This window comes from Tyto alba, unplaced genomic scaffold, assembly GCF_018691265.1.
Source record: "Tyto alba isolate M040663 unplaced genomic scaffold, T.alba_DEE_v4.0 Super-Scaffold_8, whole genome shotgun sequence".
NCBI classification, from domain to species: domain Eukaryota; kingdom Metazoa; phylum Chordata; class Aves; order Strigiformes; family Tytonidae; genus Tyto; species Tyto alba.
The window spans coordinates 12,278,934-12,351,022 of record NW_024881329.1 but is presented as its reverse complement, the minus strand read 5'-3'; the positions used below and the strand labels follow the sequence as shown (position 1 = coordinate 12,351,022).

The 72,089-nt window shown below is 44.4% G+C and overlaps 1 protein-coding gene and 1 long non-coding RNA gene across 4 annotated transcripts; one reads left to right on the top strand and one right to left on the bottom strand.

The window, feature by feature from the left end:
* Positions 1-21,753: 21,753 nt before the first annotated feature.
* WT1 (WT1 transcription factor) lies at positions 21,754-57,931 on the bottom strand. Of its 3 annotated transcripts, none has more exons than XM_033006956.2 (9): positions 57,169-57,931; positions 52,845-52,967; positions 52,490-52,592; positions 46,058-46,135; positions 36,412-36,514; positions 34,885-35,035; positions 27,615-27,704; positions 26,486-26,578; positions 21,754-23,108 (listed from the first exon to the last, which is right to left on the bottom strand). In XM_033006956.2, exons 1-9 carry the CDS (start codon positions 57,557-57,559, stop codon positions 22,987-22,989), a joined length of 1,254 nt encoding a protein of 417 aa, XP_032862847.1. In that variant the 5' UTR covers positions 57,560-57,931; the 3' UTR covers positions 21,754-22,986. The 3 variants fall into 3 exon arrangements, with proteins under 3 accessions (XP_032862847.1, XP_032862848.1, XP_032862849.1); XM_033006957.2 differs by having other exon boundaries at positions 26,495-26,578; XM_033006958.2 differs by lacking the exons at positions 52,490-52,592; positions 52,845-52,967 and having other exon boundaries at positions 57,169-57,910.
* A 245-nt stretch (positions 57,932-58,176) lies between these two features.
* On the top strand, positions 58,177-60,210 carry LOC116965092. The gene is made up of 2 exons (XR_004409132.2): positions 58,177-58,254; positions 58,776-60,210. It is a non-coding gene; the product is annotated as an uncharacterized LOC116965092 (long non-coding RNA).
* The last annotated feature ends 11,879 nt before the right edge of the window (positions 60,211-72,089 follow it).

The following is a 72,089-nucleotide window of genomic DNA, read 5'->3' as shown; positions in this document are numbered from 1 at the left end:
TTCCAAGTAAAGCCTTGACAGGGCCCAGCTTGCCCAGAACTGCACTTTCTACCAGTAAGCAAGGAAATCTAGCTAGCTTTTTTTTTTTTTTTAAAAAAAAAAAAAAAAAAAAAGACATTTCCTTTGGAATTTATTTTCTCTTCTAACAATTCTGTGTGCTCATTGCCCAACACAAACACACACCTTTCCCAAAGAACAGGGAAAAGCTCCAAGCACCCCAGGGACCCCCAGACCAGGCAGGGCTCTGGGCAGCCATTTTCCCCCTCAGGCCACAGCCCCAAGCAAGGGCCTGAGCCAGCCAGGTGTTCCTGGGCTGGAGCCGTGACTCTGCCTCGGCCCGTGGCATTGCTTCATCCACTGGTTGATTCTCGATATTTTTGTGAGTAAGACCTAACATTTTGTTCGGAAATACTATTGCCTCCCATGGGTATGGACCTGGTGCCTGAGGCAGGAGGGGAAGCCAGGAACCTGGGGATAGATAAAACGGGCTTTACCCTTGAGTATATGTTTTAAGGAAAGGGCCAGTCTTTTTAGGCCTTGCGTTTGACCTCCTTACATCAAGAAAATGCTATAATCTGAAGGACTGCTCTTTTATTTTAAAGGATATTTTGTTCTAAATACATGCATCATCAGCATGATGGACTGATAAACAAAATGAGCGTGTTCCAATCCGTTCATGATACACTTTTCTTACACAGTACCCTGTACATTATACTGCAACACTGACCTCTTGAAGAATCCAGTTCATACAATGGTGCTGGCATCCCTGATGTGCCTATGAAGAAAAAAGACACTTGTTTTATCTAGTCTAGATGGTAAGAAGGTAGATAGTCTCCATGCTGGCACCTGATCCAAGACTAGTTTAACCAACAGCACAAAGCATATTTGTAGTACGTGGTTACCTGTGATTTTCTTCTCTATAAACTATGTTGTATTGCAGTGAAGGATTTGTACAATCTTATGAGAAAGCAGTGGGTCTATCAGAGCAAGCCCAGCTTTCATGTAATTATTGCCCTGGGCAGGTTATTAAAAGGGCCTCAGGAGTGTAGTCATAAAAAGAGGGATGAATTTCAAAGGTAACTCAGCACAACAAATAGCTGAGCAGGAACAACTTCATATAACTGCCAAGCGGAATATGGCTGATGCTCAAAAATTCAAAAAAAGAGCAGAAACATGATAAGAATAAAAAGGATGTTCATTTTCAAGCAGAAGATAAGATATAGATTAAAGTTCATTCTCAGAATAGTGCAGAGAAAGATTTCACGGCTACACTAACCCTAAACTAGAAGATTCCTTAGCGAGTTATTTAAGTGATAGGGTAAACTGAAACACAGTGCTTACTATATACAATGTGTGCTGCTGTGGGATGTAATCCTGGCACCCTCACACTGCTGAGGATTCTGGCAGCCTTTATTCTGGAGATGTGGTAGAATCCAATTTTTATATTCTTTACATGTCCATCACTGATTTTATCTACATGGACGTTAAATTTATTCATTCCTTTATGTTCTTTACTTCAGTCATATAATTTTTAGCTCACCCTCAAGAAAAGAAAATAACCACAAAAAGGGTGGTAACCATGTAGCCTCTTATATTCAAATTATGTTAACTTTCTTTCCTTTTTTCATTACATACATGTAATTTTGACCCACATACATCTTGACCTAAAGATGATCATTAGTCAATACATTGAAGAAGGAGGGCTTGGGAAGGGAGGGGCACTGGACAACATGGGGCAGCTCAAGGAAAATGATTCCCCACTTGCTGATCAGCATGGCACAACCTTGTAAAATTAACTGGAGAAGCAGCAAATGAATTGGCAAGGCTTGTATTACCAGCAAAACAGGGCAGGGAAAAAGGACTGGGGACAATATTCGTCAGGAAGGGATAAGCATGTACGTGGTTTTTATGCTAAGGAAAGAAAGTTGAAGTAGAATAAAAATCTACTAGAGAAATTTTTGAAACTATATTAAGTTACTTATAGACTTGGCAATGGAGCAGTCTGCAAGTATACATTTAGCCTTCAAAAGTGTTCTAGGACACTCCTAAAATGTATGGTGTGAGTATATCAAGTTCATTATTCAAAACAGAAAGGAATATGAATGATTTTTAGTTGTTAGGAAGCTCGTGCTGCAATTATAACTTAATGGAAGCACTGCAGGTTCACATATTGGGTCTCAGTTTCACCACCATTTTAGCTTCCTTCATATCCTTGGGCAAATCACTTGATTTGAGCAGGTCTTTTTGTTCTGTAATACAAATCTGTTGGTAATATTTTCCTTTGCCCATTCTTTGTCCAAGCAGACAATAAACTCTTCTGAATAAAGACAGCATCTTACATGGAATTGTTACAGTATATAATAAATTCTGAGTTTTTTCAGACTGTAAATTCTTGGTTTACTGAGGAGAAATATCCAGGTTTGAAAGATTTGATGACATTTTCTGAAATGTTATTAATTATTATCTATGGGGATACACCAGAATTCACCAGAAGTTCATTAGTCACCCTTTCAGGCTATGAAGATATATTTGATTAGTTATATGTGGAAAGGAACAGCAGACTTTTCCAGCGTCCCTCTTGTCCTGTTCCTTTCATATTTTTCTCCCACTCTCAGCTTCACTTCTTTTTCCATGTTGCCTCTTATAGTTTGAATAACTTCCCATCTGCCACATGCCAAATCTCCTTTAGATCCTTCCTTAAAACCTACTTCCTTCACACAGCCTACTTATGCTGATATTTTCACCAAGACATCTCCATTCATTCCCCATCTGAACTATTGTCCCATAAATCATATTTGTCTTGCTTAGATTGTCAGCACTAAACATAAAGCATGTCCCGGACATTCTAGCAGTCATTCCTAGTCTGCTGCCACATGAATGATAGCGGGGTCTTGTATCAATTTCTGTACATTTCCCAGCAGGACAGAGAAGAAAAAATAATTCAAAGAACTCCACAACAGCCCTCAAGGCTTGTCTGTATTACACAGCTGGGAACAAACATTTCTTCCTCCTGTGAACTACAACTCACAACATTACTAGTTAACCAAAGGTTAAATGTAAGTAACAAATGTTTGTCCCTATTACACCCCACAGTTCCTTACACATATACAAACATCTCAGTACATATTTAAATGTACCTTTCTTCTTGGTTCTAAAAGTGAACATTTCAAATGACACAGTAACTGAACTGGAATAGGAGGAATAATTATTAGTTCTTAACAGTCAATAACAAATAAGTATTGCTTAAATTTGATGAGAAAGATCTGTGAACAGTTTTGAAAATTAATTTTGTCAGGTCATATTTAGTCAATGGCTCTTTATTTCGATTGTGAAGATTAATGTTTTTTCCATGAAACTAATGCCAAAACTTTGTCTCACTGGAAATAAAACATTAGTTTAAAGAGCTACTCATTATCATTTGTTTTACAGTAAAAAATAAATTTAATGAATTAAGATATAAACCATTTTGTCACATAACAGTATGTTGGAGAAGACATGGAAGGTGACCTGTGTACAAATAGTTCATCCATCGTTGCCAAGTTCCCAACTACTGTAACACTTGCACAGTTTACATGGAAAGAAGTTTCACTTGCTCAGACTGTTGACTTAGGTTAGATTTCTTCTGTAAAATAGAAATTATAATGCCTACCTTACAGGAGCACGGTGATGACTGACTGTCATTTTCATTATCTGTAGTGTGCAGAACCCCCCTCTTTATGTTAACGCCCGCTGGCGTAATATCAGCACTGGCCTGGATGCACACACTGAGTGAGATCTTCTGGGACATGACACCTTACGCATGTAAGTAGAGATTTCTCATATGCATAGAAGTTTTCAGAAGTCCTGGCATAGGGCAAAGAAGTTGTACAGGTTGTAACTACAAAGTAACAAGCATTTCTTGGAAGTACCTCTGCACCTTTAGCATGTGTTGCTGCATATGTGATCTGCACTAACAACAGATCCTAAGGTCATCCTCTTGCCCACAAAGACTTTATTCCCACAAGCAGCAAACGCTGGGAGGTTCCAAGCACTTCTGGGTAATAATGAATGGAAATGGATGGTCTCCAGCATCCTGAAGGATAAATTCATCTTTGTTTGAAAGCAAAAAAAAAAATCTTAGTTTAACATTGAAAGTCCATATTGAATATCTAAATGAGACAAGAAAAATAAAAGGTAGGATTTTTTTTTTTTAATATATAATGTTATTAACTTTGAGTGTTGGACTATCAAAAAAATCACACCAGGAATTCTTGCAAATTTTGCAAATCCTTAACTTCAAATTTTCCTGTACTTCCCAGAAAATGCTGCGAACAGCAGTTGTTACTCTGTCATACTTTCAGTAGGATGTATGTCACATTATACTGCACTTAAGGTTTTATTCTTTTTTTTCTTTGACACACACTGTTTTTGTCAATATTGCTCAGACTAGATTATTTTTTCAGGTGTTTTTTCTCTACAAAATATTTAGACTCATTCTTAACCTACTGAGACCTGGAACTGGTGCTCGTGGCTTTAGGGATGCTCTAAAATGACAAAACTGAGAAAGCACGGGCAGATAGTGCCTTTGCAAATGGGGACAGATGTTTTGCAAAGGCTGGGAAGCTAAGGAATCTGCAGAATTCCTAAACCCCAGTGGGTTTAATGCTCCTTGCTGTCTCTAAAATACCAGTGCTTTGATGTGTGTCCTGTTTCCTGGATTCACTAGCACTGTGAATTTTGGGTTCTTTGCAGACCATTTAAGTCTTCACTTCCTAACATACATCATAAATATTTAGAAATACTCAATTTTCTGATGAAACTACCGGCAAAAACATTGTTAATGTTTAAATAAAGGTAACTTAATATTAAAATAAAGGTAACTCAGAGCACATGTAAATAATCTGAAATGTATTTCCTCTGTAAAAGCCGATTTCTCCAAAGTTACAAATGCTGGTTATTATTTTGGTTCTACAATGTGAAATACTTTTAAGAAGTTGTGATTTTTCAGAGGACAGATGAGTAGCTTCAGAAAAAAATATGTATCTTCCTTTTAGAAAACAATATCTTCAGTGTGCCCCCACTTGGCTACTTAAAAATGGAAGCATTCAAGTTTCTAGCTACCATAAGTTGGGCATACATATAACTACTGTGGATTCTTATGCTGACTGCCTCTTGTTTCATGTCCAAAAGTGCTCAGTTTGCAAACAGGAAACTCATCTTTCTCTACTGCCAGCTTTCCAAGCTCATTTGGATCTTAATATTTACGAGAGATTTTTCATGCTTCTCACAATACTGCAGACGGTAATTGTTCAGGTACATCTGTGAGAGCTCACCACCTTCATTTCAACCTCTCCAGTTCTAATTCAGGAATGCACTTCAGCAAATCCATCATTTCCAAGTAGTGTGTAGACTACAGACATATTCAACAGTTTTCTGAATGGGAATGTTTTCTTATACATTATACAGCTGGAACCTACTAAATACTTACTGTCATGCAGCACAATAAAGAATTATATCCAACCTTCCCAGGGTTAACTCTTCCAGGAATACAAAAAACAAAACAAAACAAAAATTCACAACTTAACAAAAAACAAAAGACATACATTGTTTAGAAATAAAATTGCTAGATACAGCTGAAGGAACAAATGCCTTGAACAAGCCTTTCAAATTTCAGAAATTGCCATTTTTGAAAGTCAGGCAGGACTTGAACAGCTGAGTAAAAAATAGCAGTTACCCAAATGCAAATATTACAAAACTAGGAGTTAAGAATGCATTTTAAAGAGACTGCCTCAAGGAGACAGTAACATTTTGTTAAATTATATTAGATGTTCTAATAGTCTGAGCAGTAGTGAGTGACACTGTTATTAGGAAACTGGCACTGCTGGACACAGTGCACAGTCTAATCCCATCTGTGCTGTGTGTGAGGGAGAGATCCAGTGCCTGGCCCATAGAGAGGATGGTTACGATCAAGGAACTTTACATTTCAGAAGCCTGCATATTTTTACAAAAATAACCATGATCATCTGATGCCAGCTCCACAGCATATGCAGTGATTCACCTCCTGATTACAGCAAAGTTTTTTTAGGATCCATAATTCCATCCCTTGAAAGAGTGCCAATACTCAGACTTCAGGAAAGTCAAAGTGTTGTGTGTGCAAGGGATACTGTACTGAGCACATTGTTGATTTCTTGTTTAAAAAAAAAATCTCATTTGTTGAAGCTACTCAACATTGCCACATAATTTCCAGTCTACTGGTAAAGTTCAGAGCTGTTATCCCAGCAGTCAGTTCTGGCTTGCTACATGACATAGAAAATATTTCTTGTAACTGATTAGCAATAGACTGTTTTTATAATGGTGTATTTCTGTACACATGCCCTCCTCCAATATCCCTTCCTTATTCCCAGGACAGAGACACCAACTCAGTAGTCACAGACTACTATATTACATCAGAGACCCTCATTAAATCACTGTAGACACAACTATCTTTTGTATCCATCAAACCATGAAAGGTTACCTGAGTTACTAAAAAATTCCATGCGTGTCTTCCTAATAAACAACAGTATAGTGATTAATTGCTAAAAGAATCTGGTGCTTTAGGAGTAGCTTTTATTTGGAAAGTTTAACATACTCATTCACCAGACAACTGAACTCTCCACTTCTCACTTTCTCAGGTCACCTGCAAGCACTAAAGATTTATGTGAGCAAGAAATATTGTTACTTTTTAACATGGCGGTGTTTTTTTAAGCAACATATTTCAGATAGAGATTTAGCCCCATGATGCATACAAAGAAAGAGACTTTGCCTTGAGAGGATTTGGTATGAACTGGGTCACAAAGGCAATTAAAAGTCGTAAACCAGATGTATTATGTCTGTTCTATCCTTTTCGTTTGTGTCAACGGGTGAAATCGTAGCATGGTACGCCCTGGTTCATTTTGTCATTCTAAAGCTAGAAATTATGTAAACAAAAAAGCAGCTCTTTTTTTTTTTTAGCATTGTGAAAAATAGTAATTTTGTTCCACTTAAATAGATGTAAATTCAAAGCTGAAAAAGCATGTGTATTTTTAAAGATTCTAGTTCTATAAAGTGCATTCCATAGTCTAGATTTGCTTTAATTATGATTAATTTGTTTTCTTCTATATCCTTTAGAATCTATACAAAGGATGAAACATGTAAATAAATAACACCATTAACACTGTGTTTTCATTCACCTGTTGAATCTTTCACAAGAATTACCAGTTCATTTAAAGTACACACTAAACTTCATGCAACTGAGCTGGACTTCCAGTATGCTCTCTGCTTCCATGGAAGATCAGTTTAAACACATTGAAAAACAGTAAATCATATATGTGGTTACTCAGTACAGAGTTACTCAAGTTAATTACTTTTCTGTTGGTTTTGGCTAATAACTAATGCTACAATATTTACTTTAATAAGCTGAAGTAAGCTCTGAGCCTCTTTAAAATCACATCATGTAGAGTGCAAAAACTGTAAACACTGCAGAATGAGGATTCCACTTCAAAATACATACATTACTCATTTGCTAAACTTCCTGCAAATGGGGGGTGATTTGTTTTTCTCAGTAAAGTATCTTTATAGGTAACTGCTGGGAAAACTGTTGCAATAACTTGATGGCACTGAGCAGCTGGTGCTGTGGCATCATTCCTAAACAAATGCCATCTTTGAGAGCCCACCCACTGGGGGAGAGTAAAAGTCTCTTTCTCCTCTTTGCTACCTAATAGAGTGGAGACCACTACCTCATAGTTCATAAAACTAACTATCTTACATCTCCTTCCTCTGCTCTAGTCCCAAAGAGCCACTGTGTCTGCCCGGGAGATCTCCAGAAGTGTAGGATACTGTGGCATAGAGGTGTTACCCTCAGTCCTTCAGGTTTCCCATATCCCCCGTGACACCAGTCCCTGAGGCAGAACTAATTAAAATGGGTAGAGGTTTCCATGACTGCACCTAAAAAAGTTCACCTTCATTAACCATCCCTTCCATTCTTCAACTTGCATTGTTTGGGTGATATTTGTGATCTCATCCTTACCTGTGGGACTTTCAGACTCATGCCTGATATGGCTATCTGCATTTGGGGAGAGGGGAGGTAGAATGCCATATGTTGTCCCTAAAGATCTTACTTTCCATAGCCAGACAGAAATGTGCTGTAATTTGCTTTATACTGCCAATACTTTTTGTGAGAGGAAATTGTTGGGACACTGGAAGTTATTTATTTCCCACTATATTTTATTAGGTTATTTCCTGTTTTTCTTCCTGTTCCTTTGCTCTGTCTAATTTGGCAGATTGATTTTCTTCTTGCACTTTCCTTCCTTTTAATTTGGTCTCCCAGTCCTACTCACCATCTACTTGTCCAAACCTTCTGGACGTCTGTTATATCTTAGAAAGTAGATCTGGCCAAGGATTTCAACATTTAAAATGTGGATAAAGCTTTTCAGCTAATTTAAATCTTCAGACTTGTCATTAGAGTTACATTCAAATCTATAAAACAGTAATTTACTCTGTGATTTTTTTTTACATATTTATTTTTCCTTTTTATTTATTTTCCCCAAACTTATGCTATCCCTTTATCTTGTTCCTGTTCCCATTAAAGTCAGAGTTAAACTGGCAGAATTCTTCTACTTTCTATTTTAGGTATTAGCATGTTCCCAAAGACCCAGGCACCTCAGTAGTTTTTCAACATTTAGACTGGGACTAGTAGAGGACAAAAGAACTGGAAAATAACACAACATTCCTGGTGCCACCAGATGAGTGTTGAGAAAAACGGGACATATGTTTGGGGTTACGTAAGCTTACCTGGCCTAAGACTTTTATTGCTGAACACATTCACCTTCCTTCTCTGTTAATATCAGTAAAGTATAATTATATTAAAATCATTTGATTACAGGTTAGTACAATATTCAACTTTGGTCTCCAGTTCTATCTCTCTTCTATAATGCGTATTTTATTGTTTTATTAGGAAGTGAAAATTGCTCATCACATGATAAAAATTGACCATATTTCTCTAAAGGTGAATTTTCCAATCTACCATCTCACAGATTTCTAGTGAAATGCTCTATGCTTCAGGAAACGAGTCCCTCTAAAGTTATGTGCCCCTCTAGACTGAGATAAATCGAACAACATTAGATGCATCTATATCTTGGGAAAAGAGATCATTAAGTTCAACTCACAGAGAAATAGCCCCAAGGGATATTGGGCTTATTCAGGCTAGCCAAAGGCCATAGCTAACGCAGCAAAAATTCCAAAATTTGACATATTTAAGCTATTAATTTGAATTGCCAAATAGTCTTTAGACATATTGTTACAGAGCCCTGAAGTGGAATTGCTCAGTGGTTAATTTTACTCATCAACTGCATCAACACATGTTCAAGGAAGGCAGGAATGTTGTGTTATTCCTGCAGCATTTTATGATTTCAGAAAAAGCAATCAGATTTGTATTTATTTTTAACAAAGGCATTACTTTTGTCATAACTCTTCAAAATAAACAAAACTATTACAGCACACTATCAATTCACTTCAATAGCACATAAAACAATTGAAGGAGACTTACCAAAATGTTATCACTGCAAAACCCAAATGAGGAAAACTCATTTATTATAATTACGTAGTTAGTAGTAACTGTGCACAAGCCATAAAAACTGGAGAGGGAAACTCCTAACATTGCTTTCCTAATCAGTTTCTAAAATGTTATCTAAGTTTTGGCATTTGTTAACTAAGCACAAATTTGATACCATTGAGGGGAAGCAATACACTCAAAAGAGATTAGAGAGACAAGAATATGCTGATACTAAAGGCAGTGAAAAAATATTTTTTATGCCAAGAAAGAAAAAAACTTGGGGTATGACCTGGAAATTTGAACACTTGAAGAACAAGGGTTCAGCATTTTTTATTTTTCATTTTTGGCACACTCCATTCACTCCAATTTACTGCTCATGCATTTGGACACAGATTCAACTATCTCCTGTATCCAATTCAACTGTCTCCTGTATCCAAGGATAATGACCTACCACTCCAGTGATTTAGTAAACCTCAACTCTGTGCAGCCACTCAATCAGTGATGGGCTAATCCCTTAATGGCCATTTGTGTCTTTCCAATGCATCCTAAAGAGTTCTGCAACACTCCAATTCTGCTGCACAGAATTATGTGCACTTCTTCCACCCTCGTTATCTTATCAGGTAGCTAATTCCCACAAATGATCATGCAGTTTCAAGTTTAAGATGAAATTGCAATTGCATCATAAATTTGTCACTCTCCAGACAGCTGTTAAGTCAGTAAAATCTTGATCAAGTGGGGATTAGTCACTGGATTGAACAATTAAGACCAGTGAGTGCATCTGGCCCTCTGTCAGAGACATGTTTATTGATTAAAAAAATAGTTTATGTAGAGGTTTAAAATGTTATTAATTCTTAAGTGGGGCATAATGCTTTATCTAGTGTATTGTGACACATAGCTAACTATCCCACTAATGTCTTGAGCTGCTCAATTGACTATTTAAAAAGAATTAATCTTTTGAAATAATAATGACTATGAGCCTTTATAAATTACCAGAGCAGAGTGCCATGAGAGATGTCATTTACAAAAATTATTTGCTTCTGTGGCTTTTTTTTAATCTGTAAAGAGAATCAGTCTTTCAGATCATCACCTAGTTATGTTTTTATTTAAATGTTCATATACATTAAGTAATACATTTCCTACACAAGAAAAATATGTTTCCTGCAGAGAACTGGCATAAACATACATCTCTGAGCCCTGTTTTGAAAAATATTAAGGCACAATGGGATACTGGAATGCTATTTTGCACTGCTCGTTACATAATGGAAACAAATAAAGGAGATAAGCACTTCCCTCAAGTTAGTGACCCCCTATCCAAAGTTTTCTTTAGTAAAGATTTTTCCCATTGCATCACGTACCCATGTTTTACCATGATCTATTTTTGTTAGTTTATTGTAGGAAACAGTAGATCTCTGAAATGTGAAATGTTGCTGTTCCATGGCTGTAAATTTCACACCTTTCGTATTTTAAACGTTAAGATAGTTTCTTAACTACAGGTATAGATGAATTGAAATTCTGGCTATTTCTATAGTTCTTCAGTTACAGAGTTTTCAATGTGTTGACAACCAGCTGTGAAGAACTCAGCACAGACTAGAAGTCTCATTTCAGGCATACTAACAGCAGCAAATTTTGTTCATCTTTTTTCTGACTGAGACTTCAACTAGTAAATTAAAACTAAGTGATTTAAGGTATAATTAACTAATGATACTATGCGTGTGTACAGTATTGTTTCCTGACAGATTCAGTGCCTGCCAGGTCTGTAATAGGTGATCATTGACTAAGCTCTTCTAGTACCACCAGTATCAGTTTTTCTGATTTATCTGGTGTAATGAAAAAAAAACAGAATTCCTGTATCTGTAGATGAAAATGTGATTTGCTTGCCTGATGGAAATCTCCATGCTGTACTTGCTTGTTATAAAAATGTTTCACTGGAATTACACCAGACAAAGGAGAAAATTGAACTTTCATTTTCTGCAGTCCAAATGTTTTCATTTTGTAGTGTTGTGTACAAGATTTCTTTTTTAAGCAGATCTATACCCTTCAATTCCTCTGCTTTTCTCACAAGATACTGAAACAAAACATTCACTTTGGAGTTTGAGAGAAACATTTTTTTCAACTTGACATAACAGTTTTCAGCATTTTATTTCCACAAAAAAGACCCAAGAGATTGAATGTAAATTTGGCCCAATGAAATTGAAATTTGGGACAGATACCTATGTTTGGCTGCCCATCTCAAAAAATCAGTTCATATCCTTAACTAACTCAGCAATGTGCTTTATACTGCAGTGTTTCAGAGTTCAAAGCCACATCAGTATAAAAACAATACATTAAATCCACACAAGAAACTAAGATGAATTAATGTTATGGAGGAAATTGGTATCTCCTTATAGTGACATAGCACTGACACTTTTCCTTGCAGTTACACTGTGCAGCACCAAATGCAATATCATATGCAATAAACAATCACCATAATGTTTAGCTATGTTAAGTGTTTACAGATCTCAGCTAGAAATAAAGGTGTATATAATTTTGGCAGTGCATAATTACATTCTCTATGTCTAAAACTCTATCCACCACTTCTTACTGACTCAGTGACTGGTGCAGGCTCTAAGTGTAGAAATTAAACCAAGTATCATCAAAAAAGTTCTCAAGGAACAGTTTAGTCAGGCAGGTACTTTACTTGCAGTATAAATATTGGCTGGATTTAGCACAGGGATATGGTGGAAAATTTAAGTCTAAATTAACTGTCTTCTATTTTTTTGAGCAGAAAATCTCAAGAGAGTCCCAGCCATTTCACAGACATAATATTTCTGTGGCCCACCTCTCACAAGGAGGCTTCAAACTCTGATTTCAATGACTCACTCATGCAAGCCAAAATTATGCCCTCAAAGATACCTTTTGCAGAACACCTAAAGTGCTTAATTCACATCCAACTGCAGGCTACAGCACACAAGAGGGGAAGTTTTAGTTACTGTTTAGTCAAAGGTAACAACCGCCATGGGCAACAGTGTGCAGAGGTGGCCGAGTCCCTCGAGACTGCTCCTCCTTTGGGCTTTAGCACTAGCACTGATGGTTGCCTCGGTGGGTGATCGGGGCTCGGCCACGTACACCTGCTGAAGCTGGAATGCCTAAATTTGTATTCACTATGGCAAATTCTCCCTCAGTATCACACCCTATGTTCTTTGTCAAATCACAGCTGAAGGGCCTCTTGCTCAAGGAACGCAGCCCAAATTCTTCTGACAACCAGGTTGGATTAGGGTGATTCACTTCATGAATCAGAACGTGCCCTACACTAGCCATTGCTTTTCCATGCTGCTCAGAAGCATAATTTTGTAAATACACTAATATCCTACTCTCATGGGTCACAGCCATTTCATTTTGCCCTTGCCTGTGGCTGATTAATGCAAATTAAATTTCATGCCAGTCAGCTCAAGCAATCTGCACAGTGTACAGAAATCCAGCTTCCACTAGAAGGCAAAATTGTTTTCACCAGTTATTAATGTTTTCAGAAAAGGTCAGAATTTTAAATGCACTGATATAAAAGAGAATAATTTTTAAAATCAATCACAATAATCTTTGATTTAAAAGTACAATTGAAAAATCCAGCTGGATTACTTAAGATTTTTTTCTAAGTTTAGTATATGTCTGAATAAAAACATTTAAAATGTAAAACAACAACCCTGCCTTTAAAGATGGATTTCTGCAAAAAGAGCCAGGAATGTACTAAGCTATTTCCAGCAAATGGCCAAGTTAAACAACACACAATGACAAAATTCCCCTGACTAAGAACAATGTTATACATTTCATGACTGTTCACTACATTGCTCCTAAAGTGAGCTCATGTTTTGGACCAGTATTTCAACTGGATCTCAAGGTTATTTTACCTCTATCTTCTAACATTAAATACTCATTCCCGGTAAAGAGGGGAAATAAAAAACAAAAACAAACAAAAAAAAACACCTGCCCTAAGTTTCTCTGTCACCTTAAATTTTATTCTGCTTAAATAATATACAAATCTTACCATGTTAAACGCAGAATCATGTATCAGAGGTACTGGAATCCAGCTCAACTGCAAGATAAACAGAGTATAATCCCAATACATAGACCTTCCTGTAGCCATGTTATCAATGTGACAGAATATCCTCTAACTGTATATTCGTGTAGAATAACTAGGATACTAAATTTGGAATAATCAGTGGGTTTTGAACCTAATCCAGCAATTTCTGGTCAGGTAGAAGTCTTACTCATATTAACTTCAGGAACATGGGGCTCTTCTAAGTAAGAGCCTAATATTGCAGATTCAGCAAAGGCTCATACAATTAGAAGTACATTACATTGTATTACATTTATTAACAAGGGTGATTAATGTTTTAACTGTCTGGTCTCAAAATTCAGAGTTAATTGTGAAATTCAGAGTCTTTAGTATTTTTTGGTTCCCTATAATACCCAGTTCCAATAAATACTCTGGTGCCATTAGAAATTACATTGCGTAAGTCTCTATTAAACAAAATGTTTCAAGATGTAAACCCTTAAAAACAGCAGTATATGTTTTGCTGAGGCCATCCCCCAAAAATCAGTTTGGGTCAATCCAAATATTTATATAATTTTGAATATCTAGCCTGCACAAAACTTTTTGTTATCTAATTACATGAAACAAAATGGCACATTAAAGAAAAAAGGTGAACTCTAGAGGCTTTTCACTAAGAAATATTCACTTTTTTTCTTTGATGTTGTGGTTTGAGCCTACTCAGCAGCTAAATGCCACACAGCCGCTCACCCACCCTCAGGAATGGGGAAGGAATCAGAGGGGCAAAGGGAGACTCGCGGGTTGAGATAAAAACAGTTTAATAACAGTAACAGAATAATACACTGACAGCAATACCAGTAGGTAATGTACCATACAGCTGCTCACCACCCACCAACCAACCAACCCACACCCACCTGCTCCCGGCCAGCAATCCCAAACACAAAGCCACCACAGCAACACTCCCAGAAGTAGCAGCCTCTCCCAGCCCTCTCCTGCCTTTATATGGTGAGCATAATGTCACATGACATGGGATATCAGCCAATCCCGGCCCAGCACTCCAGCTGTGCTCCCCCCACCCCCGCACACAGGTGAGGGCACTGGGACCTGGGGAGCCCCTGGGGTCTCAGGGTGCTGCAGCACTCCTCCCGCCACTAAAACAAACAGGAACTCTATTCCAGCCCGAACCAGGACATTTGACATTCTTTAATGAACAATTGTAGCTCTCTCAAGAAAATATTTTTTCTCTGGGAAAATGTCACCTATCTATCTATGAGGTTTTAAATGTTGTGGCTCTAAAGCAAGTATTGCTGCTTAGCCAAATAGCATGACCAAGGTATCAGCTGCTTCATGTTTGTCATTGTGGATATGGAATATTCACCTGTTAGCCAACTGTCTTTAATTTAGACCAAGCTCACAATAAAATGTTTGGCTGAATGACCAGTGATTGATGTGAAGGGAGCCTGGTGACTTTGGTTCAGCTTCTATTGGCTGCATTCTCCACCTGTGCAGCCACAAAACACGAAAGCCAAAGACGGGGAGGGCAGGAAGAGCAACCTGTTACCTCCCCACAGGGTGCAAGGCGAAGACTCTTCAGTTTGGATCTGAAGTGCAGTGGTAAAGGCCTGAAGTGAAAAATACACAGCTACTGCCTAGTCTCTCTGTGTTGTGTAGCTAAAAGCAAGCCTCTGTCACTTCAGGCAGGAATATTTCTTCATCAGTGCACTTTTTTTAAGGCAATATTTTGCCTTTAGTAGTTAATGATTTGTTAAGGAGACAATGGAAATGTCTTCATTGTTTGATTCAGCTCTAGAAAAAAAAGAGAGATTCTAAAAGACTTAACTGTTAGTCCTCTGTGTGGCAGATGAGAACTAACGGGTTAAAAAAACTAATCATGGGCAGCCATCAAGCAGCAGAGAGTAGCAAACAGACTGGATACAAACAGGTGATAAAAGGTGATCAGAGAGATGACAAAATTAAGAAAATCAAGAACACTGTTTTAAGATTTATAGATCAACTAAAACAGAGCAAAAATAATGATAACAAACACTGATAAAAAAGAAATGGGGCATCAGCCATATAAACATGCAGGAAACTTCAATGCTTCTGTATAGTACTATGACACTGCCTTGTTTACACCAGCATTAACCTTTTGCTCCCAAAGAAGTTTATTAACCATCTTGGTCTTTCTTTGTGTTGCTTTACTCATCAAGAGAAAGTTGTACAGGGTTGATTCTGATGAATAGTTTTTTCAGAAAGTCAAATTATCCTTGACTAGATGCAGATGGCCTAGTAAAAAATGAATGCTGCCAGCAGACATTGTCTTTATCAGTAGTAAAAGTTCAGCAGGGACTAGACTTCCTCATCTCTGGCCAGAGAAACCCAGCCTTCTGTTTCAGCACCATATCACATATTGTCCTAATGAATTCTTGTAACACACTGCAGCCCAGATAAATATGCTTGTATTAATGTTTTTTGGCAGTCTGGAGCATGGTACAGAATTGACACAAGTGTTTGGATTCTGCCTGCAGCAGACACTAGGAATTTATAGAGCTTAGAAATATTAGACTGTTGTTAGGTTGGTTGTCCTGTGTGACGACCTTCAGTACTGCAAACTGCAGCTCATCCTCCCCAGGCCAGTTTCACAAAGGGGAAGCCTGCAGCAAGCCACAGTGAAGTCCTGCAGCTCGGAGCGGTGTGAGGAAGCAGCTCGGTCACAAGAGGCTTTCATTCATTCCACAACAGTACCAAAATGAATTTGAGATTTATGTTCAGACAGTCCAGTGGACGTTCACTAGGGCAATATGCACTGCAGGCTATTCAAATCCTGCTGCCGTGTGACCCTTCCTTTCTTTGATTCTCTATTAACTACTAACAGAAACACGCATCTCCACGCTTCTGAGGTAACGAGCAGTGAGTGATTTACAGCACATCTCTCTTCAGAGCATGAAGCACCATCCTAGGCAGCATCAAGGACAGTAGGAGCTTGGCCTTTGAAGAATGCCCCAGGCAACCGGATTTTTAAAACTCTGTAATTCCCAATAGCTGCCCAGATCCACTTGGATAAATGCTGTAATTACAATAACAGCACAACACCGTACTCAGAACTACATTTTGAGTTGTGTCACATGATGGTCTTCAGCTCAGATTGCTGCTTTCTAAGCCCTGTAACCTTCTGTTGCGAGTTAGGAAACCCCTCCGGCTGCAGCAGACATTGCCCTCCCGAACCGCAGCCCTCCCAGAGCCAGCCAGCCCCCCAGGCTGAGCCGTCTAGTGGCAGACACTGGAACAGCTCTCCCACTCTAAACACAGGTCTTTGTTGGGCTGGAGTGCTTGCCATACAGTAGATAAAAACCTCTTTATTTGCCTTTACAATGTACCTTGAGTGTGCAGCTAGACCCATAACCTAACCTAAAAACGTCAGCGATACAGTTAAAATTGTCAGAGACCTTCCTGAGAGGAAACATTAAGCAGACGTGATTACTGTGTGAGTAGAGCACATGTACAAGGACACACCATTTCCCAAGAAACTCTGGGGCAGGAGTTTTTCCGGGCAGTGAGATTACTTTTTTTTTTTTGTAGTTATGTTTTTCAACATTCAAATGAATGGCAGTTCTGGGGCATGACTCAGATGAGAATGAACCATAAAAAGAAACAGCCTGAGAATAAATACAGTTGTATTTCTCTCCTTCACCTCCATACTAAACTGCCCCAGTGCCCTGTGTTTTTTTTATAATCCCCTTGCACCCAAAGGGCTTTTTTGATGCTGGGGAAGGGCATCTAGTTTTATATATATTTAGTCATTCAATCCAGGATGATCAGCCAGGACTTTCCATCACTACTCAGCCTAGTTTTGCAGAATAAGACCTTGGTTCTGCCAGAGTTCATCAGAACATAACTAGATTGTTTCACATCAGAACCAGTGATGCTATTAAATTATATTTATACCTATCAGATAGGCTTTTAGTCATCAGAAATAGAAATACCCTGCTGGGACTATACTTTCTGATTCAAGATTTTCAGTGCCTTTAAACACTTGTGTTTTAAAGCTTTATCTGTGGCTTGAAGCCTCTTCAGGTCAGAGTCTTCCTCCTACTCAGTGTTCCTACAGCACCTAGCACAAGATCTGTCCATGTTATGTGTGTCTTCTAGAAGACTACCATCCTTCAGACCAACTTCACTGCTCAGAGCCCATTGAGGTGTCAATAACAACTTTTTTTAGCAGCAGAAGCTGGCATTTGTCTTTGGATTGCATTTTATTTATTTGATGCTCTGGCTTACTTCCAGCGGCCATGCTGGCCTCGGTCCCCTCACCACCACCATTTAACAGCCTTACTGTGCTGGTGGAACCACACTTGCTTGTCAGCGCAGGGATGGCCAAAGCGAGTACTTAAACCCAGGATTCATCATGCTGCTATTTGAAGCCATGGAGGTTCTGCCAACTTTTTTTATGGGAATCGACACGGGCTGTGCTGACAACATGAAAGTATGCCAAGCATCGTACAAACAGAGAATAACATAACCTTTGTAGATTTCGTCTTTGCCTCATTTGAATCATATTCTAGCCAACCCTGTTCTTTCTTATATTACAAATAGTATTTCATGAAAAATTAAAAAAAAAAAATGTTTTTTTCTTTCTGTTTTTTCTTTTGGTGTCTCTTTTTGTGCTTTGCATTGCTAACTTGCAAGAAGACAAGCTGCTTGGGTACAAGTTCTTCAAAAACCTGCTTTTTATCAAGTCTGTCAGGGCATCTCACTAGTGAAACCAAGGCCGGCACTTACGACCAGAGCATTGAGAGCACACCCATTTCTCCCTGCCGGGCTCATCTTCCCTTCAAACTGTTCTGGCAGTTTCCCTTCATGCCTCACAGGATGCTGCCAACAGCCCTGGTAAGTCTCCCCCAACCACTGAGAGCCACTCGGCTGCTCTACTGAGCCACAGGGGCTCAGAGCACTCTGAGGCTATTGGCCCACTGTGCCTGTCCTCTGGGTTTATCTCAACTCTACCCCTGGTTTTGTCACTGTATCCTTCAATCCCCTCTCTCCCCATAAAAGTGTCTAGCTGTCTCTTAAACTCACTTTACCATTTGCTTCTTTGACCTCACTTGGCAACTTATCCTTGTGTTTATTATTTGAGGTGGAATAGTTCTGGCTACATTCCTGGTTTTACTCTTAATTGTCTAATTTCTAGAATGGTGTCACTGGGATTGGGATTTGGGTTTGGGCTTTTTTTAACTCATCGCTCTTTGACCAGGTCTTCTGTTTCATTGGGCTCCTTTGTGTCATCAGGACTTCTAATAACTAAAAGAATCCTAATGAATCTTTTATTAGATCTTCCCAAATATTGCAGCTGGACTTTCTTGTCCATTAGTGCCATTCTGAACTGCATACACAGCCTTTAATTACTTTTTTGTTAATTGGAAGGGAGGGAGGGTGAAGGAAGATTTTCCCCAAGCAAAGAAAAGTTGTCCAACTGCAAAAGCCCAGTGTTCCTCCTGGCCCATACTTGCCCCAGGGAGAAGGCACAAACAGGGCTCGAGCAGGACTGAGCAGCAGAACTTTTTCACGTTCTCTGGCAGCGTACCTTTGCCTGCTGGTTGCCTCTGTGTACCCACCTCATGCTAGGTCCAGGCAGCTCTGGGGTGTGGGGCTGCAGGCACCTTCTCAGAGCCCCTCGATCCACTCCAGAGCCTTGCCAGGCTTTTGGACAAGGTGCTGGGAGCAGCTTGCTCACCATATTGGATTTGCTGTCAGGTCACACTGATGACAGGAAAAGACTGAACATGACAGAGTTTCTCAGAGCCTGTCTGGGGAGAGGGAAGGAGGAAAAACACTGGTCTAAGGCACCTACCTGCACCTTCAGGAACTGCTCCCAGTTGCTGTAAGGTTGGTTGGTGGAGCAGTGAAATGATTCCTACTGACATCCTGAAACAGATAGGCCTGGTTGGACTGGCTTCTAAAATTAACTCGCCTAACCCACTACAGAAAGAGAAAGAACGAAATAAGGTTGGTTGCCTGATTGCAGCAAGGTAAAGCCTTTGTACCTCCTGTTTGGTCAGTACAGTCCGTACCCTCAAACAATATGATGTGCACCAGAAGTACATCATCTGGTTACAATTCAGGCACGTTAGCTCTCACATTTTACTAAGTAGAAGGGAACTTTGCTGCATTCACCTACCTTGGAAAAACTACTGCAAGTGAACCCTTGGATGCCAGCTGACACCATCAAAGAGAGAAGAGATCACATTCCCTTTCCTACCCAACACATCTTGCACATTATGAAGTGACAAAAAAAAGTAGAAGTGTTATCTGTGTAATTAACATTCTCCATTCTGGGGTGCTATGGAAGATACAGGACAGGAATAGCGTGCCAAACACATTAAGACGTTAACCATCAGACAAAATAAAATTTTAATTTAGCAAATTAATTGTGGGATTGAAAATTTTGAAGAGAACTAAGGATACTTGTAAAATATAATAGAGTGCAGCCCCCTCTTTATTCATATGGAGGTCAAGCTCACAGAAACTTGGCCTGCTGAGCCGTTTCTGCTTGCTGCAAAATGAGGAACTGCATGCTGCAAGAACCAGTGTTTGGGGGCTGTTTCTGAGAAATTGACGTAGTAAAGCACTTCAGTAAAAGGTGGCTTATCTTGCGAATAGAATCCTGAAAACAGGGAAATGAAAGAGAGAGATATAAAACGTCTCTCATGATAAAGACTGTAAAATAACTAGGAATAAAAATTTTAAAAATCTTGTAAACATTTACCATTGTCCTCACTGTACTCAGCGGGTTGGGGGATGTAATGATCACCAAACAGCAGAATAGCAGTAAGTACGTTAATTGAAAAAGTGGTGACAACAAAAACAAAAGGACATCCTCTGTCACTCATCAACCCGCGCTTCATTTTTTGTAGCCATCTACCATTATTATTTGAGATGGAATTCACTAAGCAGCAAAGCCAGGACTGTAGTTATTTACAGGTCACTGGAAGTCTGGCCTGTGCTGCAGCGGAGTTTTGGTTGTATTTCACAAAAGATACTTTTATTTACGTTTGACTAATGCAGGCACAACTGGAAGCTGATTTTTCTTTTTTTGGCTTTTAGAATAAACACTCGTGGCAGCTCTCTATTTTGGGTCCAGACTGAAAAACAGATTGTTTTGTAGTTGCAGAAGACTGCTGCGTAAATCAGAAAACATTATTATTGCGACTGAACTTTTCTCTCAAGAAAGTAGGAGGAGTTGCTTTATTTTTTTAATTCTGTGGAGTTTTATGTACACCATTCGCTCCAAATATTTGATGTTTGCCACGCTTGTTATGAGTTTCTCCAGAGAGATGCTGTCTTTTGGCAGCAAAAGATAAAGTTGACTGATACAAATGAGACACAGTACCCCAACAGTAATTAACAGTGATGCAATACCCATGTGAAAAAGAGGACTTGAAGAATTAACTGTTGAGTTTTCTTGACGATGCAGCTGCACTTTAAGAGAGAAAGCTCAACCCATCATAGAACTCCATTGTGTACATTAGAGAAAAAAGCTTGGCAAGATACATTAAAGATTTTTGCTAAAGAGATACAAATATTTTGCAAGGTCAAAGGGCGTTGAGGCAGGCTGTACTTACTTCCAAAGAAAAGTAGGCAGTATGTCAAAGAAACAGTAATATTTTTTTATCTTCATTTTCACACTTCATCATCTAAGAAAGACTGTCTTTTTCAACCTGCTGAACTGATTTAAGTCACCCCAACTCTAAGTTAACTTTTACTTAAAAGTCAGTCTATGACATTCTAATCTAAGAAGTTATCTGTGCTTATGGTTTCAGTGCAGTTCTACAGATGGCCAGTACTGCTATATATAACCTGGATTTTACTATTCTACAAAGTTCTTTGTATAAATCCTATGGGTCAAAAGAAAAGGAAGAGTTTGGTAAGAATATGAACAATTGAAGCAACTGCTTTACAGCACAATATGAAACTTGACACTGTTTTCTGCTGGCAGTATGATTCCAAGTGAGATGGATAAATTGTGGTCAAGACCTGGACAGGTTAACTAGTGGTCATCAGTGCTGGTGGTACCTTTATATACAAGAAAAAAAAAAAAAAAAAAAAAAAAAGAGGATACTATTGAACAGGGCATTTGAAATTTAATACCAGACATGAAACAAGACATCTGTTGGACTCTCATTTGTTTCGCTTTGAATGGGCTTTAATTGAAAGCTCAGTGAAAAATGCAGGTTACATTCTTAGTGTTATCAATAGTTTGTAACAGCAACAACATCAGAACAGTGATGCATCTAATATTTATACACTTTCTAATTTTAGATGTCTAAGAGCAATACATTATCAGATATATATACACACAATTTCAAGCAATTAAAAGTAAATAATAAACCCCTCCTCCCAAAACCCTGAAACAATATATTTCCTTACACTAATAATGTCTTTTTCACATATACTTGACAAAGAGTCTTTTTAAGTTACTTATCTTAAGAGTAATCTGTTAATGGAGATCCTGGACCAGCCCCATTAAAAGTTCAGTTTTAAGTTTATACAGCTTGCTAGCCACATAACCAGTGTGGCTTTACATTGTAAACAAATCCCAAATGTCTACAATGATTGGAATTACTTTTGTGTAAAGTAGATCTATGCATCTCATGATAGAATAAATTTAAACCAATACATTAAAAAGAGAGAGAGAATGGGAGAGGTTAATTGACAAACAAAAGTTTGGGGGGATCAATTATGTGATTATTTATAAAACAAGTTAACTTAATGGTAAGATTCTTGTTGTCTGTACAGAGAGGCTCTGGTTCATCTAGCTTTAGCTGCTCTAGAAATACGTCCTTTAAAAATAGGTTTGATTTGTGAAATTCAAAAGCAGAGATTCCAACTTTAAAAGCTTGCCCTTTGGCAGTACGAGTACAAAGTTTACCAAAAGTATCTCAGGTGATTGTTCCATCTCATCTTGTAAGGATAGCTGTACTAGCACTTGGAAACCTCAGCATATGCACAGATGAATTAAGTGTAAATCTTACCTTCAACAGGGAGGAATCACCCTACTCACTGCAGGACTTAAAAAGGTACAACAATTTGTACATAGAAAAGTTCAAGTGAAAATAAAACCAGAAAACTGGAGACAGATGTGAAAGGTAAGCATAGTTTAGAGCAATCTTGAAATGCGGCAATCTTGATTACTTTTTAACAAAATTACAGATAAAAAAATCTCTTGATCTTATTGGATAGGAACTTGTATAAGTCCAAATGGAAGACAAGGCTGAGCAGAATCCTACAGTTTAGTTAACTTGTGTCAAATGGGATGCGAAGACAGCTGCAGCTTTCTGACAGAGGTGATCGAAGATGGCTGATAAAGTTTGCAGTAGCTCATAATGTCCCATCTGGTTTATTCACTTGTTTGAACTGTCTAAAGGGCCAACTGCAGTTTAGTCATGTTCCTCTGATGCATGTTGTGATGACGAACTAATTCATCAGACCTGGCAAATTTTTTTTGACAGCTGGGCCACCGGCAACTGAAAGGCTTTTCACCTGTTAACAAAACACCCTGTTATTAACTGGGTATACAGCTCGCCTGAGACACTGCTATTTGTTTTCTTTCTGCAGGGTTGTGAGGAGCTAGGCAGAGCCCCTGTCAGGAGGAATGGCATCCTGGGCTGTCCCGAGAGGGTGTGGGAGTGCCCTCAACTCCTGCTCACATCAGCGCTCAGTGCTTTCCTACATCTCCCTCAGCTAATCTTTAACAGCCCTTTCAGATGACGTAGAACATTTTGCAGTGGTTCCTTCCTGAAGACAGGCCCTTACTGAACACCGCGTTGCCATGTCTGTGCTACTCTCGCTCTCGAATGAACTAGTTTAAAAGTCACTCTGGCATTTGCACAAGCTTCAGTCACACCTCAGACTGTGCTGTTAGTCACTGCGAGAATTGTCAGTGACTAGAGACTGACCTCAAGGCAAGGAGAGGTTTTTCCAGCTAGTTCAATGAGTTTTGGCTGAAGTTCTTTGAAACTGGTGAGTGTAAGTGAATATGGTAGAAACAACAGAGTTCAGCATGAAGTCCACTGAGCCAGACTGAAAGTTTCCCACTACTGTCTAAATAAAGTAGATTTACATCTATGGGAGATGTTAAAGGTTTAAAATATTCAGTATTTTTCTAACATTTCCATGAGCATAACGTTCACTAAAAATGACCCCAAGCAAAGCACATTCAATTTTAACAAGAAATGCCATCATCTTTTTACAGATTAATCTGGTCTCTCGATTTTCGACAATGTTTAAGTGGAATTTCAGGCTGTGTTTCTGATGCCGCAGGAATGTTGATGGAATGCGTTCATTAGCTCAGAGCAGTGCCCGGTGACTCATGTTTCTTTTAGAACTGCATTTTATTTTTTTTTCCCCAAAAAATAAATGCTCTGTGGCTGGGCTCTTCAGTGCTGTCTACCAATCTTGTACCCTCCAACTCAAGACACACTGGGGTGGTACAAGCTCTCCCAGACTTCTTTGCCTCACACTTTGTGCATTTCGCAAACATCCAAATTCAGGCAAAAGGGGATCTGGGATTGGCATAAATGTGTATTTCTGTTTGCAAAATCCCATGAAATATGTTTGGGGGGGGGGGTGTTTAAAATCTGCTTTATCCACTTAACATACATGCTGGCAAAAGCATCAACTATCTCACATGAGTGCATAAAACAGTATGGGACAAGGCTGATCTGGTCAGAGCTACTGATAAAAATCACAGACCGTATAAAGTGGTCTTCTTTCATCTCATCAGCATTAGCAAAACCATTCTGTGAACCAATGCGAGTTATCTATTACTGGCCTGTTTTTCACTGAACTACTACAGTAAAAGCAGCAGTTTTGCTGTTTCACAAGTAATTCTGGTTGTCCTCTTGCAACAGGGGGCAGCAATCTCTATTAGTTCCGCGCTGGGCACAAATTTATTTGTATAGTTTCACTGTACAGATATCACACATCACTTTTCCATTGCTAAAAATGTTTAGAGATATATGAAGTCTTTCTTTGATTATTGTTTTTGCTTTCTGCAGCAAAGATTGCTGTCACAGGCAAATTGCTTGTGGAGACAAAACCCCCTGAATTTGTAGTTTAACAGATAGTTTGGCAGTTGACTTAAAATTAGGATGGAACTAGATGGAATTCACCTGTGCTTTGGTTCATCAAGATTTAATATGGAGCAAGTTAACTTGCGCTAGATGTTTTGTTGGAAAATTGAGGGGGTACAAGAAAGAAAGAAGAATGAAGCTACAGGGCAAGATGGGGATGAAAAATCCCCACCCACCACTTGTGCTCATTCCCCTCAAGACGTGTATTTTACAGTCAAAGGAGCATGACACATCCAAAACCGCTGACAGGAGCATCATCACAGCAGCACACAGCTGGGCTGCAGAGCTCATGCAGAACCTGAGCCAGTGGCGGGCTGCAAGCCCACACAAAGGTCTGTGCTATGAGGTTATTGGTGCTCAAGTGAAGATGCTTTCAGCAATGAATGCAGTGTGGGCTTGGATCACATGGAGCAAGGAAGAACTAGAATGGGGAGATGACTTTCACTAGAAAAAAGAGAGCAAATTCCTCACTGATTTAAGTAATTTGGGGTAAAAAAAAAATACTGGAGTCATGAAAGTCTTGAATTGGCAGATCAGTTAACAATTAAATGTGATGGGGAATGTAGTTTATCCTGGTTTGCTAGCATGTGACAACCACTTGCCATTTTGTCTCTACCAGAACGTTATCCCTTGCTGATTAAGAAAATTTCTTCATGCAAATGCACACAGACCCAGGTCCTGCAACTCATCAAGACACTATGGGGAGAACCCAGGAACACAGCCATGCCCTTTACCATTTGTAGATCACAAGTGGAGATATGGCCATTACTTGAAGCATTTATTTGGCCAAAGCCACAAAAAAATTGTTCTCAGGTGAGTCATTAACTTTATTAAAATTTCTCTTTTATTTTTGAAAGTCTTAAATATGTGTTTTTATGGTGCAGAAGAGAAAAATGAATCCTTAGCAGGGAGAAAAATATTTTCAGGCTCCTTGTCCATCTGTACAGACTGAATTTAAAAGGTTAACACCAGTAAGAAAACACTGTGATATCTAACAACATGTCAAAGTTCTCAGGAAGAAATTACTTGGTAAAAATACTGCATACATAGTGGAAGGGAACAGAAAATGTCAGTTCATAGGAATAATTCTAAAATATAGAGATTGCTGCAGTTGCTTCTTAATGGTGTTTACATTTACGTGAGGGCAGAGTAGACCAAAACGGTCTCCTATTTTTTCCCTGTATTTATGGGAAATACTATCATTTCTACAAAAAGGTCTCTGAATATTTGAGTAAGCTTTTACTTTAGTGTCTGTCAGTGTGAGTTTGCAAAAGGCACTCCTGTTATCTGCTGGAGAGATTACAGTACAGGCAGCAACAGCAAGAGCTTTGCCGTGCTATCCTGCATTCGGCTCAACTGACACTTAGGAGAAGCATGAGTAGGCATGAATACTTTAGATTACAGACCTTCAGCTGAAGCTAGAATTAAAATTTCTATCTTGTAGGGTTTTTTCAGTAAAGGCAGTAGATCAACTTGACATTTGTGGGCTGAGACCATGATGTTCATTTCATAACAGCTGACAAAATATACTTTGTCAAGCTGAAATTTCTTTAAACATGAAGAAAGAAAGGTTAGTCTCCAAAATCACCTAAATCCCTTTGTGAAAAGTGACTACGATGCTTGGGGAAAATAGTCACACTGAAAATTCAGCACACTCTGGAATTATTCCTGTTGTTTTGAATATTTAACTCCCGGGTAAGAGACTTTCTAATCATGTAATTTACAACAACATTGATTTAAACTTTAAAAATAATGAAATATAAATGTGAAGAAAAGTTTACGCACTTGTTTTACCTGTATGAGTCCTGGTATGAGTCTTCAGATGATCAGATCTGGAGAACTTTCTCTGACAGGTTTTACACTGGAAAGGCTTCACACCTGAAGAGACAAAAAAAAAAAAAAAACATATTTATTCTTATATCCAAACACCTTTTTGGCTAAAATCAGCCATTTCTGAATTTTCATAAACGCGGATTTTTTTGTACTAGTTACTGTAACTGCTCCTTCCACCTTCATGCCTACATGTTACAGAAAGTCATTAATCAGGCTACCATCCCTTTGTAACCTCCTCTTCCAATGTCTGGGCCTGAAGCATCCAAACAGCACCATCATCAACAAACACTCACACTGTTGGACTAAGGAGGATCTGCAAACGCTGCTAATTCTGATCCTGTGGCTTGGCAGTATGGGTATCATGTATGAGCAAATATGATATAAGATTAGAGGTGCAGAGGTATATTTTTATATGCTCCCAATAGGCTTAACTTACTTTACACACTACACAAGTCTTGGGGACTGCTTAACACAGGTATGTTCTAGCATGCAGTTGCTAAAAATGTATCATCCCAATAGACTATTTTTACCACCAGCTTTCAGAGACACTTTCTACATCCCTCAATAACACTATTTATGTGGGATAGAACCTCTTTAGCAAGAAAAGTAGTAGGCAGAAATCCACTACAGAACAGCAAGTAAACCAATTGTCAGGCCGCTCCCTGAGATATTAGAGACCCAAATGCAATTTCTTGCTGTGACCCACTCAGGGGAGTACTCTGAAGCCCTTTCTTATTTGCCATGCAGAGTGCCCTCACGGTTCCACTCACACATAAAAAAATAACACATTCCCTATATTGGGGATACAGTATAGAGCAAACAGCTTCATTAAGAAAGCTGTTTCAAAAAGATGGCAGCAGGATGAAAGGGTCACCTATATATCCATAGTAGTGCTGAAATGCCAGTAAAAAACCCCAGCAACAGTCCTCTCCTAAAGCTAGCTTCAAGAATTTGGCACTATGGGTATCATGTATGAGCAGACACAACATCAGAAAAATAGGAGATTAGAAGTATACTTTTTGGATTGCAGTTCACATATAAAGATGAACTCTAATTAAGTAGAGATGTGTTGTCAACAAACCTGTGTGTCGTCTTTGGTGCCGCTTGAGTTGGTCTGAACGAGAAAATCTTCGTTCACAGTCCTTGAAATCACACTGATAAGGTTTTTCACCTGTAAAGGACATTTTATCAGAAAATGTGGCTAGATGAGGAAACACGTCAACTAGAATCACAAGATGAAATGTGTTACACTATAAGACTTGGACTTTTCTCCTGTCTAAAGCAGTCTAGTGGTACACTAGGACTCATTTGCTATAAAACCATACAACTGTGTTGGAATCAGTGGGGAAAGGCTGGCATAATCCTACTGCATTGACGCTGATATTGAATCTGCTCATTCTAAAAATACAGCCCATTAGGTTAAAGCTACAAAAAAAATCAGATTGCACCTTCCTCAAAACACAAATGATGCTTCTTCCACAAAGCATCATTAAATAGAATTTCTCATGTAGCTGCACACCTCCCGCAGGCAAGCCTATGAATTATTGCAAAGCCCCATGTAAATATAAATTCTTCCATCATCTCCCATACGGTTCAGCAGAGATCCTCAGGATGGGATGAAATGTGAAATTCTGACTTTTTGAAAAAAATAAATCCCTACGAGCTAATATCTCGAATGAACATGGTTTTCAATGCAAAGGACTTCACCAACCACATAAATATGCAAAAAGAAATGCAGCAGTTGAGGAGCTTGAGGAAAGAGTAGAACACTGCTGGCATGTAGTGTACCACCGGGTTGGTGAAATTTGGCCAGCACAAAAAAAATAATCCTTATGCCATTACAGGAAGAGCTGTATTGTCTTTCAGATCTGATTTGCATCTAGTCTAAGGCCCCCTTTGCACAACACTGGAATCCTGTAATGGCCTCAGATATAATTACATTTATACCTACATAAAGTCTGTTTACAGCGCCACAGCCCAGCGCAGAGGCCTCAGCACAAGAAGTAAGGAAACATCTCTCACTGCAAAGCCTGAGTTTTATCTGGAAGGTACACACAAGACCAGCTGGGACCTGCTTTGTCTACAGTGGAAAGCTGAGATGTAAAACAAAGGTCCAGTATGAAGGACCTAAAGAAAAACATCAGCTGAAGTGGACAGTGGATTTAATTTCTCTGGGTATAGTTTTAAACACACATCACTTCCATAAATTTTCATTGCAAGTGTCTGCATTTCTGATTTTATTATGATGAGGAAATGTATTCTGGTGGCACTGGTATTCTGAGATACCAGTGCAAACTATTTTAGTTTAAAACAAAAGCATTCTGATCTAGGTAACACTGCACAAGTAGCATATTAAGGAGAGCATTCCAAATCATACCGGTGTGGCTGAGATCAAAATTTCACAAAAGCAACTAAATCTGCAAGAACAAGCTAACTTCCTGTGACAGTCACCCAAAGGAGTTTACTGATTCTCAAACTTAGGTGTGGACAATTTCCATGTCTGCTGTGCTTAATTTATTAGCATAAGGGATTAAAGTTGCCACAGGTGTTTGAAATAGTTCCATACACTTTGACCGCAAGGACTCCCTGGGGGGTGCCTGCTTTTCAGAAACCACTTACTTCCAAGGAATTCAGCCCTTTGGCAGATTTAAGAGGGAGAATGTCAGCAGAGCAGAATGCAGTGACAGGATGATTGTCTGCTAATTGCAATATAAACGCAGAAGATGGTTAAGGAGGTATTTGAATAAAAAAGTATAGTGGGTCTGATGGCATGCACATGAAAGTATTTCTTTAAATACTTTGAAATATAACCTTGATTAAATTGAGGAAAAATTTAACCAATACCTATATTAATGGAATCCATCCAAGATGCTTACACAGATATTATGACACTGCATAGAAAACAAAAAGCAAACAAACAAAAAGAGGCACAATATTTAGACAGAAATCCTAATCTCCCTTTCCTTCTACACCTTCCATGTCAGCTAGTGCCAAGCAAAATGCCTGCCAAAGCTTACTGTCACATACCTGTTAACTCCTATAAATTTTATCAGAACAGAACAGAAATGTCCCAGATCACAAAAAGTTTGTTAGTTCCTCATTAAATCACTACACCGAGGGGGGTTAAAGCAGTGTCTAGTTTCCCCAGGCCTATTAAAGCCTCTCCAGTAAAAGGCTAAAGTCTCTTAATGTATGAAAAATATCCCATAATGCTGTCACCTTCCTCTGTGACCACATACAATTTCAAAACAAAACAGAAGATGAAGATTAAGCTTCACCAGTCCTTCCACCTGTGACTTGAGAGTCTTCCATGGTAATTTACATTCCATTACTGAAAGAGGGCACACAAAAGAAAGGCTAAACAGTGCATAATGAAATAGTCAAGATGAGAGGATAGAGAAAATAACAGTTCTTTAATATTTAGGAAAATATTTAGAAAAAATAAAGCTCAATAATCACAGAACAAGTATGAATCAGCCTTTGCATGTATTGCAATAAATGCTTCTAATAAAACAAACCTATTTGCTCAAAAATAGCTAACTAACTACAGGAAGCATGCACATTTTCTCTGGAGCACATTAATTTGCCAAGACTCGTGGGAAAACAGAAATTCCTACTTCTGTAGCAGTTGCCCAAAATATTCATAATCATTGCATTTAATTAAGGAGTGCTGCGTTGCTAACAAGAAAACATGGAGGTTGGTTTTGAAACCAGAGACTACAAGTCTGAATGCTTGTCTATACTCCACCAATTTAAACCCTTTTTCTCATGTACCCACTTAATCAAATGAGCACAACTCCATAATCACAACTTTACCTCACTAATACAACATTTTTCTATTCAATATAATTTGGTTTAGCAAACTTAGATAAGACATATTTTTCTTTATTTAGTAGGGAGCTTTTATAGGTAGCAGCTCCTGTCATCTTCACACTGGAGTTGAGGTGTGAGGTGTCATGACTGTTTTGAAACTAATCTTGTATTTTAAATACATAAATAGTCTTATTTTATGCCATAGAAATGAGAGCCTAAAAGCAGACCATGCTGGGTGAGGCCAAAGGTCCATCCAGCCCAGCATCTCCCACCACGGATCACCGAAGATGCCTGCAGGAGAGCAGAAGATAGCAAGGATGCAGCAGTATTTCCCCTGGACACTCCCTAGGATCCAGCAGCTCATGGGTTAGCAACTTTCTGAGCCAAAGGTGGCTTTCTATTTCACATTTGTTAATGAAGTTTCTTTCCATTAATTTGTCCAGTTGTTTCTTGAACCCATACAAGCTTTCAGCTTCCATGGTATTCTGCAGAATGCTATTCCCTGGCTTAAGTATGAAGGTCAGTATTTCAAAGCAACGCTAATGAAATAGTGCTATCCTAGAAGTTACTGCACCGAACTCAGGAGGAGAGCCTGTGCAGTTCCCAGCTCAGGCACAATTACACTCATTTATCAATTTTTCATCTCTGTATACAGAGGACATACCTCTGTCTTTCAAAGGTGTTGTGATGACAAACTGCATTAATGACTGTAAGGCGTTTAGCAGCATGGTGGCGCACGCCACAGTAAGAGGATATTTGCTTTTGTCAAAGCAAAGAAATCATTAGATGATTAGCATAAAAGTCATTATTAGAATGCATTACCCAAACCCCCTGGAGCCTCAGAAATTCACCACTGAGAGCTCAGTCACCTACCACATACAGCACAACCTTCCTGATTTAGAGATTCTCATGCTTCACTGTGCAAACTCATACCTGCAGCTGAGCATGTTTAGGCTGAAGAGTATCCCTGGCAAACAGGCAGAGGATATTTTCTCTGCAGAGACACTCAGCTTTCTGTTAGGATAAATCCAGTTTTTCTGATGTGTGGCACTGAACCCAAAGGGTCTCTGGCAGGAATGCTGATGTTTCTACCATAAATTAAATTTATGGAGGCATAGACATCAATTTGTTTCTGCAAAGAAGTCTGTGAAGTCCGCCACAGGATGGTAACTCACATTAATTGCTGTACTGTTCAAAAGTTATATGTATTTTTGCATTTCCTTTCAGAGGCCTATCTGCTGCAGCAAAATACACCAAGATAAGAAAAAAGCTTTCTTGGCTGTACACGTTTCAATAAAGGCATTGTTAACAATGGATAAGCAGTCTTGGAGGGTACAAAATGTCAACATATTTTCAACTAAGGCTATGTTGAAACATTGGTAAAAACTGGTTACAGAATCTAATTTTGTGTTTCAGGGCCCTGCTTGATTTTGCAATGCTGTAACTGGTGAAGAATGGAAAATCTGATGAGCCAGTCCTCTGTAAGTATCTATCATAGCAAGAAAAAAGATAATCAAGAGCCAACATTATTCTGCAAAGATACTACCTGCTGGTTTAATCTTAGATATATGTAACAGCTTGTTTTCGAATCATGTGTTCATAATTTAAAAAGTGACCTACTACTACACTAAAAAAGGTGGAAGACCTTCAAAACCATGAGTGAATCAGAAACACCTTACAGGAGGACTAGTAAAATTTTATGTTGGCTGTAGAGAGGTATGCCAAACACAACCAAATCATCCTCCACTTGATCTGACATCTGACAGCTCTCCTGACTTTAGACTGGCTCGTCAGGACTCCTCCCTATCGAAACATTGAAGCAGGAAAAGAAGGGACACATCCCTTTGTTTAGTAAGAATATTAGGTGCTCTATTTGCCAGCTGCTCTCTGTCCAATATGCTAATTCCACCAAGTCAAATTTCTGTACCTAGTAGAGAACTCTAGAATGAGGTTTTGAAGTTCATTGGGTTACAAACAGAAAGATGATCAGAGAGCCTAAGAGAGGCCACATAATTATCAATATAAACCAACAGCCTCACTCTAGTCATTCTGGCCCCTTAAGATATCCCCTAACATATAAACCCAACCAGCTGGAGAAAAGAAAGAAGGTGCAGAGAAGTGTGAACAGTAGCTACCATAACTGGTTATCAACAAGACACACACATTCTTCATAGAGATGATTGATCTGCCTTTGGAGAAAAATGGTTTCCAGGTTTTCTACAAGCAGGAGACACAAATCAGTATTAGATAAAGACATGACGTTACAAAGGAGACTGGAAATGGATTTGAATCACAAAAGTCAGTTCAACTGTCTGAGACTCCTGAAGAGCATGGGATTGATAAAGACCATTATGACCACCAACTCCAGACTCTCCACCAAGCAGCCAAGAAAATATGTTAACTCAGAAGTGTTCATAGACTATCCACTCCACATTCTCCCATACAGTATAGTGCACCAAACACTCCTAAAAACTGAGAGTAACAGACAACATAAGGAAACAAGAAACAAAGAGCATCATATTTGAAGGCTCTACAGCAGCTGGGAATTTCGAAAGTAAAATTTCCAGACAATAGTCATAGGAAATAGCTAGTACCCACACAACATGCTGAGGACAAAAACCTGCCATACTGATAAAGGGGAAAACTCCCTTCTGGTCCTAAAGCTGAATACATCAGCCAGGCAAGATACCCAAGCAATTCTCACACCAGCAGTGCACTATCCCTTGCTTCCTCTCTTTAGCTGCAACTAAACTTGAAAGCTTACAAGGTCTTAGTAATGGCAATGTTTGTATCAGCAAAAACAAGCTTTGGGAATCAAGTTGGCCTCATGGAGAGCAACTTGCAAAGGCTTGAGAAATAAATAAGTTTTGTTGTCAACATAACAAAATATAGTGGCAGAAAATTTGGGCTCACCCATTCAGAAGAGAGGGGGGAAACATTTTTCTTCTACCCCATTCTACTATTGCGGAAACCAAAGGGAAAGGGAGGGGCATGCACAACTTCAAAGACATGGGAAAAGTCTCTCTAAGGATGTAGATCGCCATAGTCCTATCCCCTATGTCTTCTGGGGGGGGGGTTGTGCCTCTACATGCCTAGATTATACGTGGTATAATGCTGGAAATCTTCTCCAGTTAAGGAAAAAAAAAAAAAAAAAAAGTTGTAAGCTGAAGTCCTTGTGATGCATCCAGAAATAATATTGCGAAAGCCAAGCAACTAAATGGAATAAAATACTGGACCAGAACAAACAAATTATGACTGTTAAAATACAGAGTAAATCACTTTAGGAATTAAATAAATAGTGGTTATAAGAAAAATGCAGAACTGTTTAGGCATACTCAAGAAAAAAACCACAATTAACAGATCCCGAAGATTTCCAAATTTTCTTCTGTTGCCATTTTATTAACAGAAAATAGTATAGCATTTCTGTAGACCTTCAGCTATGACGACTAAACTCCAGTTACAATCTAAATTATCTTGAACATGTAATCTGAGAAATACTGAAGATGTCTACCTGAATATTTTGTGACTTGCCCATTCAGAAATGAGAAATGCTTTGTCATGTTAATTTCATAAGTATTTTATGCAATTAACTAACATCACCACGTGGTCTCCAAGAGGAAAAGTTTGCAACTATTTTTAATGAAATCTTAGGCAATCTGCTAGGTCATGGCAGTATGGACTGCCTTCCTCTTGGTTGTCTCATCCCTTTCAGCTTCCATCATATTAATTGTTAACTGAGCATCCATATTTACAGATTTTATCCACAGATTTCTAGATTAGAACAAAAAGAACTGTCTAAATAAAAATGATAGGCAATCAAAAAAAATGCATAAGGAGCACATCTAAAGGTATATCTTAATTATACATTTCCAACAGTGTAAATTTCTCAATAGGGGAAATAATGTTTACTCTTTAACAAGGTGAAGCAGGGCATTTGATTTCCACATTTTGAGACGTAACTTATATTACCTGAACTCAGAGGGAATCCAGATCTTAGCCTACAAATGACTGACTTCAGGCTCAGTTCTTCATGAAAAGATCCCATAGCAAGAAAGCTCATTTGCCAATCCCCGACTCTACCCCCAACCAGAAAATACTTACACAGGAGGACAAGTGGGTGCTAAATGCCTAGGTTCCTCTTGCAGAGGAAACTTCTTAATAGTTAACAGTAGATAAAATTTGGAGCAAGCTTTGATGCTCCCAAATGCTGGGGGGGGGGGGGGGGGTTGGAGAGTGGCGGGAAGGGAAGTAAGACAATTCACAGCCCTGAACACACCCTATAACACTCAGAGAGGGAGGGAGGTGATCTACTTGCTGTCAGTGCTGCTTTGTATTTTTCTTCACTAGACTCAGAGAATCTTCTCACCCAAAAGAGGGATTGCCCAGATGACAGAGCACGTACATACTCATCTGACAGATTCTCGCTGCCCCTGACCTGGCAGATCGTTTCTTGCACCTCATGCAATTTTAAAATCACCCTACCCACTTTGCTGTCCAGTGCTCTAACCTGATTTATACCAATCCACGCTGACACTTACCAGTGTGCTTTCTGCTGTGCATCTGTAAATGGGACAACTTAAAGTAGCGCTTGTTACAGCCAGGGTAGGCACACATGAAGGGACGTTTTTCATTTGTCTCGCTTGCTGATCGGACAATAGTTGGAGCTACTCCTGGCACCCGTCGGACATCCTACAATGACAGAGACTTGCTAATGCAGTGTGTAGTTCTCAAGCTTTTACATAACATATTCAAAGACAAACAATCAGAGGCACTTCTCCAGGACAAATAGATACTTAAATATGTTATACTGCAAGCAGGCACTTTTTTTTTTTTTTTTACATTAACAAAGCACAACCTTAGTATACCTTAATCTGTTATTTGCAGAGTATTCAAATTATTTGAAGGTGAAATACAGTGAACTATACTTATTAAATTCTCTCACCAATATTTATATGCAAGATTAAATGGGCCACATTCCAACCTCACGTATAATCCCACAATCCTGGAAGAACAGTCATTGGCATATGAAACGGTTTTAGGCTTATACCAGTGTAAGAGATAAGAACACAAGCCAGAGTACCATTCTTCTCTATTTTAAATATTCATATGAAGTTAAAGGACAGGGAAGTGAATGTATTGGATTAATACAAATTGGTGAAAAACAAAACAAGAAAGACTGTCTAGGTGGAGCTGGTGAATAATTCAGCCTTAATGCATTTTGGCCGCTGTCACAATGTTCCATCAAAGATGATCTTCTCCTCCTGGGATAATGAACTTCCTTAAACAATATCAACTGCTTACTTGTATTCACTCAGCAAAAGCTGGCTCACAAGCCTATTTCTGAGAGCTTGCTACTGAATAATGACTTGTTAAACTATGCAGAAAAGGAGAAGAGATGCTATCTAAAAACACTGATGTACATTGACAGCACAGAGCAACACAGAAGAGGCAGATATTATGTAATGACTTCGCCATCAGTTTTAAGAAGGTTTCTCTTTTACAGTGGTATTTATTGATTGTATGACTGCTTCAGACAGGGAGGAAATTAACTCCCATGAATAGTAAGTTCCTTACAGATATTCACTAATTACTTAGTCATTAGGAAACAATCACGTATTATATTTTGTTTTAAGGAAATATGTTTGAATTAGTAAAGTTTCAGAAATCCATAAAAGCAAAATGTCATCTAACGGTTCCTTATATATAGTTATCAGACGTAGTCCATTCTAACCACAGAAGCTTCACATGGCTAAAGTGACTGGAACTAGAAGTTGGAAACTAGATCGTGTATTTTGGACCATCCTGAGAAAAGGGTGATGAATACTGCCTTGAATACATACTTTAGAAGAAGAAATAAACAATTTTAAACTACTGTGTCAGAAAGAAATCTTACATCATACTTCAATAGCTTCAGTGAAGTCAGGACACTTATGTAAAGCATTTCTTGATAACACAGGGAAACCACAAATCAAGGATAGATTTATAAATACCATTGAAGTAATAAATGAACACTATAAACAGGCAGCAGTTTTACTTCCCCATGAAGAATGCCCTACTATACTCACTTGTATGCCTCTAAAAACTCCATGGGTGTGTATTCTGTACTGGGCCCCACAGCTGTATAACATGGGAGCGCTGTGGTTCTCGTTTTCATATCCTGCTGTATGGCTGTAAACAAAGAGTGGAATAATAGGAAAATTAAATATTTTTCAGTATTCAGCTCCATGTGAGAGGTTTAATTTATTACATTAGTGATGACATATGTAGAGTTCACTTTTATAGCCTGGATATCCAAATTCAAATGAAATTCACCAAAGGAAGCCTGCTCTGCCTTCGGATGGATCTGCTCCTGCTGGCACAATGCATGGACTCCATACATACATCTATTAATATCCATTAAGTCAGTCCAGTTAAAAAAATAAAATAATAATAATAAAAAAAAAAAAAAGTAATGATTTGAAGTCTGATGTATTTCCACAAACATTTTAGGTAAGAGGAAAAAATCCACATAGCAGCATAACTGTGTCATGTACACATGTACACATTATTTATCAGTTAAATGTGGAGCTGGCTATTGCTAATATCTTTTGGAATGAGCAAAATGCCTCAAGTTTCACATTAAGTGCAGTGGATTTTTGTCAGCACCTCATGACTCAGATATTACCAGATACTACCAAGAAAGTGATGACATTTATAAGAATAGCAGTCATGTACTCATAAACAGAGATTACAAATCAGTGTCCAAACTATTTATCCCACATATCGGCTTGCAGGATGTGCTACAAATTAACCCTTTATAAAAATAAAATAGAAAACAAAACCCAGCCTATCCCTACTGAGTATAAATTTTCACGATTCCTCATGCAGCATCATCACAATGATTTTAAAAATTTGTAACCTTTGTTGCATTTTGGGTGTGTCAGAACCATATGTTTCATTTACTTATATTTTTCAAAATCCTACGTTCTCCTGTCCAGATTGTTAGCAACATTGTTATGTTTCCTGTTTGCAACCTTCTTAATGTCAAAATTATGTAAATAAATTTTAGTTTTTATTTTTAAATTAGTATGTTACATTGCTGTGTACATTGCCACACATATTAATATACATTGGCAACAGTAAGTGTTCATGTATTACACTGCACTAGAAATTAGAAAGCCCAGAACAAAGCCCAAGGGCGCACAGCTAGGGACAAAGATGGATACATAGGATGTTATCCCAGTCTTTGCCAAATGCTTGCAATAGCAATTTGAAGGGATCCCTGAGGCCCAGATTCTCATTTCACTGGTTCTTCCTTTCTCTTCACTCAAAGTTCATGTGCAGAGTAGAATTACAAGGAAGTTTTAAACCTCTTAAGTGATTTGCAGAACAGTCAGTGGAACTGGAATGCGGGAGACGTCTAAATGGTTTGTGAACCTTGCTAAACAGGAGGGGAGCTGTATTTGTGAACAGCTCTTACGGCAGCATGTAGGCTGCATTATTTGTCCCCATAGTGGCTTGCAGGCTGTCATGTGGCAGGTGTCTTCTTTTACATCAATTCCTTTGCTGCTTAAAATACTAGTTACAAATCCTGGCTCCACCTGACTATTCCAACCACAGACTGCACCTTTTAGGAAGGTATACTCTGTTTATATCAAGTGGCAAACAAGCGATCATAATGAAATGTTATAGGGTGGAGGCAAGAAAGTACCTCTGATCTGTAGTAATATTTGTTATCATAGATAAAGGAAGATATCATTATCTGATCTAATTGGATTAAACTCTTCTCTAGATACATACTATGTCCAACTGAATATGGTCTCCTCTCTGCTCAGGGCACAGATGTGACCTTTTGTTCCCGATTACAAGTAACAAATTACCATTTTCTCAATTCAGGTTCCCCATCAGCATTGAATTTTCCTCTCCATTTAAAAGTAGCAAGTCCATAGATGTGAAAAAAAAAAAAAAAAAGTTGAAAAGCGACCAACCCATGGTGATACCCACATTGATCACAAATTAAACAGCAGAAATTAAATGAGAGCTACCACTTATAAGGAGGAAGTTCTGCAGCAGAAGCTATTGTTGATCTGCAACGTAGGAGCAAATCAAGGGTAAATATGAATTTCAGCATTAGCCACCCTAAGTAACTGTGTAACCTCTCATTCACACCTGTACTACCAACCTTACACGTTACAATCAACAAGAGACACAAAGTTGGATAAGAAGAATTCTCGGGACAGAAACTTTAGAAGGAGGAACAGGAATACTCAGTAAAAGTTTATACCATAAAACAAAGTCTAACTTTCCCTCCAAATTTACACGGTTTTCATCTTCCAGTCATAACCATTTTTGTAAAGACCAGTCAGTTCTGAAGTAGTTCCTCCCAGGAATAATCAGCAGAACAAAGACCCTGTCTGTGCCCAAAAGAATGGCTCTATGAATGGCAGGTATCCTCCAGATGATCCCCATCTCAATTTTTATTGCACAGCTGGGAAGCCTTCCTCAGCATTCAAACTTTTTCATATTTCTTCCCATTATTTCTAGTTATATTTCACTAAAACTATACATATAACTGCAAAGCCTTGAAGATTAAAACCTGTTTTCTGAGCCTCTTCACCCATAACACACTAAGTAATGAATAGCCATCTCCCATAACCAGCTCCCTAGGAGAAAGGCTTTAATAATCAGGAACCCTAGCTCCCATTTTTACATTGGGCACATTTCCATCAACCTTGGCTGGTACTCAGTGTGGTCATATGGATGATGACAGCAAAATGGATCACATGAGATTTCTTGGTTTAAAATATAATTTATTCACTATGAAGCACTGTGGAATAATCCAACCTTCGGGGAGATAGAAATTAACAGGTGAATGTTCTTTCCAGTCAGTGGAGGAACTGGAACACTGAAGGAGGAGTTCTCACAAACTGTCCCTACAGCACTGCTCTCTTGAACTTCAACCTTCACTCTGCACCGATAGTAACCTCACTGTGAAATACAATATTTTTTCTTCTTCCAGCCTCTTTACTCAATGCATCCATGGTGTATGCCACAAAATGTATACCACAGTTTGCACAGTTGGCTTGTTTCATATTGCTGCAGTTTATATACTAAAAAAAAAAAGTCCTGACAGAAGAACCAATATGAATCTCCCAAACACCTTACTGAAACACCTGCTTTATTGCATACAAGACATAATGATCAGATGCAATGCCACATACATGAGCAATGCAAGGAACTGATGAATTTATAGCTGCAGTACATTAAGTAAATGGAAATCTTAAGAGGGTAGGAGATTCCTTAACTTTCATCTTTTCTAGTCAGGCATGTTATGTTTAACTAGGCAAAGACACAACGCCTTATACACTTAGGTCACCAAATCTGTAAGTATAATAATTTAAAATTATCCTGATAGACACTGAGGACTAGATAATAGCCTAGATCTCTGCCACAGCACCACAACATACACCCCAGATACACATTATACATTAAGAAGATGATGCATTAGCAATTACACTGCACTGTTCAGATGAACAGTGATAACCCAGGGTAGGCAAACACTGATACTTCTGGAGACACAGCCTTCTGGGACCAGGACCCACACATCCTCTCCCTGCAGGATGGGCTACTCAGGCAACACCACAGCAGCCTGGAAAGGTGCCAATGGAGCCGCTCGCCGCCCTGCTGCAAGTGCACTCGGAGCACAGCGGAGAGCACAGCCAGAGATCCTATGTTGCGTCATCCCCCGCTCCAAGGGCTGAGCAGCCCCTGGGAGAAATTCAACTAAAGCCAGGGGGGTAAGCAGGGGATGTACAGTTGAATTAACCAAAGAGAAAAAAAACAAAACAAGACAAGACAAAACAAAACAAAACAAACAAAACCAAAACCAAACAAACAAAAACAAAGCAAAACAAAACAAAAACAAACAAACAAAAAAGCAAAAACAAAACCAAAACAAAACAAAAGCAAAAACAAAAAACAAAACAAAACAAAAAAAACAACAACAAAAAAACCACACAAAAACAAAACAAAAAAAAACACAAAACCAAACAAAACAAAAACAACAAGATTCCCAGTAAGGCCCAGAGTTATAGTTAGGAAAAACGCTAGACCAATCCCTCCACAAATCCTAAAAGGAGTCAGAACTAAGCAAGGCCAGATGCAGCCAAACTGGCATGCCAGGATCCAACAGAAATTTTTGTTCAAGCAAGGACTGAAGGATTCAGTCTAGTTCTGCCTTTACTTGTAAATATACAACTCCCTTCAACTTCAATGGGAACTTCACAAAGGCAGAACTGGACTATAAATATTTAGAATTTGAGTTGGTGAAAAAAGGACTCAGTATATTTTGTTCTCTGATTCTAGGCAGCCAGAAACAGACCGGGAAACAGCCATAAAATGTAACTCTAGATAACTGGGAAACAAAGACTGATACTTATGCAACATAAAACGCTAAGCAAGCACTATGTGTTGTATTTAGAAGCACTTGCATTTACCATTAGCCCAGCAAATCCTTAACACTCGGAGAGTAGCTCTTTTAAAATGATTAATCTCAAAGTTGTACAGATTGTACAAAGATTAATAAAAATGAAGGTTTTACAGATGAGAATGTGTGATGAAAAACAGAGCACCTTTAGAGAGTTGTATCAATCTAAGTGGTTATAAAAAAAACTCATAAAAGATGACATTCTAATCTGAATATTTTAAAAAATAATCAAGCTGCAATTTCTCTCTCACACCATTTTTACTTTGTTAAACTGGAATTGTCTGTCTAATGTATAAAGCAGTTACAACTTAATCTGAAGAGTGCAGCTTTTTATTATTATTTCATAAACCAAAAAAGGGAAGCTTTAGGGCATACTGAGGAGAGTTAGAAAATTTCAGATGAAACGTGAATACACATTGATTCATGAGATTCAGACTTGGAAGAATAAAAAAAGCCAGAAAGCAAGATTACATAAAACAGGCACCACATTAAGCCTCAATTTAATTGTGTTTCAATGCAGGAACAGGAATTTTAGGGTTTAGAAACAGAGCCAAAAATGAGGCAAAGCGAGGGTGTGGGCTAGTCCCGTTGATAACAGAACATAAAGGAAGAGAAGTAGAGTTAATTCCCTCTGCTAAAATATTTACCATCCTAGCACCCTGGGAAAAATATGTATGGAGACAGCAAAAAGATTCTGTCTAGTTATATAGAATATCACGTTTCTGCCTGTTTTTTGTCTAATACTATTACAGAGGATAGAGTATAAAGCTGCATTTTTATCTGCACTTTCCAAGGCAAAGGAATATTGAAAAATGTGATTTCACCGATTACAGCCTTTCTGCCATCTTCAATGAGAAAACCAGATGGTTGATTAAATGAAGGCACTGGATTTTCAGGGGACTCTAGTCTCTCTGACTTCAGTAGTCTTTCTTTGGTTTGGGCGTTTTTACCATTGACCTGAGTGGAATCAGGATTTCACCCAACGCTTCCCTTCAAAATGAGATCCTTGGCTATCACTGGAAAAGGGCAAATTCAGTGTTAGAGACAATAGGTCATTGTCCATTTCCAAGTCATCTTGATTGCAGAACTGAACCCAAGTAGGAAGTTTTGCACCTCCAAAGTTTACTAATAATTCCGCCAAAGCTAAACAGAAAAACCTTCACAATTCACTCCCAGACAAAATAAGTTTTCAATGTCTTGTTTTAGATGTAGTTTTAATAGTGTGCTACAGAGATCATACCTAATTTTCCTTCCAGTGAGCCTGAGCAAACAGCAATAAATACAAATTTCCATGGAACGTGATAGTTAACACCCAAGCAAAACCAAAAGGGAAAAAAAAAAAAAAAAAAAAAAACCAAACTAATTTTGTCTGGTTATATACTCAATTTCAAAATGACTGTTGGAAATATGGATCAAAACCTTTTGAGCAGCTGAAGAGGCAACTACGCAATATTTCTGTTAAGTCTTGATGTTGGGTATGTGGCTACACTCCTTTTCTACCGTGCCATATCATCTCCTGCTTGTTATAAGTTATTTCCATGTCACTTTTATACAGAAATGATCAAAATATCAAGGAGGGTTTTGTAGTCATGAGGTCTACCTCTACAACAACACTAGGAAGGGAAGGAGTATTTTCCACATTGGACAAATAAGAAAGAAACACAAAAATACTAAGGACAGAAACTGAAGGGAAAGGTGTCCCCTAATGTGGAAATCTTAGGACCTGAGTTCTCAGGGTAATAAGCGAAGGACCCACTGACTTTCCTGCAACAGTATAAATCTGATCTCAGCTACTCCAAACAAAATACCACAAAATGAGGAACAAACCATCAGTAAACCATCAGCAAACAATCTGAAGAGATAAAATCCAGTCCCACAGTGATGTTCACTGCCATAACCATGAAGCTTTCCTTTCAGACCCTTGAAGCTGCCAGTTTGTGGGACAGCTCTCGCAGAGAAGCCAGCTCTCTCTCTTGTCTACCCCATGTTCAGAAGGTGAAAGACAAGTCTCTGGACAAACAGGCAACACATAATCAATGCACTAGCTCACAAGGCACTGGTTTTCCCTTACATGAGTTATAAGCACAACCTGAGCTCAATCTTTGGCATTCAGAACCTAAGTGAAAATGTACAACATAGATTCAAGTCACTTGGACTGTATGGTAGCAGTAGTGGGTTGTCTTCTTCTCCAGGGACAACTTCTTGCAGAGGGAAGCTCAGTTTGGGCCATCAGACCTCCTTTTGGTTTGCCAGCAAGTAGAAACATCTAGAATTCATGGCTGCAGTGTTTGCTATCTGCTTCCCCATTTACACCTCTCTCCGTCTCCCTGCCAGTCTATCATGCTGTTGCATTCTCCCGGAAGACAGCATCTCTGTTCACCTTGTGTGTCTCTCTCCACCACTTAGAAATTCCTGGACGGGCACTCCAGTCCATACCTTGTACTGACCACCTCTGCTTGTCACTCAGGCCATGCCTTCTGCAGTTCCCTAATGCTTACACCTACTGAAAGCACTGAAAGACTAAAACCCACTGAGACAAACTTCTTGTCCTCAGTTCCAATGTCTGAGATCAAAATACCTGAGGAGGAAAAAACATTCAGGAAAAAAAGTCTTCTGAGGCCTTAAAGCCATAGGCTGAAGCAGGCTCTGAGCAGATAAAATCATTTGATAGTTTAGATGCCAGGCTCTTGCTTCCGATCACACATGAACAGGACTGTTCATAAGCTTGCAGCTCAAAGGGAATGGTTTTCACAGTGACTGAAAAGGACACAGCTTTGGCCACCTGACAGTATTCCTTGCCAAATTTCAAACTTTTAATGTGGAGTGAGGAGATTCTGGAGCTGATCAGTCAAATATCAGCAAGAATATAAACAGCTAAAACCAGAATGCTCTCAGACAAACTGCTCGATAGCTTAAGCACAGAAGCTGTTAACAAACTCTACCTGAAATTCATGGCAACAGCTTCATTTCAGTATATTAAATATATTCTGAACATGAACCCAGAAAGCAAGCTACTGAACTGGTCTACTGTCAAGTATAAAGTGTATGACCTGTGAGTTTTATGTAATTGTAGAGTTCCCTAACTATTTGCAGAACTTACTGGTAATGTTTTCTTCCTTCTTATAATGTGTAAAAGCCTTATCAAAGCTAGGAAGATGTGCCAGGGAAAACTCGAGGCAAGGAGCTAAACAAGGACTGTCATCATTGGACAGAATCTAGAAGCTCCATAATTCAACAGAAAGATTGATTCTAAAATTCTTAAATTACAACTACAAGATTGAGAAAAGCATCTGAAATACTAAACGCCTGGGAATCACTTATGAACAGTTCATATATTTTAAAGATGTAAATCTTGGGAAGAATACCTTATGTTCATGGCAACTGAGATTGGAGGTACTGTGTATTGTAACTCTCAGCCAGAAAAGACAGATAACTATTTTGGCTCATATTACCAGTGATGAGGCTATGTCTAGCACTGATTTTCCACAGATTCTACAATCTTGGCCTATACCAAAACTTTCAGCTTTGTTTTACCATAGATCATTCATCTTGATTTCTTTTTCCCCCCCTTTCATGCATCCTAGGTCACATACTTTACACTGTTAACAGTCTGACTCCTGGACAAGTAAGAAGCCATTTATTTTGTTCAGTACTCCTTTAATATTTCTATTGTGTCTTTTTTTTTTTTTTTCTTCACTGAGTTCCCCAAAGAATAACCTCTTCCTTGCTTTAATAACTTGGACCTCAGTCAAGGTTGATGTGTTTCTCCATTTTGCAGGATATTTTCTTCTGAAGAGACAAAACAGTGTCTAATATTGCAATGACTGATCTTTGAAGCGTACAGTTTAAAGAGGAAATCAAAAACACTTATGGAAAAAAAGAAGTAGGAAATAACCTTTAATAAGAGATGATCGGCAGCAAAGACACTGAGCTGCACACAACTGTAGGGTGTGGGGATCTTCTCTAACCACAAGAGAGCTCCTTGAGATATCTCTTCAGGCTCAATTCTCTCCTTCATTTCTATACAGATGACTTATTAGGCTACTACCTTCTCCCTCTAACCTTCAAACATGGCTTGTGAACGAGCTAGAAGCAGATCCATAATATTTTTTTTTCCTTTATCACACCACAGCACTGTACACAAAGTCCATTCTGAACAAGGTTTTCACATTTGTGGACAACTACATGAAAGCACAGATCTATGTGGGCTTTTCTAGACTTCTCCTGTAGCTCACTGGAGACTGCACGCTGAGAACATCTCAAAGCAAATCGGTGATGCCTACCTTTGGAAGGGGAGTTTTCACAGCCAATTAGCTACTCAGAGCGGAGCAGGCCAAGATCAGAAGGTGGCTCTTTGGCTCCTGGTAGCGATCGCAGATGACACAAGGTGAAGATGCGATAGCGCACCGACCTCGCGGCTCCCGGTCCTACCTCGTGCTCCCCTGGGTGCGTTTCGAGGCCACCTTAACCCGGGGGCACTACTGGAGGCGGCGGGCACCGGCTGCCGAGGGGCCGGGCGCCGGCACCGGCCGCCCCGCCCCGCCCGGCTCACCCCTGCCGGCTCCTTCCCCCCGCCCCGCCCCGCCCCCCGTTCTCGCCCCCCAGCACCGGCCCGGGAGCGGCCCCCCCCCAGCAGCCGCCACCCCGGCGGGGCCCCGCGGCGCCTCGGGGCCTTCCTGCCCGCCCGGCCGCAGGAAGCCCCGCGGGGGAGGCGGGCCGGAGCCTCTTCCCGGCAGGTGGGAGGGCGACAATGGCCGGGAGGAAGGAAGCCGGGAGGCGGCAGGGCCGGGACACAGGACGCAGGGCCTGGCGAAGGGAGGGAAAGGGAGGAGGGATGGTAGGAAGGGGCGACGGCTCGAGGAGGAGAGCGCGGAGGGGCCGCGGCTGCCCCGCGGGGACAGGCCCCAGCCCCGCCCGGGGACCCCCCGGCCCGGCCCCGGCGGAGCCGCTGCCCTCGGCTGGCGCGGAGCCCCGCGGGGGCTGCGCGGGAGAACCGCGCCTCTTAAATACCTGCTGCTTAACTTAACGGGCCTGAGCCAGGCAGCACCCCGAGACCGAACAGGGGTTATTACGAGCCGTTTAAAATCCGCGGGAAACCGTAGACAGGTGACGAGCCGCTGTCGGAACTGCTCGGTGGGGTTTTTTCGTGGTAGTGACCGGGTTGGAGTCGTAAAATACTAGATAAAGTTAGTTCAGTAATACAACTACACTAGGGGAAAAGATTAGAAAAGAATAAAGCGCCTTACCCCTTCAATGTGGATCCCAAGTTCATTTGATTCCATGTCATGCATTCAAGCTGTGAGGTCATTTGGTATAAATTGTCACTGTTGTGAAAATACGTAGAATTAGAACAAAAATTACAACGATCGAGTAAAAATCAGCACGTCAAGATAGCGACATTTTCTCTGTTATTTTTTTTAATATGTAACAGTAGAAAGTTAATTTATCTTACATAATCCCTTATATCGATGTATTATTATAAAAAAAAAAAAAAGTTAAATAAAAGAATGGCTGGGGATTGAAAAGTCTCTTTGAATCTGCAAGCCTAACAACTTGTAAATAGCTGGAAGTGGAGACAGAAAACTTTTTCCTTACAGAAAAGTAATCCGATATTGACATGTTGAAATTCATGAAACGAATATAGGCAGCCTGGCGGGGTAGCGAAGCAGATTATTTGTTTTAAAAAGGCAAATCTGTTAACTGCTTTAACCAGGAGTGCTAGAGACCACGTGGTTAATGGAGTGAAGCCGCTATCGTGACTCATGATGGATGTTACTACACAGAGTGGCTTGACAAGCCGGAGAAAAATGGAGTGGCTGAGCGATAAACGAAGCTCACCGCTGGAACATCTTCTTCCCGCGCCGGTGCACGCCGAAGCCAGCGCGGGCGGCCGCTGCGCACCGCTCGGGAGCGGCCAGCGCGGGCTCCTGCGCGGCCGCGGTAAACGGCGGCGGGGGGGGCGGCCCCGGGTCGGTGCGGGGCCCCGCCGAACCCCCCCCGCCCGCCGGCGAAGCTCTCCCCGCGGGGCCGCAGCGGTGCCGTCGCCCGTGGCGTGTCCCCCCGGGCCGGCTGCGGGGGCTCCCCCGCTCCGGGCTCTACCCAGAGCGCAGCCCCGCGCAGCCTCGCCCGGCGGGAAGGAGGCGGGAGCCCCCGAGCTTTTCAGCCGGGCTCTGTGATTGATGCCGGGGAACCGCCGCTCACAATAAACGCAAGTCTCCCTGTTGATTAATTACACCTAAATTCGCTGGATTTACGCGGGGAATTTATATCATCCTGTTATTAGAAGAGGGTATTTTTTTTCCTTCGTGGCAGGTAGAAGAGACCGAAAAAAGTTAGATTCCAGTGGGAAGCTTTTGCATATAAAAACAAATTAAGTGACTTCAATCTCGAAGTATGCGTAATATCATTTGTCAGTATCACTGGACACTATTATTCATTAGTGTGTCTGAACTGCTATTATGCTACTACAATGTCCTGCATATCAGCTCAGGAATTGTTAAACTCTCCTGCAGTTTCCCCATTTGCAATAGCAGTCCGTGCTGGTCTGTGCCAACTACGTTTTGCAATTCCACGAATTCTTCCTGTAATGCTGCTGTAATTAATTCCTCCAGGACCCTGATTTTTATTAGAAGTGCCCGCCCGATGCATTTACAGCAGGAGATTTCCCTTTAACTTTCTTTCGCTTGACAGTTCATTTATAAGAGCCTCCCCCACAATATCCACTTTTTCCCCTCCTTTGCTTTTTCATAAAGTAATACACTTATTCATCTTGTCACTAGCTCGCAGCCACTGTATTGCATGCCGCCTTTAGGTGACAGTGTCCAAAACGAACCGCTCCCAGACCAGCGCGATGCCCAGCGCCGAGGCGAAGCCGCAGCTCACCGCCTCTCCGTCCCAAGCTCCCCCCTGCCCTCCCCGATTTACAGCCGCGCTGCGCTCCCGGGTTTGCAGCTCCCACAACAGTTTAACGGCGGAGCCCGCGCTGGCTTCAGCCTTTGAAGGGAGCCTGGACTGGTTTTCGGGCAGGCTGGGCGTCCTGCAAAGCTCCCGGAGAAAGAGGGCGAGTGAAACTCCCCTCTTCCTGCTAAATCCCGCTCTGCCGCAGTCGGTCCCTCCAGCTCGGGGCGGCCCCGGGGCACAGACCCGCGGCCCTCGCCGCCCCCCCCCCCCCGCCCCCGTCGCGGCTGCCGTGGGGCAGAAGCCGCAGATGAGAGCCGGGGGGGGGAGCAGGGGCCGGCCCTCCACGCCAGCCCGGTTCAGCACCCCACGCCAGCCCAGCTCGGACCCCACGCCAGCTCGGTTCAGCACCCCACGCCAGCCCGGGTCAGCCCCCCACGCCAGCCCGGTTCAGCCCCTCCACGCCAGCCCGGGCCGCCCCCTCGGCGCCGGAACCGAGTGGGGCCGCGTTTCAGCTGCGCGATCTGGGGAGAAGTTTTGAGTTGAGGCCCTGAGAGCCGATTCCCGCGGGATGCGCTGCGCTCTCTCGGCATGCCCCGGGTGGGCTATGCCCCGGCAGCAGGGTGCCCACGGAGGGACACCCCCACACCCTTCACACGGGCTGCAGAGGGGGTCTGCATGATCTCTGCTGCCGGCTGTGGCCAAGGGGAGAAATTTACTTTCTGTGGAGCTGCTGAGCCCACGACCCGGAGCGGTTTCCATCTCGGAAAAGCCGGGACTGCCCAAGGTTTGCCCAAAGCCCCAGGGGGGGCAGGTGGGCACCACCGGGCCCCGCGCCCCAGCGAGCCCGGACCAGGAACGGCCGCGCCGGCCGCCGTTTGCCCGGGGGCCACCGGGCACCGACCTGACACGGGATGGACACATCTTGTATCTGCCATGTGACAGAGCACAGGCCATCCCTAACTTAAATTTACGCCTCGCTGCGGTCTATTATTGACAGTACCGTGAGATGATCTCATGGAATTAACAGCTCCTCTCAAAAGCTCGGGTTTGGATGAGGTTTGAATGATGAGAAGGAAAGCGGGGTCTCCGGGGATATGCCTGCACTGATTTCAATCTGAATCCTTGGCCCTCCAAACGGCCACAAAGAAGACACTAAAAATAACTTATTTTCATTACAGAGATGCTTTTAACGAGAAACGAGAGGAAGGGGGGGGGAACGTTTCTACAACGGGGATTAATGTAAATTGGAGTGGAATAAAAGGAAGTCAACGCTGAGCAAAAAGGGAACTTAAAAGGAAACCAGTAGTAGATCATATAGAGTTTGTTTTGGCCTGCATTGCAGTATTACCGAGTTCTTGACCTCTGCACAGAAAGAGCTATAATCTGAACCGAGACTCCTCCACTTTTAAAGTCTTTGTAAGTGTGACTCACAGTAAATTTTCAACGTCGAGCATGTTTACTACATTAAACAGCGCGAGGTAGAAAAGTTCACATCACCATTTTAATGGACCCACAAATGCTAGTCATCTAATGCATACTTGCAATCTGTGCGGGTTTGTCATCCATGTCCAGCTATCAACAACAGGCGCAGTGTTCCTTGGCAGAGGAGCGGGGCTGCGCTATAAACAGAGAGCAAGTAGTTGCCGAGGCGAGAGATTTCAGAGATACTTTTGCTTCCAGTAAAAGAATTACGATCTTCTAACCATTCCTTTCGAGCAGTCGCCTTCCCGACTGCTTTGCCTCGGTGCGAGAGAGAAGACAAACGCTCTCACGGCCGTTCGCCACTCGGGGCGGCTCCCCGCGGGTCAGGCGGGGAGCGGAGAAGCCGGGAGCGGCTTCATGAGGGTCTCTTGCACCCGGCTGGTGAGACGGCGAGGAGGGGGAAGAGAGCATCAGGTGGAGGCGGTTCACTCCTGCATCTCCCCGCGGCTGCTTGCCCGCTCGCCCTCCGCTCGCGGAAGGATTGCCCCGTGGGTCTCGGCCCGGCGTAGCAGAGCCGGGGCGGGGGATGGCGGAGGGACGGAGCCCGGCGGGCGGCTGCAAAGGCCGGGCGGACCCGAAGCCTGGGCCGGGGGGGTGGGCGAGGGACCACAGACGACGCCCGGGCGCTACTCGAACGTCCCGGGGAGGTGCGAAGGAGAGGCGGCGCGGGGCGAACACCGGCCGGGGAGCGGCACCACCTCTCGCTCCCGAGCTCGGTTCCTCCGCCGCCTTGACTCTCGCTAAAGGCGAGCGGGAGCGCCTGCTGTCCTCGGACAGTGCCAGGAGCGACAGACGCGGCGAACCCTGCGTCCCCGCTGCGCGCTCCGCGCAACGGCCGCCATGCGCGCACGGAGGTGCGCAGCGGGAGCGGGCGTGGCCGTGGACAGCCCCACTGCCCCGTCCCTGCCACCCCCGGCGTTCAGATGCCACAACAGAGACATCAGTTGTCAAAGCAGAGCTGGCAAACTTGACCTGAACTGGGAAAAGCAGAACAAACCTTGGCGAAGGAAATACGGAATAACCACGGTCTTAAAAAATAGTAATAATAAAGATTCTGCCGGATCAATATGAATATTGACCAAGGCAGTGCGGTCCGTTTTCAGGCTGTCGCAAATACGGCTGATGAGTCACGCCCGTGCGTTTCTGCACGGCAACTAGTCACCCATTATCTAGGAAGAGTACTCGTGTAGTAGGAACATCGGGTTTTCCAGATGCTTTTGAACATGTGCAGGAGGGGATGAGGCGAGGCCGCACCGAGCTCACCCTCCTGTTCGGGCGTAGGTGCTGGAACAGGCAGGACCTGCCCCCGACATGAACAAGCTCTGCCCTGATTTACACCCCCGCACGTTACTATTAGCTCCTGGGAGGTTTAAGGGCTAAAATTCTTATCCTATCGAAGAAAGCAGTAAGCCTCTCGGGGAGCAGAGTAGGATCAAGGCTAAAGTCGGGAAGAGAGCGGCCCCGCGGCGCAGCGCTGCCCACTCGCGAGGGGGTCGGGGCCCGAAGCGCTGGGCGGGAGGTGGCCGCATTCGGGCGGTGCTCGCCCCTCCCCGGTGCCACCTCGTCAGGGGCACACGGAGGAGAGACAGCTCTCGGCACAAGCAGCGGTTTCCTACCCGGGCTCGCATCTCCCAGGCCCGGGCTCGCTCCGCCGGCCGTACAGGGGAGCACAAACGCCGCAGGAGCGACCGGCCGCGGTGCCGCCGCCGGGAGCCCGGACACGGGAGCGGGGCGGCGGGGCGGGCGGGGCCGGGCAGAGCGGCGGCTCGGAGCTGCCCTCCCCAGGCCTCCCTACAAACCATATTTATAGATTTCCCTGCGAGGCGAGCAATCTCTGTCACTTCAGCGCAGGAGTTCGCCCCGCCAATTATTCTGCAAAGCTAATCTCTCTGGATAGGCTTCTTTCCTTCCTTCATTACCTCATTCCCTCCTTCCCTTGACGTCAACTCACTTTCATTAGCGAAGTGGCTTCTGGAAGTGACAGAATTTTGTTGTCCCACGTCCAGTGTTGATTAATCAGAGATGATATAACCGGCCTACAAGAGGAGCCGCTCGTGGCTTCCTTCGCGGAGGCACATTGTTTTGTGTGCTAGAGTTACTTAGCAACTCCGAGATACGGGACTGGCTCCAAGTTCACAAAAAGTTGAAGAATAAATTTTGGGGAACTTCTTTGCTCACTAAACACGTTGTAAAACTGCAGGAGACACGCCCAGCCCCCATGCCAGACCAAAGAAAACGGGAAGGCGCGCTTGCAACGGACCCGTCTGTTGGCAAAGAGAGTTCGTGCTTGCAGCAAAGCTCCAGATGCACCTTTCTCCCAGCCAGGAAATCCGATAGGTTCATTGCCCTGTTTTCAATAAATAACCTCCCTGCAGGCCAGTCCCCGTCGCTCCTGAGAGCCATCGGAAGGGCTCTTGGTCTGCAAGACGAAGCCCCTGGACGGAGCTGAGGTTTAATTGCCCGTACCACGCTCTGCCCATCGCTGCTGCTCACCAGCGGCCGCTCCCACATCTTCCCTGGGGGAAGGAAGAGCGGCTGCGGGGATTCCCAGCGCCGGGAGCGGGGAGAAGGCGCAGGGGCAGGGCCGGAGCGGGCCGGCTCCGCTCTGCAGCCTGCGCCGGGGCGGAGGGGCCAGGCGCAGAGCGGGGGTGGCGGGGACGGCGCTGGGGATGCTCGGGAGCAGGGTTTGGGCCGCGCTCCGCAGGCGGGGCCCTGAAGCCTGGGGCTCTGCTGGGCTGGCCCCGGCACTTCCCCCCCCGGCGCGGATGAGGGCAAAGCCCAAACCCCTCGCCCCAGCGGGCTCCGGGACGGGCGTGCTCCAAGGAGGCCGGGTAGCTCGGCTCCCGCTTCCCAGAGCCGGAGGCACCTGCCGCCCGAGAGCGGCTCCCCCGAGGCGGCAGCGCAGCGCCGAGCCCCGCGGGGGATGCGCGGCCAGCGCCGAGCCCCGCCGCCACCCCCACAGACCCCGGCCCGGGAAATCTCCGAGACACGGTGAAGCCTGGGCCGGAGGGCGAGGTGCCTTTTTTGGTTTTGTGATTTTTTTTTTTCTGTCTTTATTCGTTTTGGGGTTTGTTGTGTTTTGGGTTTGGGTTTTTTTTTTTTTTTTTGTTGGTTGTTTTTTTAACGTGTTTTTTTTGGTTTTTTTTTTTTTTGAGAAAGGGAAAAATAAATCTGTTTCCTTTCAGAAAGGAGAAAGGTGTTGGAACGGCATGCGGGGGGAGAGACCACATCCGAGCAACAACCCGCGCAAAAGGAGGCGAGGCGAGGCAAGGCAAAGCTCCCTGCCGCGGAGGTACCTGTTGTAGGGGGTCCGGAGGAGCAGGGCCTGGCTGCCCGTGCAGCTGTCGGTGGGGGTGTGACAGCCGTACACCGGGGGAGGCACCGAGTACTGCTGGTCCCCTGCGGAGAAAGCGGCCAAGAGTTAATCCCTGCGACGACCGGCCGCTCCCGCTCCCCGCCCGGCGCTGCAGAGGGGCTGCAGGGCCCCGTCCTCCAGCCTTTGGGCAGCTCTAGCTCTGTGCCAGGCCTGCGGGGTGTGGGCAGCGGCGCCACTCCGGAGCCACTCCGGATTGCCAGCCGGCCGCCAGCGCCTTTCGAGACGGGTCCCCGCGACCGGGAGCGCGGTCCGCACCCCGCGGAGGCTGAAATTACCGAGCGAGGGCTGCTGGCTGATGGGATCCTCGTGTTTGAAGGAGTGGTTCGTAAACTGCGCGGCGTGGTGAGACGGCGTGTGGCCGTAGCTCGGGGTCCCGTCAAACGCCACGGTGCTGTAACCTGCCGAAGAGACCACAGCGGGGTTAGGAGGAGCCTTGAGCCCGCTCGGCCACCGGCTTCCCGCGAAGCCTCTCCGAGCACGCGTCGAACGAGAGGAGCCCACGCGCGGCCGAGCGCCTCAGGCTCCCACCGCCACGCGCTGCCGAAATACTTCGCATTTAGCGCACCGTGTTGATCTTCCCGCGGTGCTGCTGCCCACGGTGGAGAAAAAGACAGGCAAGGCTGTGCCCTTGCGTTCACTCTCCCACCGCACACGCACCTCTCAAGGCTGCGGGCGCAGGGCGGCGTGGGGGGGGACCCCCGTGGGACCCCCGTGTGACCCCCCCGCCGCGGGGAGAGGCGCGCCGGGCAGACCGCTCCCAGGGGCGAAAAGTCGGAAGTCTCGTTCGTGTTTAAAGAGAACAGATCGGCTTCGGTAATAAAAAGGATGTTTTCATTAATTGTTGCTCATATTAAAGAGGAAGATTCCCATCTGCTCGGTGTACTCCTCTGCCGTTTCCAATTTAGAAGTTACCCTTTAATCTTTTTTTTTTTTTTTTTTTTTTTTTTTTTTTTTTAAGAGCAGCTTTCTGAAGAGTCTGCAATAAAGAGGCGGAATGTTACATGAAAAAATAAAACTCCTCCTTTCAGCGAAAATTGCTCTCCAAAATAATAAACAGCCTATTTTGTTTCCTACACCGAGCAGATTCAGATGGAAAGAGACCACCTCTGCTGACCCCGGGCCGACACGAAATCGTAAATCAGGTGCTTGGACACCAACTTTCATTAACGACTTGGAGCTGGCTAAACAACTTCAGCTAAAAAAGTAATTACAAAGTAATATTATCTCAGAGGCTTCTCGGCTCATCAGCATTTATCCCAAGAACCGAGCTCCTTCGAGAGTCACCCTTCCAAAAAAAAAAAAAACAAAACAAAACAAAAAGTCTGACGCGGGCTGGGAAAAGAAACCAAAGCGACGACGAGCACTCCGTCCCTCACACCCCTTTCTCCTAACCCGCTTATTCCAGCACGGGCACCCCCACAGCCCCCGCCTGGACGTGCCGTGTGGCCGCGGGTGGGTTTGTTAGCCGAGGGGGAGCACTCGGGGCTGTTTTCAGTCTCCTCGCTCCGATCCCCTCGGTGCCGGGTGCTCGGCGCTGTGGAGGGCTCTGCCTCACCACCGCCGATCGATAACCACGGGGGGTTCAAAGAGAATAAAATGTAAAGGCAACAAAGGGATCCGGTTGTTGCTTCTCCATTTTACTCTCTCTGCAGACAGTCTGGATCCAGCGACATTACAGGACTTAATTAAGCTGTGGGGTGGTGCGGGAGAAATTAAGGCAGCAATGACGAGGGAAAAAAAAAAATCCAGAAGACTTTGAAACCTTCACCTTCGTGATGATTTTAAGCCGACCCTGAGTCTGCGGGTCTGGAATAGAAGTCGGCCGGCCAAATCTCCCTCACATCCCCCTCGCCCCAGGAGCAGAGCTCCTTTCGCGGCGATGCGAGCAGCGTTAATAGGCCGGTACCTTACGGGCTCCCATCCCACAGCTGTTTCTCGCTCCTTATCTCCTCCCTTAGCCCTCAGGGTAGAGGCTCAACCTTCAACTCCCTTTCCCCATTTCCCTCTGCCTCTTTTTTAATTTCCAGAAAACACTGACACTTTCTACGTTACTTTTGGCCCGACACAGACTTGCGGTGACCTTCAAAACTCAGTTCGGAGCAGGACGAGGTTTTGGCCGCATTTTCCGGTGTTGCCTGACCCAAAGCTTCAGGAATGTGATAAGAAAGTTGAGTTCTGAACCAAGCTGCCGATAGTGAGGTCTCTTTAATTAGGGCGTTATCAGAGCCAGGCCTGATTAAGATGTGCTGAAAATAATTGAAAGTTGTACATCTGCTGGAGAACGGGGCCCGCTGGAGGCATCCAGTTGTTGGAGGAGCCCAGCTGGATGGAATAGACAGGCGAACGAGAAGAGGAAAATTGGGCAGAGGTTTCAAAGCTTTAGTTCCCTAACCCCCACCCCATCCTAGACTTGGCAGAAATGTCATCGCAGAGCCAAGGTAACGTCTTTCCCACGGTCGGAGGAACCGGCTAAAAAAAAAAAAAAAAAAAAAAAAAGAAGGCAGATCAACCTTGAGGAGAGCCAAAGCAATAACATTTTATCCATCCACGAAAAAAAAAAAAAAAAAAGCGGCACGGCAAACACCACTTGTCGAATTCCTCCCTGCCGAAGGGGCTCGCTGCGTGTCGCCGAAAATAGCTGTGGCTAACCCCCAGGGCTGCCCGTGTGGGGAGGCAGCCCCGAGCAGAAGGGACACCCCCCACGCCCCCGCGGGCGCAGAGCACGGGAGGGAGCCGGGACACGGCCCAAGCTCCCCTTCCTCCAGGCTCTGGCGGGGCCGGGCCGTGCAGAGCCGTGAGCCCGCGGGCCCCGGGCACTCACAGGCGGGGGTGTGCGGCGCTTGCACCGCCCGCAGCGCGCCGGAGACCCAGTACAGCCCCGTACGAGCCTCGAGTTTGGGCGCCTTACACGCTCCCTTCCTCTTCGGGGCGGTTAAACTCAGACGACAGGATGGCGCGAGGTCGCAGCTACTTTGTCCCTCATCCACTCTCTCATGCACCCAGGGCCGAGTTGAATTCCCTCCACCCTCCACTCCATCTTCTCATCGCTATTTCGGCCCTGCAATGATAAATCCCCCCCCCTGTCTAAAATCCTTTAGGATGTCTTTAAAAAATCCCCGGCAGAGCTCCCGGGCCCAGCGTGCTCTGTGTTGGAGCGGGAGCGGCCGAACCTCTCCCCCAGCTCCCGGGATGCCGCCTGGTTTTCCCAGCCGGTCCCGCCACCCCGCTCCGCCGTGTCCGACGCTAGAGCCGGGCGCTGGGCGGGCAGGGGGGGCCGGGCCCGGAGGCAGCAGAGAGGGGGCAGCGGGACCGCGACCCGGCAGTGCCCGCGGGAGCCCCGTGCGCGGCCGCGCTGCCGAACAACCACTTCCCCTGCGCCGCCATCGCCTCCCCGTGCTGCAAACATCGCCCCGGGCCGCCTCGCCGGGCCCGGCCCACCCCTCGGCGACCAGCAGAGTCCTCCCGTCCGGCCTCGGCCTCCGCTCCGGCCCCTCTCCCTGCCTCCCTTCGCCAGCCGTCAGAGCGCCGGGGACAGCCCGAATTCTCCCGGGCGGTCCCCCCCTCCCCACTCCCCTCTGGGGGGGACGTGGTTGCCCTCGCGGCGCACAGCAAGCCCGAGCTGCGGGCTGGCCTCAGGGGACCCCGTGCCAATAGCGGCGAGATCCCGGCGATTCCTCCCGCTCCGGCCGCGCCGCGCACCCTCCGCCACTCTCCCACACCCCGAGGCTCGGGGCCGCGACGGCCCGATCCCCCCCTCCCCCGCCGGCCGGGACCCCCGACGCTTCGCCCGGGGCCGGGGAGTGCGGGGCAGGCGCTCGACAACCAGCGCCTCAGGACCAGCTGAAGGAGAGGGAACAAGACCCGAAAGGTTTCGGGCAAGCTCTCCGCACGCTCGCCCCCTTTCCCTTCTTCCTCGCTTTTGCACCAACAGATGTTTATACTGCAGCCACTGGAAGAAAAGCGATTAGATGATCATCTCGGTGCCACACGCAGGGGATGACCCATCGCTCGGGCGTGCAGCCCACGGGAATTTCCCAGGGCCAGTACAAAGAGCAGCGTGTCCTGGCCACGGAGATGCTGAAAAGAAAGTACGAGGCGCCCTCGTTTGTGTACCCCGGCCTGGGGGCATTCAGCGCTCGATACGGGGCTGCGGTTTTCGGATTCAGGAGGAGGTTTGGAGCTACACCCACACCCAAAGATTTGTAGAGGGAGTTGTCTCGGGGCACCGGCCCCATCTCCATTCCAGGACTTGCGCCGTCCCCGGCCCGAACAAACCTCTGCGAGGCGAGAGGCTGCTGCAAGCCGGGGAGGGGGCGGGGGGGCCCATTGCGCCTGGCAGAGCCGCCCGCTGCAGCCCGCTGCCGCGCAGGAGGGGTGAGGGCAAGCAGCTCGTGGCTCCCAAAACTCCCCGGAGCGACGTGGCTGCCGCGCAGGGAGGGAAAGGAGCCACGGAAGGGCCAGCTCGCCCAACCCTGCCCGGCGGCTGCAGAGAGAAAGGATGGGCTTGGTGTTTACATCCAGTGCGGCCCGGCAAGGCTGAGCGGACGCCTCCGGGGGCCGCACCCCCGAGCCCGGGCCGCCCGGCAGCGCTGCCCTTACCCTGGTTGCGGATCGCTTGCTGGCCCTCCAGGCAGTTGGGCAGGTAGGGCCCGTTGGGGAACATCCTGGCCTGGCCGGAGGGCGGCTGGCTGGGCGGCGGGGCGCCGAAGGGCCCGTAGCGGCAAGCACCGGCCGTGCCCGTGAACTGGCCGGAGAAGTGGACGGTGAAGGCGCTCAGGTATTGCTCCTCGTGCGGGTCCGACCCGTTCCAGCTCGGCTCCTGCTTGATGAAGGAGTGCGGCCCCAGCGAGCCGTAGGAGGCCCCCGGGGGGAAGTCCAGGACGGGAGCCCACTGCGCCGCGCTGCTCACCGGCATGGCGCAGTTGCCGTTGCCCGGCAGGGAGGGCACGGAGGGCAGCAGCGCGTTGAGGTCGCGGACATCGGAGCCCATCTGCTCGCAGACCTTCTGCCTGCCGCCGGGCAGCCAGTCTCCCCCCGGGCCGCACTTGTTCCAGGACACCTGGCCCCTGCCCGCCAAGCCGGAGGCCGGCTCCGGCTGCAGGCACCAGGCTGGCGAGCTCAGCCCTTTGGGGGACGTTTGCTCCGCGACGCAGCTCCCCGGGTCCAGCCCTGCGGGAGCCGGCAGCAGCGACAGGGAAAGGTTGTTCTCCAGGATCGCCTCCGGGCTCGCACCCGCTCGCAGCGCAGGGCAGGGCGGGGTGTACGTGTGTCTGTGTGTCCGCGTGTGTGTGTGTCCTGTGCGTGTGTCCGTCTGTCCGCGGTAGGGGGGCACAGCCGCCTCGCACGCCTCACCTCGGATGCCTGCTCCCCCTCAACTTTGCAAAGCTCAAATAGAGGCGCTTGCAGGGGAGGAGGAGTCAGCCACGCCGATCCTCCATTCACACAACCTCCGCTGAGGGGCTGCCCACAGCCCGCTCTGCTGAACCCAGCCGGACCAGACACGCGGGGGGAGGGAGGGGGACGAGGAGAGCCGGGGATGGAGGGGGAGAGGTTACTGTGGGAGAATATATCTCCCCTACGCATCACTCCCACCCTTCTTCTGGTGCAAGCGCCACTAAATCTCACCCTAACGTCCCTTCGCTTTAGGAGATACTTGCGAGACTGTTAGAGGGATCCAGGTGGCCAGTAAGTACGTGCTGGACGACTTCCCCCGCCAGCTCCGTGCATGCCCGTGGGGACTCCCGAGGGCGGCGGGGTCGCAGGCTCTGGGGACGGTGCAGAGGAGCCTCCACCCTCGCAGGGGCCGGGGGAAGTGACTCAGCCCGGGGCGAGCGGATCCCCTCCTTGCGAGGCGAAAGCGTCTTTCCAGGTGCCTCTCCCGCTACGGGAGGAACCCGTGTCTCCCCGAGCTCCTGTGGGATCCGGGCTGCCTGCCCGAGCCCCCGGCCCCGCACCCCCGGCACTCCCTGGCCCTGGGCAGGGTACCGAGGGCTCCGCCAGCGAGGGGAGCGGGGGGGAGGGCGCCCTTTGCGAGAGGACCGGAGCGGGCGTGGGCCCGGGCCCGGCCCTCCGACCTGCCCGTGTGTGAGGGGGGAGGAAGCGCCTGGGCAGGCGGGGCAGGATCGCAGCGCTGTAAGTAACCTGCTTTTGGGGGAGTCACCTAGCACTGCTCCTGGGGAGCCCCGGGGTCTCTCTTCCCTCCCCAGCCTCCTGGACAGCAGCTCCCCAGCGGGCATCCCGGGAGCGGCGGCGAGAGACCCCCCGATGGCATCTCAGACATTATCCCCGGACGGTCCTTCCAGGCGACACGGCGGGTTTCGGGTCAGCCCTGGCAGCGAGGGATGCCACGAAGTCGGTGGTGCGGGACCGGCAGGAAGCCCTGGCGCGGGCGGTAGAGCCCCGCGGGACGTGGCGGTAGCCGCCGCGGCCAGGAGCCTGCGGGAACCCGGGGCAGAGGCGAGCCCGCAGCCTCTCCTGCGGGAGACGCTCTCACCAAACGCGAGAAGAGGGCTCCTGCCGTCTCCCTTCAAAACTACTAATTAATAATCACCCGGGAGCGGGGGAGGGGAGGGAGGATTAGCTTCTACGAGCACGCGTGGGACAGCTCCTGGGAGCTGCGCGCCGATGCAGTGTAGTGGCAGAGGATGCGGGGGAAGCTCCGCGACCCGCGGGCCCCGGCCCTTGCGCATCTTCACCGGCCGCGCTCAAAACCGCAAACGGCGCGTGGGGCCGTGGCTCGGCACAGCCCAGCAGAGCACCGCCGCCTCCCCCCGGCCGCCTCCCCCTCCCCTGGCAGCTAAAATAATAAAAGAAACGCCACGAACATTTACCTGCTTCTGGAAAGATAGAGCCCGTTGTCTTCCCGGTGACAATTTACACTTCGGTATTTTCTTCCCTCCGCGGCATTAAAGGTTACCGCAAGCATGGCCAATCTTGAAACGATGTTTTAAAAGTCAAAGGGTAAATGCTACAACAAAAGAAATTACAGTAGGTGGTTATTAGAATAGCCAAGTATAATTTCATTTTCTCTTTAAACTCTTTAACCAAAACAGCCGGTTTCGTAATTAGTAAATTAACTTTCACAAACTATCTTCGAATAATTCCCTTTTTAAACGTCTCTTTTGATGGGTAAGTCTATTTATTACGGAAACCTACGTGTAACGTAAGAGCGAAAGATTTGTTGATTATCTTTGCCGATATTAAAGATCGTCTAAGCTTGCAGAATCTGACGCTTCTTATGGGTACACACAAAACTAACCCACTCGCGGACGGCAATTGTGAACGCAGACCATGCCCGGGCAGGGGGCGACCGCTGCCCTTGCCGACACCGCCGGCCCCCCGGCCTTGCTCCCGCTCGGATCCCCCCGCCCGCCTCGGGGCTCCCCCCCACCCCGCCTCGGGGCTCCAGCCAGCGCACCCCCCTGTACCCGCAGGGGCCTGGCGGGGCCACGGGGAAGTGCAGAATCGGGAGCGGGGCTGCCGCTGGGTTTGATCCTTTCTGGGGCGGACCGACACCTGTGGTCTGTCCCTTTCATCTCCGTCTCTAAAATGGACAGCGTACATTCAGAAAAAAAGAAGTCTTTGGCCAACCTAAGCGGAGTGTTTAATTTCCCGGTAAAACTAGACCTCCCTTGGTAAAAACAAAAAACAAAACAAAAAAAGCCTTTTCCCGCAGCGTACTATTTTTCGAACTAGTGTGGTTTTGGTTTTTTTGTTTTGTTTTGTTTTGTTTGTTTGGTTTTTTTTATTTTCTTGAAATAACCTAGCTTGATCACTCTTCTCGAAAGATGTTTTCTTCACCGCTTAGGTCTGCGCTATTGCACCTGGGAGGAAGAGCTGCCGAAGTCCTTCCAAATCATCGCCTCTCTCGCACTTCCCAGCGGTGAGAGCAGACGACGCCCCGGCCGGCAGCGCCTCTGTCTCCCCGCGGGGCCGGCAGCGCGGCGGGGGACCGCAGCGCCGGGCGCGGCTGCCTCAGCGCAGCCAGCGCGGCCGCGGCCCGGGGATGGCCCGGGGGAGAGCCCCAGCGGTACAGCCCGAGGAGGAGGAGGAGGAGGGAAACCCGGACCCTTCTCCCCCGGGACGGGCTGGGGACTTTTGGGAAACGGCCAGCGCCACTTTCCGCAGCCGTTCCCCAGAGCCAGCACCAGGGAGAGAGAAAAATCTCCCGCCCCGCACTTTTGCAGCCCAGGCCGGGAGCGCGGGCAGCAGGTCCCCTCGGAGCGCCCCGGCATGCCGAGAGGAGCTGTTCCCTCCGTGCGGGGGACATTCGCTCGCCTCGTCCCTGGAGATCCCGACCCCGGTTTCAGTCGCACTCCAGCGTAAATCACCCCACGCCCCGCAAACCGGGCGCCCGCGTCCGGGCCTCGGGGCCAGCCGAAAGCTATGGCCGGAGAGATGGCAGTTCAGGGACAGCATCTCCCCTGCCCGTGTCCGGACCCAGGAGCTCCGGAACCTTTTGTCCTCTCCCCTCCAAACGCGGCCCAGTCCAAATCTCTGCCAGGCAGCAATCAGGCTTGTTTCGCCCGTTATTCCATTGCTATGGCAATTCCTGATAATTCTCAATCTTCGATTGTGCTCGAAGGCATACTCCACAAGATTAAACAATTGATATTTTCTGGACGAGGATTATTCTACTCAGAGTCACGCTCGATCCCGGGCAAAACGGACTCGGGAACCTGCTCCAGCCAGAGCAGCACTGAGGCACCTCCCCAGCCGGCGTTATGCCGTTCCGCTTTCTCCCCTGCCACGCAAACCAGCTATGGGACTGGCAATTCCTACTACACTTTCCTAAACTCGTAAATGATCCCCTCACGATTCAGAGGTGGGGGAAGCTGACTTAAACAGAGATAAATCCCCAGCCCTTCCAATCCTGCTCACGCCGCTCACAGGACGCAGGGGGGATCTGTCTCCCTTCACTCAGGGAGCCGATCAGAGTTTGATTATTTAAATGCCAAGAGCAGCAGGAACAAAGCTGCGAAGCACCCCCAGGAGCGCAGGGCGCAGAGGGGCAGGCACTCCGCACGGCGGGTCCCATCCTGCATTCCTCGCTGCCTCCCCGCGCCCCGCCGAGCGCTGCGGGCACCCCCGGGAGTCCCCGGTGAGGCGGGACCAGCCTTTCCTGCCCGGACTGACGGGGGCACGGGCACACTTTCGAGCTGAGAAGATGTTTTGTTTATCCTTTGAGAGGAAAAAAGCCCTTTTTTTTGATGACACAAGGTGCGTGCCGTCTCCCCGGCTCTCCTCTGAGCGGAGCAGGGCAGGGGCGGCCCGGGCGCTAAGGTCCCTCCGAGGCCTGGCACAGCCCTTCGGTGCCGCAGGACCCCTGCCGCCCCCTCCGCCCCGGCTCCTTCCCCCGCCCCGCCGGCCCCAGCGCTCGGGGGGACGGCCCGGGGCTCCGCCAGCGCCTCCGCTCCCCGCCGGCAGCGCGGCCCCGGGCCCCCCCCTCCGCGGGCCCGGCACCGGGCGGAGCTCACCGGGGCGGCCCCGACCGCCGATGCGGCGGCGGAGCGCGGAGGGCCGGGCCCGGCCGGTCGGCCGGCGGGGCTCAGGCCATTATTTTACCGTAAATCTTGGAAACGCTGGAACTAATTACGGAGAGGATATGTCTCAATTTGTTCCGCATTAGCGCCGCGCCGGGCCGCAGGCACCGAGCACGGGAAATTGATGGGGCCGGCCCGGCCCCGCGGCGCCCCGCCGGGCCCGGGCCCGAGCCGCGGCCCTGACCCCGCGTTCAACCCGGGAGCGGCCCGGGGGGCGGCCGCGCTCCGCCTCCCGCACCTGCGGGGCCCCCCCGGCCGTGCCCGCTGCAGCGCCCGGGCGGTGCGAGGTGCGCTCAAGCCAAGTCCGAGGTACGGCGGGGGCTCTGCTGAATTTATTGGCGCACGGCTAAGACGAGGCTCGGTATAAATCACGGAGCTGTATAGGGCCATAAAGTATCCCTATGTATCCTGCCCTCGCCGGGGCTCTGGTGAATAGGAGTTCACAGAAAGCTGGGTATCGGTAACATCTCTCAGATCTGGCGTATGTGACATTTTAAAAGTCTTAGATATACAACGGGATATACTTACGGGGCCGCTAAAACTATTATATAGAATTTTTATAGGTATATGGTACTCACATACAAAAGGAACTGGGGGAAAAAAAAGCTTAGGTAATACACTCGGTTCTTGACATTATCTCTAACGGTTTTGTAAGTAATAAAATTATTATTTTGGGAGGGTAAAAAATATTCTAAAACTTAGTACATTATAAATGGATGTATGGTAACTGAGATCTAAGGAATTAATTTCTCCCTGGTTGTAGAATGCAGATCCCACTATAAAGTCTTACTGAACTTTAAATGTAATAATCAGTAACAATTTCTGTCATGGATACAGATCCGAAGAATTATTTGAGCCACCTGTAACACCATCGCTGAACACACCAGAAATGTAAACCAAACATTCATACATGCAAAACTTTTAGGAAAGCTCTGGTTGGAGCAGACCTGCTGCCCCCAGCCACACGCTGCGGTATTTCTGCTACCTCACGGGTTTGGATAGGCAGTTTGTAACTGATGCCACCAGCAGCCTCAGGTCTCACTGACTGTTGGGTATTCCAGGTCCGCGACAGAAGATGAATTGCCCTTCAGCCGTTTCTCCTGTAGATTGGCTATGAACACGTTTTCATAAACACTAACCACCCGTGCCTCTGTCTTTCAACTTAATTCTTGAACAAACACACTTTAACAATGCAAGCAAAGTACCAAACTCACTTTGTTCTTGCAAAGCCCTTTTGCAGCCCTGTGCAAAGATACTCTAGACCAGTCCTCCTCAGTGGGAAAGTAGTGGGGCTCCTGTGAGTCTGGTCTGCCTTACCTTAGCTGAGGATCTAAAGCCCTTTTCACAGGATTTTGTTCTCATCCTACACACTTTAGAGGAATTCATACATGTAAGCACCTAAGAGTGCTTCAGAGCAAGAGTGGTCTCACTGGAATCAGGACTTCAGCCCACCAGGGTCTAACTCCTCACACCACGCAGTAGGGAGAGCCAAGCGTATCCTCTTTGCGTACAGATGTTCACTGAGTGCAGAAGACAAGTAGTGAGGACAATGTGCCTAGTGCCTAGAGCAGATGAAGAACAAGAGCTCCTGGGTTCTGTTCAATGCCTTCTGCATGCTCTGGAGAAACAGAAGAGGTGACAGTAGTTTGCCAGAACACTGGGGGACTCCAGCAGTATCTGTGGAGCACTTGGAGACCTTGGGTAAGCGAAGAAATGCAGATGGTTGTTGCATTAGGCAGCACAGCTCCGTGTGATCTGCCAGTGATGGGACCTGTGAGGGGGTGGCAGGGCTGGAGCTGGAGAGATCTTGCAACACAGCCAGTCCCTGTTCCCAGCACAGCACATGCCAACGGCTCCTTCACAGACTGGGGAGATATTCCACTGACCTCAACAGCCCCCCCACCCCGGCACAGCCCTTTAGCTTTGTTAGAAACTGAGCATACTCAATCCTTCATTTAACTGCAGATACAAAGGTACGTGTCTCTTTTCTCTCTCTGGACTATATGTACTGATACGCGTGGATTGCAGCAATACACAAAAGGCAAACAAGCTCATTTTTCTCATCTAGTTGGCTGGAAGCAACAAGCAGCAAAAATGTAGCTCCAACCAAAACAAGAGCCTTCCCAGTTCTTTACTCTGAGGCTCCCCACTCAGTATATTTTTTCCTTCAAAACCAAAGCTTTACAGCCAGTCTCTCCTTTGTGTATGTATCACATGCTGCTGCGTGGGATATCTGGTCTGTCCACGAGGGTGAACGGTCATCTGAAAACTCCATGGCTTCAGGGCCTCAGCCCAAAGAGATCTGCTGCAAGCAGGGACAGAAGTCCTGGTGCCCTCCACCGAATTGAAAACAACCTAACTGGCTGTGCAGGTGCCTGCAGGGTTCTCACCCACCAGCACGCTGCTGCAGGACTGGCTGTTTTCACATTTGTGACTGTCACTGTTGAGTAGCAGCCTCTGGTGACCCTACTGCCACCAACAGACTCATCTGGCAAAGTTCACGCTGAGAGTGAGCTACGCAGGGACAGTTAGAGACAAAGCTTGCAGTGAGAGGTGGGTGAAGAAAGGAGAGGAGGGAGGGACCCCATGAGTTGAACTTGCCTTAGAAGTCAAATTTCTTCTTTGTGAGATACAGGAGATTCCTTTCCCTTCAGATTTTATGTATGTTTGATTCCACTAAATTCACCTGAGTACTGCTATGACATGAGTTAAAAGCACCGAGAGTTCGCTGTAGCCATTGAGTCAGGGACTCAGGCTGATCAAAACTATCACTTGTTTTTCCTTCCTATTACATGAAAACAGGGTTCAATGAAGTTCAGATCGGAACTAAGACCTACTTTTGTGATGTCTTGATGAACCTTTCTTGAAATACTTAACATGCTAGTTGAAAAGAAAGAAGCACAAAGAAACCCTGTCAACTTGTTATTTATGTTTTTTTTAAATGAAACAATGAAAGGAACAACTAAGTAAGTGTGATTCCATTCTCTGGACTGCTCTATCATAGATTAATAGCTCTATGAACAGATTTGCAAGTAGCACCATCATGCTAATCAAGATATTAAAAAGTTTATGAGCAGTTGCTTAGAAAAAACAAGATAAAGCCTATGGAAATCTGATACCGGTCAATGGTGCATTTATTCAAAACATAATACTGACTTCAAGTCTCCATAAATCCTTTGCAAATGAAACTTCCATTGTGATCACTGTTCCAGATCTAAATGATTTATATTTTTTCTTTGGTAGACATTAGATATATCTCAGAATGTACAAGTTATGTACCTATTGATACCGAGTTAATCATGCACCCATGAGATAATAAATATTAAATTTAAATAGGAAGATAATTCAAAGAAGGAGTATCCTTATAAGAAGATTTTTTTGATTTATTAGTGGATTAACTTACATGAAAAAACTCACATTTCTGTGTGATTTGTTTCAAAATTCAGGGCTTCCACAGTTCCAACCAGTTAGCTCTTGGGAGCAGAGCAGACGTTGGATTGTGTGCAGTTTCAAAACTGAGTTCTTAGCAATGTTTATCTCATTGCTTCACCCTGAGCAGCAGCAGCCTTTGCAATTTCTATGTGTGTTTGAGGAAATGGGTTCTACTGCTTTGAGCACCTGCTAGGAAACAAGGAATATACTGAAAGGTCAAGCAGAAGAGACCCACTAGGAAAACAGTCTGTCAGCCCATTTCCCTAACTCCACAATCTGAGCTTCCCAATTTGTAGAAGCCTTGTGGTCTTCACTACCTCTGGGTTTCTGGGTTTTTGCATGTTTCTCTCCTAATTGTTCAAATCCAAATGGATTATCAGTTGTCAATTTACACTCAAAACTTCTGAGCAGAAGTCAAAATAAGTTCATTAAACTGGTTGGATATCAACTAAAAACAAACTTAATTTTTCATAAACTTCTCCCAGAGGAACCACTGGAGTCAGCTTGAGCCAGACACCAGACCTATAATGAAATAATTCTATGTATGGGTAACATGAACACCTCATAATAGCTACATATGCTTTATCACAGGATGAAAGTTCTTGAATAAGTTGAGTAAGTTTTTGAATAATTTTTCTTATTTTACTGGTGTCTGTTTAAGCATAAAAAACTTCTCAGCCAAATAAGGATCTCAGAATATTTCACACTTGCAATATGCTCTCCTCCACCACCATCTATTTATAATATCCATCCAAATATTGTAAATGTTTGGGCCTGGATTTATGAGGACATATGCAAAGGCATATGCAATTGCCACCTAATGCATCTTCAGAGATTGTGTCCCTCTAGATAGTGGAATCCAACTTTTCAGTCTCCTGCACTTAGCAGCAAAGAAACAGGATCAATCCTATAACTACAGTAAAAACATTTGCATGCACAAACTCAAAGGAGATAGGTTTTTTTCAAGAGCTGTATTTAGTAATCCTAACCAAAAGAGAAGCCATAGGCTGTCCAGCACACAAGGGATGCTCTGGGCTGCCCAGCAAACACAAGGAATCCAAAGAACCTCAAACACAGTTAAAAGATGGGAATTGCTATCTACTGCTGGATGCCAAGTTATTAGGTGACTATAGAGCTATGCTTTGTGGAGCACTGTGAGGCTCTGAATAGTCTTGTACAACTTTTCCCAAATCATGGAAGTCCCCTGGGAAATTTCAGTAATCAAATAAGATCTCGTGGTCAGGAAGCTTTTCTTCATCCAGCCAATTTTATTTCCCCTTCATCATTTCATCTATTAGTCATTACATCCTCCTGCCAAATTCGACATAATTCTTCTCTCTATCTCATGCTTACATGTTTCAGTTACATATAGACCATCATGCCCTTTCGTTTCAGCTTTTCCTTATTCAGGCTGCATGTATTTAGTCCTCTTCATTTTTCCTGCTGTCTTCCTCTGAGCTCCCTCCAACAGCATCTCTCCAGAATAGAAGCACTCCTAGTTGAACTAAATATTCTTCAAAAAATTACATTTGGCAGACTCTAAGTGTAAGGATGCACAAACCAATGACTAAATCACCTTGAACAACTGAGTGAGAGTTCAAAGCCATAAAATTGTCAAATCAGGATAGGGAACTTTGGATGACACTGCGAGATCAACTTCACAGGAAGCCCTCAAGTAATGATGTCTTCAGAAAATTCCCTGGTCTGCTTTATGGTCCTTGCCTGAAGGAATGTGTCATTAAGTACACACTTGCAGTGATTTTTATGTACAAAATATTTTGTAAGCATTCTGCCCGTGTGACATTGGGAAGATACTGGTAAGTTCATTTTATCCTTACAATCTTATAATGTATTCTTGAGACACAACTTCATTATTGTTCCAAGATACCAAAGTTCATGTAAAGGTGACATTTTACCCAATTAAATCACTTATTGATGAGCAACTCATGCTTAAAACATTAGAACATCACTGTGTTACACAGTTACAGTAGTTTGCTTCTATCATCATATCCTGCTTCAAAGAAATGGTTTCGACAGCCTTTCACAGCTAGAAATGTGTAGTTCTTATCCATAAACAAGGCAAGGTCATTCCACAGACCAGCGCATATTACAAATCATACTTCAACTACATAATTTACAATTTTATAAGATCAGGTTGAAAGACTTCAAGTTTAGTCATGTGAAGATGGTGAACATAGTAATTTATCTCTTCAAAACCTGGGAGCACTATATATTTGAAATTCGGTTTACAACCAGTTAGGAAAGACAGTTATCTATTTAGTTTGCTAAACTTCATCAGTTTTATAACTAGACGTTGATAACGGTGTATGTTTGTGTAAGGTGCCAGAACTGACACAGAGGTACATTATCACTCCCTGAACTGAGAGCCTCGTTTTCCTTGTATAGCAGAAGAGACGGGTAAAGTCACTGGAACCTCAGAGCACACATCAACACTGAGGAAAGAGACGAGAGAGGTACTGGCACTGTGACATGCGATGCAGCATGTTAAATGAGCTGTGTGCAACACACAGATAAGCAGCAACCTCTTTTTTAATCTATGGAAGGTTTCAGGTTTAGAGTGAGCCCTGATGGTTTCTGGGTTCTTGCCCAAAGCGTGTGCTAGGGCCGCTCTAACAGTACAATCCATTTGGGGTCACTGAAACATTCACCATGCCTGGGAGAAAAGCGATGGCTCCAGAATTAAGACAGCTACAATGTGACCTGTGGGAACTCTCAATGCCTGAGCAAGAAACATCTGGGCATCTTTCAAAATGGAAAGGGCAACAAGCAGCTTTAAAGGATTGTGAATACACAATAGGAAGGAGTCATCTTGGTGAAGCACCTGCGTCTACCTGCTAAGACTGCACCTCTGTGGAGCAGAAATGGCAGATAATGTGCATGTTCCAAGCTAAGCCCAAATTCTTACAGGATGGTTTCTGTCTTTCCATAAAGCTACTTGTTCCCCCTTCACCCAACTTCTGTGCTTTTTCTCCTCCCTCTGAATTTGTTCTTGTTATGAAAGAGAAGGATGCACTCCATTTCAGCCTTTCCTAGCTAACTGAAAAGAGCTACACAACACAGAACATTTGCAGATAATTTTCACACCAAAGCCACAAAGGTGCTCTGATTGCCTGGCATGCATTTACCGGGGAGAGGGAGCGAAGGGATTCTTAGCCTTCCTCCCCTCTCCCCTGCCTTTAACACTGGCTGCTGCAGCATATGGTTCTGCCTCACCTCATGCAATCCTGGACTCTTGGCTGTTCTCCGTCTTTTCACTCTGTGAACCGGGGGTCACGTTCTTTTGTGATTATGACCAGAAAAAATAGGTGGCACAGGTATGCAAGGTATCAGGCCCTAAAACCGCTGACAAATCTCTAAGTACTTACGTGGATTATGTTGGAAGCATATTCCTAGAGATACTGTTAGTGTTTATAAAGTCTTTCGGGGTGAACATTGCTCAATGGAAAAGCAGCATAGAAATTTAACAAAAGCCACGCTGCAAAATGTAAAAAAGTAATTCTCCCACAGGAACTGAAAGGCATTTCATACATGTCCAATGAGACATTAAAAATAATTATGTGGAAGACTAATAGCTCCCTTGGTTGTTTTAATATATTTTTGTCTACAAACAAGAAACGTTCTCTAAACTGCTGCCTTGGCTTGGCTTGAAAGGTCTCTCAAACAAAAGCCCTTCAAGTGACCCTTAGATTATTAAAGCTGAGTAACAATGAATGTGGATCTCAGTTCAAACAAAGACTAAAAATAAAAAAACAGCAGTTTTGGTCTTGGAAATGAATATGCCTCAATAAACTGGAAACACACAGAATGTATTTTTGACCAGTAGTCATACCTTCTCTGAACAAAACCAAAAACTTTTGTCCAAAGTTTTCAACATTGTTTTTCTGTCAAACAATAACTGCAAATAGCCTCACTTCTAGCACAACCAGAAAGGTTGGATGCTGTGTCTGAATTTAAACTTCCCAGAGTTTATTCAGAGAGCACTTCAGACCACCAAGGGTCTTTTTGATTCTATTCTTAATTATTTTTCCTCCAAAAGTTGCTAAATGTCATTAGTATCGTCAGAAACATTTGTGGTGAACAAAAAATGCCAGCAATGCCAAATTACAAAGCTCAAACACTCTGATCTGTGTCTCCCATGAGAAAGATACAAAGGTTGAGATGTTCAATGACAGACATTAATGTCAGATGCCAAAGCAGGAAAAGCAAACATAGGAGTGGGGAGAGATATATAGGCCCCATAGAATATCTTGTTTTGAAAGTCATATGTCATTTAAATGGCCTTTATAACTGAAGAAGTTAATTAAGAATATATTTTTTTTTTGTAGCTTGCTGGCAGAACATACACTGCTGCCAGCTGATAGAGTCAGTTTTGCACTTGTGAACTGAAGGCACAACTTTTTGGTATCCGATTCTTTGCTGTGAGCACCAAGGGGTGTGCACAGCACTTCCTCTAGGCATAGGCCAAAAAGGATGTTTCCAAAGCAAGTGGACCTTACAAAACATCAAAATGATCACAGTTCCATCTCCTTTGTGTCTACCAGACTTGCTCTTGCAGCCAGTGGAAGAACTGGAGAAGTAGGGACTGTAGCTATAGCTGGGAGAAGAGGAGAATTTTCCTAAAGGACAGTGGTCCTCTCTCCTCTCTACCTAGCCCACCAGGCAGCTCACCAGCCCCTTACCAGTTGCTCTGGCTTTCTGTGCATGCCATAGTATTTCTTTTCCCTCCCACTCTCTTTCCTCTAGAATAAGCAGCCCAGCTCTCCCATCTCTGCAGCACACCCATCAAATTTGTATCATGAGCTGCATTTGCTATTTTCGACATGGTGACCTCAAGCAGACATTTAGCAGTTCAAACAGTTTAGCCATTTCTCAGCTGGTTAGACCATGTCGTACTAAAACTCCCTCTGATGTTTTTCATTGTGGAAGTTCACAACCACTGGGAGTACTGGTAGAACTGAACAGGTGGATAAAAATGCAACACATCTTCCCTAAACAGACACCCTCTATACATTAACGAAGGCAGGTCACAGATGTGTAGAAATTATTCCTCTCCTTTGCCATGGACAACCAACTTTGTCTCTCCTTTGCCAAATGTCTGAACAGAATGTTCAAATGGGCTTGATGTTTGTAATAGAGAAAGTACCGACAAAACCGTGCATCTGCTTTAGCGGCTTGGAAGCTGTAACATCACTTCTTTACATGGGGATGCTTAATGATTGGAACAAGATTAGTGTCCTTGCTCACCAAAGCTTTCTATTCAACCTATTTCTGTTCAGAGCCGTAAATTATCTACCTTTGTGTTGTTATGCCCGACTCCTGCCCAGGGGGTTAGGGAGATATTTATTCTGCATAACCATGACAACAAAGTTGGCAATTAGCATCAAGTTTGGCTATTCCTGTGAACAGGAATTACTTTGTGACACCAAGCAGCCAGCACTGTGACAAGGATGCATTTAATACAATGATGCATTTAGTACAGTCAAGACTGGATTTGAATACAGTAATAATAAAAGACACTATAACCTACTAATCAACCTCTTTCTCACTCTCTCCCATGTTTTAAAACATTTGTGTTTTCTCTTACATTCAGTGAGCATCTCTCTTTCCTGCCTTAACATCCATCTCTTTGGTCTCGCACTGCAAAACCTACTGCACTAAAGCTCACCTGTAGCATGGAATGATCACACAGTTCCCTGAAAGTATAAATTCTAGTACATTTTACACAGTGTGTTAAATGAAATATAGGACAAAAATTAATAAGTACATGCAGCAGGAAAATGTTTCTGAATGAGATCTGGAGATGAAGACAGATTAAAAGAAGACATATAATTTACTGAATAGATTAATAATGTCTTTACTGATGTTCTTCAAAGCACTGATCTACTTTTTATGAGAATTCTCAATCCTTAAACACAGAAATCTCTGTTCTGTGTTAATACGGTGCTTAGAACAGGATGGCACTGGTCTGCCATAAGGGTTCCTAGGTGCTTCATCAGTACAATTAAAGAATAGCAGCAAATGAAAACTGATTATTAGAAAATCTTAATGCTTAACAGCTTAGCTTAACATCTGGTATTAAGAAACTAGGGCCTGGATTTCATCATGATTCTACTCAGTTATTGATCGCTTTTGCCAGTCATATAATTTTTACAGATCATACAACTCTTCTTATTCTAAAATTAGATAGATGGTGATAGCATTGATGGCCACCTGTAGTTACATTTTTATTATTGTTCTTTCTATATAACAATACGGTAATAGCAATTAGCCTGTTGGTCAGAAAATAAACCCTAATCACATTGTGTTTCTGCAAAAACCAAGATCACATAATGACCTGCAGTGCATTACAAAATGCTGATCATAATTGCAGAATGAGCTAGGAACAGGAAGATGAATTTGAGAGAAATGAGGTCTAATGAATGACATATTTATGAATCTAAGAGTCATGTCTTTCTTTCACTAGGATGTACAATAAATTAATGTTGATGGCTCCTATGCTCACAAAGAGGAAAACTGAGTGCCTTT

Coding starts and splice junctions, on each gene's coding strand:
- WT1 (XM_033006956.2), bottom strand. CDS start 57,559: ATGGGCTCCGATGTCCGCGACCTCAACGCGCTGCTGCCCTCCGTGCCC. Junction 52,968..57,168: donor GCAAGCGATCCGCAACCAGG/GTAAGGGCAGCG, acceptor TCTCTTCGGCAG/GTTACAGCACCGTGGCGTTT. Junction 35,036..36,411: donor GAGTTTTTAGAGGCATACAA/GTGAGTATAGTA, acceptor CTGTCATTGTAG/GATGTCCGACGGGTGCCAGG.